Source organism: Anomaloglossus baeobatrachus, chromosome 2, assembly GCF_048569485.1.
Source record: "Anomaloglossus baeobatrachus isolate aAnoBae1 chromosome 2, aAnoBae1.hap1, whole genome shotgun sequence".
Lineage (NCBI taxonomy): Eukaryota > Metazoa > Chordata > Amphibia > Anura > Aromobatidae > Anomaloglossus > Anomaloglossus baeobatrachus.
The window spans coordinates 355421020-355481310 of record NC_134354.1 but is presented as its reverse complement, the minus strand read 5'-3'; the positions used below and the strand labels follow the sequence as shown (position 1 = coordinate 355481310).

General features: G+C 42.6%; 9 non-coding genes across 9 annotated transcripts; all 9 read left to right on the top strand.

Moving 5' to 3' along the window:
* Positions 1-29587: 29587 nt before the first annotated feature.
* On the top strand, positions 29588-29660 carry TRNAV-UAC (transfer RNA valine (anticodon UAC)). Its single transcript has one exon. It is a non-coding gene; the product is annotated as a tRNA-Val (tRNA).
* A 3441-nt stretch (positions 29661-33101) lies between these two features.
* On the top strand, positions 33102-33174 carry TRNAV-UAC (transfer RNA valine (anticodon UAC)). The gene has a single exon. It is a non-coding gene; the product is annotated as a tRNA-Val (tRNA).
* A 3381-nt stretch (positions 33175-36555) lies between these two features.
* Positions 36556-36628, top strand: TRNAV-UAC (transfer RNA valine (anticodon UAC)). Its single transcript has one exon. It is a non-coding gene; the product is annotated as a tRNA-Val (tRNA).
* Positions 36629-37793: 1165 nt separating this feature from the next.
* TRNAV-CAC (transfer RNA valine (anticodon CAC)) lies at positions 37794-37866 on the top strand. Its single transcript has one exon. It is a non-coding gene; the product is annotated as a tRNA-Val (tRNA).
* Positions 37867-40234: 2368 nt separating this feature from the next.
* On the top strand, positions 40235-40307 carry TRNAV-AAC (transfer RNA valine (anticodon AAC)). The gene has a single exon. It is a non-coding gene; the product is annotated as a tRNA-Val (tRNA).
* Positions 40308-41222: 915 nt separating this feature from the next.
* TRNAV-UAC (transfer RNA valine (anticodon UAC)) lies at positions 41223-41295 on the top strand. Its single transcript has one exon. It is a non-coding gene; the product is annotated as a tRNA-Val (tRNA).
* A 665-nt stretch (positions 41296-41960) lies between these two features.
* TRNAV-AAC (transfer RNA valine (anticodon AAC)) lies at positions 41961-42033 on the top strand. Its single transcript has one exon. It is a non-coding gene; the product is annotated as a tRNA-Val (tRNA).
* Positions 42034-42948: 915 nt separating this feature from the next.
* On the top strand, positions 42949-43021 carry TRNAV-UAC (transfer RNA valine (anticodon UAC)). The gene has a single exon. It is a non-coding gene; the product is annotated as a tRNA-Val (tRNA).
* Positions 43022-43686: 665 nt separating this feature from the next.
* Positions 43687-43759, top strand: TRNAV-AAC (transfer RNA valine (anticodon AAC)). Its single transcript has one exon. It is a non-coding gene; the product is annotated as a tRNA-Val (tRNA).
* Positions 43760-60291: the final 16532 nt, after the last annotated feature.

The window sequence follows — 60291 nt, the reverse complement described above, 5'->3', positions numbered from 1 at the left end:
TTTTTGGAAAAAAGGGAGACTCCGCTTGGAGTAACCCTTGCTTACATTGTTTTTAAAAGAAGCCAAGATGAACAAGTCATGGTTCAGCAAAGACTTTGCTACCTACCGTGGTGTCATCCTGGGGACGGTTAATTATGGCGTATTTTTGAATGTGCTTGATGCAAATCTAGCTGTGAAGTGTACAACTGGGGCACAACTGCTGCCACTGAAGGGGTGGGTGTGTGTGGGGCCCAATTTTTGGAAAAAAGGGAGACTCCGCTTGGAGTAACCCTTGCTTGATGTGTTTTTAAAAGAAGCCAAGATGAACAGAGCTGGGATCAGGAAAGACTTTGCTACCTACCCCGGTGTCATCCTGGGGATGGATAAGAATGGCGTATTTTTGAATGTGCTTGATGCAAATCTAGCTGTGAAGTGTACAACTAGGGCACAAGTGCTGCCACTGAATGGGTGGGTGTGTGTGGGGCACAATTTTTGGAAAAAAGGGAGACTCCGCTTGGAGTAACCCTTGCTTGATGTGTTTTTAAAAGAAGCCAAGATGAACAGAGCTGGGATCAGGAAAGACTTTGCTACCTATCCCGGTGTCATCCTGGGGACGGTTAAGAATAGCGTATTTTTGAATGTGCTTGATGCAAATCTAGCTGTGAAGTGTACAACTGGGGCACAACTGCTGCCACTGAAGGGGTGGGTGTGTGTGGGGCCCAATTTTTGGAAAAAAGGGAGACTCCGCTTGGAGTAACCCTTGCTTGATGTGTTTTTAAAAGAAGCCAAGATGAACAGAGCTGGGATCAGGAAAGACTTTGCTACCTATCCCGGTGTCATCCTGGGGACGGTTAAGAATAGCGTATTTTTGAATGTGCTTGATGCAAATCTAGCTGTGAAGTGTACAACTGGGGCACAACTGCTGCCACTGAAGGGGTGGGTGTGTGTGGGGCCCAATTTTTGGAAAAAAGGGAGACTCCGCTTGGAGTAACCCTTGCTTACATTGTTTTTAAAAGAAGCCAAGATGAACAAGTCATGGTTCAGCAAAGACTTTGCTACCTACCCTGGTGTCATCCTGGGGACGGTTAATTATGGCGTATTTTTGAATGTGCTTGATGCAAATCTAGCTGTGAAGTGTACAACTGGGGCACAACTGCTGCCACTGAAGGGGTGGGTGTGTGTGGGGCCCAATTTTTGGAAAAAAGGGAGACTCCGCTTGGAGTAACCCTTGCTTGATGTGTTTTTAAAAGAAGCCAAGATGAACAGAGCTGGGATCAGGAAAGACTTTGCTACCTATCCCGGTGTCATGCTGGGGACGGTTAAGAATAGCGTATTTTTGAATGTGCTTGATGCAAATCTAGCTGTGAAGTGTACAACTGGGGCACAACTGCTGCCACTGAAGGGGTGGGTGTGTGTGGGGCCCAATTTTTGGAAAAAAGGGAGACTCCGCTTGGAGTAACCCTTGCTTGATGTGTTTTTAAAAGAAGCCAAGATGAACAGAGCTGGGATCAGGAAAGACTTTGCTACCTATCCCGGTGTCATGCTGGGGACGGTTAAGAATAGCGTATTTTTGAATGTGCTTGATGCAAATCTAGCTGTGAAGTGTACAACTGGGGCACAACTGCTGCCACTGAAGGGGTGGGTGTGTGTGGGGCCCAATTTTTGGAAAAAAGGGAGACTCCGCTTTGAGTCACCTTGCGGTGTTTTACATGACTTTAGAAGGGCGTGCCATGCCTATATCTGTGTGTCCTCCTCTTTTTCCTTGTCCAGCTGTTTTGTTTTCGCATGAGTACATGTCCTTGTCACTTTCCCATGTGTTTGTGTTGTGTTGTGAGTTGTTTGTCACCTTTTGGACACCTTTGAGGGTGTTTTCTAGGTGTTTTTCTGTGTTTGTGATTGCCTGCCATTGTTTCCTATGCAGTTCGAGTACGGTTCGTCGAACGTTCGACGAACCGAACTCGAACGGGACCTCAGTTCGGCGAACCGAACTCGAGCCGAACCGGGACCGGTTCGCTCATCTCTAGTGGTGACCCGGCCGTACCGGACCGGTATACAAAGAGAAGACAGCACCATTGGCAGGGGCCTTTCGGATCCCGGCAAGGCTTGGTGTCGCCGTGAATTTGCCAAATCCGTTAGTGAAGGGGACCTCAGGGTTTCCAAACAGCCAAGTCATGATAGAAGGCAACCGTCCAACCGTGAAGGGGAGACACCGCCACCGCCAAGGGCAACCGTCTCCCAGGGCCAGCGCCTGTGGGCAAAAGGGACTCCTCCGGCCCATATCCAGGTCGGGGAACGGGTTACCGGTGGGAAACCATCACTACCAACACTGAACTTAGGGAGAGACAGTCATCACTAACCTGCAAGGAGGAACAACCGCAGCCGTCCGAGGGACCCGTCCATCCAGCCACTTGTTTTACCGTGAACTGTGTCATCATCATTGGGCTGAGTGAGTACCTCCGTGCCGTGCGGCACAGCGCTGCCCCTGCGACCCTGCACCTCATCAGGCCCCGCTACCCGCCTGTCATCCATCTCTACCCCATCACCGGGCCCCGGGACAACCAACACCCCTACCCACGGAGGGGAGAAATAACAACAAAGCTGCTCCCTGTCACAGGCTCCCGGGATCCCCGTCCAGAGCAGCGGTGGTGTCCACACAATCACCACAACCGTGGGTGGCGTCACGGACAATATCCCCAAAACCCAAACCACCCCTTTTCACTCACGGGCGAGGAGCGCCGCTCGAGCCTCCAGGATCCGGCCATCGCTCGAGCCACCGAGCAGCAGCAGCCGTAGAGCAGCGGCAGCCGGACCCGAGCAGTGGGAGAGCGCAGCGTCCCCTCCTCCGCCCGCGACAATTCCAGCTTGGGACTGGTGTGGAGGGTAAAGTGGATGAGGATGCGCAGGAGGAGGAGGAGGCTGAGGAGCATGACATTCCGGAGCTGTAGAGTGTGGGTGAAACCCTGACTGAGGTAGGGCCTGCAAAACTTGGTGTGAAGGAAGTGTTCCGTCCCTCGCTCAGACTGGGTCCCAGCTTCCACAATATTAACCCAGTGTGACGTCAACGAGATGTAGCGGCCTTGCCCACATGCACTTGTCCACGTGCCTGTGGTTAGGTGGACTTTGGGTGAAACAGCATTGTTCAGGGCACGTGTGATGTTTTGTGACACGTGGTTATGCAATGCGGGGACGGCACACCGGGAGAAATAGTGGCGGCTGGGGACCGAGTAACGTGGGACAGCTGCCACCATCAGGTCGCGGAATGCTTCTGTCTCAACCAGCCTAAAAGGCAACATTTCCAGCGCAAGCAGTCGCGAAATGTTAGCATTTAGAAGTGTGGCATGTGGGGCGTTGGCAGTGTATTTGCGCCTGCGTTCAAAGGTTTGCTGAATGGATAACTGAACGCTGCGCTGGGACAAGGACGTGCTTGATGATGGTGTTATTTCTGCGTGGGCAACTGCAGGTGCAGGGCCGGAGGAGGCTTGTTCGCAGGCAGCATGGACAGGGGATTGGCTCGCATGCACAACAAGCGAAGATGTAGCAGTGACATCAGCAAGCACTGCTCCTCAACTCTGTTGTACATCCCACAAAGTCGGGTGCTTGGCTGACATGTGCCTGATCATTCTGGTGGTGGTCAGGCTGCTAGTTTTGGTACCCCTGCTGATGCTGGCACAGCAGGTGTTGCAAATGGCCTTTTTAGAATCATCTGGAGCCAACTTAAAAAACTGCCAGACTCGGGAAGACCTAACATTTGTACAGGCACCTTGTGTCGTGTTGTTCCGGGGAACAGTTGCCTGACGTCTGCCTGGGGCCACCACCCTGCTTCTTACTGCCTGTTGGGATGCTACGCCTCCCTCCCCCTGTGCACTGCTGTCCTCGCTCTGCATATCCTCCTGCCAGGTTGGGTCAGTTACTGGATCATCCACCACGTCGTCTTCCTCTTCCGCACTTTGCTCCTCCTGATTTCCTGACAATTGTGTCTCATCATCGTCCACCCCTCGTTGAGACACGTTGCCAACTTCGTGAGAACGTGGCTGCTCAAATATTTGGGCATCTGTACATACAATCTCGTCATGGCCCACTTCAACAGGAGCTGGCGATAGGCCAGAATGTGTGAATGGAAACGTGAACGAACAGCTCTTCCGAGTGTCCAAGTGTGGGATCAGTAATGTCCGTGGACGTGTACTCGGCCTGGTGGTAGGAAGGAGGATCAGGTTCTAAAATGTGCGGTGCAGTATCACGGCTACTGACACTTGACCGTGTGGAAGACAGAGTGTTTGTGGTGGTGCCAATCTGACTGGAAGCATTATCCGCTATCCAACTAACAACCTGTTGACACTGGTCTTGGTTCAAGAGCGGTGTACTGCTGCGGTCCCCAAGAATTTGGGACAGGACGTGCGAGCGAGTAGATGTGGCCCTTTGTTGTGGCGAAATTAGAGCTTGCACACGACCTCGGTCTCTGCCTGCACCACCATCACGTCCACTTCCTTGTTCGTTGCCAACACCCTTGCGCATTTTGCAATGCTGTGCTGATGTGTATTCACTAGACTTGTGCGTTATTTCCAAGTTTTTGCAAAATGCACACAAGTGCAGCGGAAAGATGCCACCAACAGGCACACACGTGCGGTTTTTAAATGCAAGCACGGAGGCACTAAGAACCTAACAGGTCTCTATCCAGGGACAACGTAGAGCCTCCCAATTTTTGGCTGCCCTGCCAAAGGGCTATACTACAATAGACCCACTTCCTTACAATGGGCACTTTATGTTTACAGGCCCTCATGCACGTCTCTATCCAGGGACAACGTGGAGCCTCCCAATTTTTGGCTGCCCTGCCAAAGGGCTATACTACAATAGACCCACTTCCTTACAATGGGCACTTCAGGTTTACAGGCCCTCATGCACGTCTCTATGCAGGGGCATTGGTGAACCTCACAATTTTGGACTGCCCTGGCAAAGGAAAATACTACAAAGACTCACTTCCTCAAAATGGGCACATTAGACTCAAGAGGCCTTCATGTACGTCTCTTCTCAGGGACATCGGAGTGCCACACAATGTTTTACGTAAAATCTTTCATGTATTAATCTCAAAAAGTAACATACACCAGCTCTATCTCACTATTGGGTATGTGCCCCTAACATTTCTGCCATGAAAAATAATTTTGGGGTCATTTTGGAAGGTTTTCTGATGAGTCCGTAAAAATGGCGTAAAACGCGGACAAAATTGTTCACAGCTGTGACTTTTGAGTGATAAATGCTTCAAGGGGTCTTCCCCATGCTGTTGCCATGTCATTTGAGCACTCTTCTGAGACTTTTGTGACATTTTTAGGGTTTCTCCATGCTGCCGGGGGTCATTTCACAAAAATACTCGGGTCTCCCATAGGATAACATTGGGCTCGGTGCTCGGGCCGAGTACAAGAGTATCTTGGGATGCTCGGCCCGAGCCTCGAGCACCCGAGCTTTTTAGTACTCGCTCATCACTAGTAAACTTCCATTTAAGCAAAATCCCTTAGTAGGAATAAAACTGGTAAAATATGTAATAACAATTGTAAATGTTTCATTAACCAAAAATACTTTCCTTCAGCAATAAAATGGCCCCGTCAGTCACAATTCTGCTCTGCTAGCCAATACACTGTAACTTTCCATCAGGTTTCATAGAGTAGTGGTCATCACGTCTGCTTAACACGCAGAAGGTCCTGCATTCAATCCCCAGTAAAACCAATCTGTTCTTGGTGTTGAAATAATACCCAATTAAACTACAATATATGAAGTTCTTGGCTTTGTTGCCGAATGATGGGATGTTTTGGCTTCCATCACCAACAGAGCTATGAATTTCTTTTTTTTTTCCCTGGCGGTCAAAACTCGTCTCTAATTGCCATTACTTTGCAGGCTTTCAAAGGTTTCATAGTGTAGTGGAAATCACGTCTGCTTTACGCGCAGAAGGCCTAGGTTCAATCCCCAGTGAAACCCATGTGTTCTTGGTGTTGAAATAATGTCCTATCAACCTGCAGTCTATAAAGTTCTTGGCTTTGTTGCCGAATAACAGGATGTTTTAGCTTTAATCAACAACAGAGCTACAAATTTGTTTTGTTTCCCCTGGCGGTCAAAACTCGTCTCTAATTGCAATTACTTTGCAGGATTTCAAAGGTTTCATAGGTCATCGCGTCTGCTTCACACGCAGAAAGTCCTGGGTTCAATCCCCAGTGAAACCAATCTGCTTTTGGTGTTGAAGTAATTTCCTATCGACTTGTAATATGTGAAATTCTTGGTTTCGCTGCCAAATGACAATACATTTTGGCTTCCATCACAAAGAGAACTACGATTTTGGGTTTCTTTTTTATTGACCATTTTAGCAGAAAACATAATCCCATATTATAAAAATCCTATTTGTTTTAAAATATATAGTTCCCATAAATACAAAAGCAAACGACTAAACTATGTAGAAAAAAGTAACACATTCAATGTAAACTTCAATTTAAGCAAAATCCCTTTGTAGGAATAAAACTGGTAAAATATATAATAAAAATTATAAATGTTTCATTAACCAAAAATACTTTCCTTCAGCAATAAAAAGGGCCCATCAGTCACAATTCTGCTCTGCTAGCCAATACACAGTAACTTTTCATCAGGTTTCATAGTGTAGTGCTATCAACCTGCCATATATGAAGTTCTTGGCTTTGTTGCCGAATGACGGGATGTTTTGGCTTCCATCACCAACAGAGCTACGAATTTGTTTTTTTTCCCCTGGCGGTGAAAACTCGTCTCTAATTGACATTACTTTGCAGGAATTCAAAGGTTTCATAGTGTAGAGGTCATCACGTCTGCTTCATACGCAGAAGGTCCTGGGTTCAACCCCAGTGAAACCAATCTATTGTTGGTGTTGAAGTATTTTCCTATCGACTTGTTATATATGAAATTCTTGGTTTCGTTGCCAAATGACAATACATTTTGGCTTCCATCACCAAGAGAACTACGATTTTGGGTTTCTTTTTTATTGACCATTTTAGCAGAAAACATAATCCCATATTATAAAAATCCTATTAAACATACATTCCCCTTCTCAGATTTGCTATACCGGATCTTGCAGGGGGCTTTGGATGAAGGAATTATAACAAAGAAGGTTTTTGATGGCCTCTTCGTTGCATCTCCCAAAATCCCCACCTTTTATCTCCTGCCCAAGATCCACAAGAATCCCGGACACCCTCCGGGGCGCCCTATCGTATCCGGCATAGATGGCTTATGCGACCCTGTCTGTCGCTTTATCGACTATTATTTAAAACCTCTTGTGGAAACATTGCCATCTTATGTTAAGGATATGACGGACGTCCTGAATAGGGTCGACGGGATTTTTGTGGATTCTGATACCCTTCTTGTCACGTCGGACATAGAGTCACTTTATACCAATATTAACCATGATGATGGTCTGGAGGCAGTCCGCTTCTTTCTGAGCAATACCAACCGTGATGGCCATTTATGTGAGCTGATCCTGGAGCTGCTCCACTTTATCCTGACACACAATTTCTTCATTTTCAAAGACCGGTTGTAATTTACTGACCAGAGGCACTGCGATGGGCGCGGCCTGTGCGCCTTCGTACGCTAATATGTTCCTCGGCCATTGGGAGAGGGGCATTTTTGGCGACGAGGGCGTGCCGGCCGCTACCCATGCGCAGTGCTGGTTAAGATATATTGATGATGTTTTTGTTTTGTGGCAGGGTACCGTGGAGCAGCTCTCGGACTTTATGGGTGTTTTAAACCATAATTCATTGAACCTTAAGCTCACTTTTAGATATGATTTACAGTCTATTGATTTTTTGGATATTATGATTGGAGTTGACCGTGGTCGGCAACTACAGACGGATGTCTTTAGGAAGCCTACCTCGGTCAACTCCCATTTACATGCCTCATCTTCTCATCCTGTTAGTACCATCCAAGCCATCCCGGTTGGACAATTTCTCAGAATGAGACGGATATGCTCTACATCTGATAATTTTCAGTCCCAGGCCAATGATCTAACATCGAGATTGGTTAATAGGGGATATAGCCATCGTGTCATAAAGAAGGGGTACAATAGCGCAAAGAATACCAATCAACAGGAGCTCCTGCAGCCATCTAGTCAGGCGAATACGGGGGCAGGAGAGGCTAGATTCATATCTGCGTGCAACCATGAATGGCATAACATGCGTGCCATATTAAACAAACACTGGCCGATACTAAAATCTGATCCTACCCTAAGGGATTTGGTCCCTGATTATCCTCTAATGACGGCACGCCGTTCCAAAAATCTACGAGATTTTCTCGTACATAGTCATTACGTTCCTGTGATTTCCCATCCTTTTGGTTCTACTAATCCTATTCGCGGGTGTTTTCCCTGCGGTCGCTGTCTTGCGTGCACCAATGTCTCTCGCAAGTAAGACCTTTTCCACCGCAGATGGTAGTCGGACATTTGATATTAGGTGTTACATCTCATGCGCAACTTCCTATGTTATCTATTATGCTAAATGTAGTTGCCCTAAGATATACATAGGTTTAACTTCTAGGGAATTGCGGGTGAGAGTGCGTGAACATGTGAGAGATATTGGTGCTGCCAAGACGGTGACCGATATTTCTACTCTTAAGACCCTTCCTAGGCATTTTCGGAACCATCACGGATGTAATGCGAGATCATTGCGTGTCATAGGGATAGATGTCGTACATGGCGGCAATAGGGGCGGGAACCTTAAAAAGATCCTCGCCCAAAAAGAAACCAAATGGATCACCCTACTGGGTACTATGGCTCCGTCTGGTCTGAATGAGTCCCTTAGCTTTGCCCCCTTCCTTTAGACCCCTGTCCTCCTTCCCCCCCCACTTTTTTTGCTAGATGTGTTTTTTTACCACCTATGCAATTTTTTACCTCTGTTTTTATATTCTAATTATATTGCTGTAAGTGTTTTATGCCATTTTGTGCCCTTTTCTTTGCAGCTTCCATCTTCTGCTCCCTATGGATCACTGCCTCTGTTAATATGACTACCTGAATACATCGTGCATCTGGACTATGATTACAAGGTGGCTTCCCCCATGACAGCCGGGATTATATACTGCTTGGTCGAGGGCTAACTACTGTTATTCTTGTGATTCCTGCCATTTCATTATTTCTTTGCCCTCTTTCCTTGGCGTTCCTATACTGCTGTTTGTGTGGGAGCCCGTATATCTGTATCTTTGAATGTTCCAGTATGTGTGGTGTGCACATGCCTGGTCTTTCTTCTCTCCCTGGCATGCTTAGCGATGTCTCAAGGGCGGAGTTTTGCTCGTGGGGGGGCGTTGCCTTCGCCCTCTCCCCTGCACTCCTCGGCTTGACGTCACTCGCATCTGCTAGTGGGATTAGCAATGACCGCGCATGTGCCAGCTTAAACCTGCACTGACTGGCCGGTCCGATCCATGTGATGAACCATATGGTCTATAAAAGCTTCTGGGAACAGATGAGTCACCACCCCTCCTTGGTCTGATGAAGGGTTATACTAACAAGACCTGAAAAACGTGTTATCTTGCTTCTGAGGGGGATCTTTTGTTCTCTGGCTCCTGCACTTATCTGGCACTTTATATCATTGCTGGTGAGCGGTGTTTACATTCTTTTAGCCACTGGTATATATCATTGTTTGCATATACTGACAAACCCAGTGTGCTGTATAACTTTATCTTATCTTGCACACCAGCTATTGTTCTCTGGTATCACCTGGCATGCTGGTGAGCAGTGTTGCATATATTGAGCTACTGATATGTATCATTGCTTGCATATACTGACAAACCCAGTGTGCTGTATAACTTTATCTTATCTTGCACACCAGCTATTGTTCTCTGGTATCACCTGGCATGCTGGTGAGCAGTGTTTGCATATATTTAGCCACTGATATGTATCATTGCTTGCATATACTGACAAACCCAGTGTGCTGTATAATTTTATCTTATCTTGCACACCAGCTATTGTTCTCTGGTATCACCTGACATGTAACTTTGTATTTTTTGCCATCTGTGCTGTATACTTGTTGTCTTATGTATTCTACTTGCCTTGTTAATTCTGATTAACTCTTTATGTGCCAAGGTGCCCTCTGTTGTTGCACCTATATGTATTTTTCTGTGCTACATCTAAAAACTGTTTTTTATGATGTAATAAAATTTGTCATTCTCTTTTGTATTTCAACCACATCTGCTCTCCTGTTTCTTTTGCATTATAAAAATCCTGTTTGTTTCAAAATATATAGTTCCCATAAATACAAAAGCAAAAGAGGAGAAAAAAGTAACACATTCAATATAAACTTCCATTTAAGCAAAATCCCTTTGTAGGAATAAAACTGGTAAAATATGTAATACAAATTGTAAATGTTTCATTAACCAAAAATACTTTCCTTCAGCAATAAAAAGGCCCCGTCAGTCACAATTCTGCTCTGCTAGCCAATACACAGTAACTTTTCATTAGGTTTCACAGTGTAGTGGTCATCATGTCTGCTTAACACGCAGAAGGTCCTGGGTTCAATCCCCAGTGAAACCAATCTGTTCTTAGTGTTGAAATAATATGCTATCCAACTACAATATATGAAGTTCTCGGCTTTGTTGCCGAATGATGGGATGTTTTGGCTTCCATCACAAACATAACTACAAATTATTTTTTTTTTTCCCCTGGCGGTCAAAACTCGTCTCTAAATGCCATTACTTTGCAGGATTTCACAGCTTTCATAGTGGAGTGGTCATCACGTCTACTTCACACACAGAAGGTCCTGGGTTCAATCCCCAGTGAAACCAATCCGTTTTTGGTGTTGAAGTAATTTCTTATCGACTTGTAATATGTGACATTCTTGGTTTCGTTGCCAAATGACAATACATTTTGGCTTCCATCACAAAGAGAACTACGATTTTGGGCTTCTTTTTTATTGACCATTTTAGCAGAAAACATAATCCCATATTATAAAAATCCTGTTTGTTTCAAAATATATAGTTCCTTTAAATACAAAAGCAAACAGCTAAACTATGTGGGAAAAAAGTAACACATTCAATGTAAACTTCCTTTTAAGCAAAATCCCTTTGTAGGAATAAAACTGGTAAAATATGTAATAAAAATTGTAAATGTGTCATTAACCAAAAATACTTTCCTTCAGCAATAAAAAGGCCGCGTCAGTCACAATTCTGCTCTGCTAGCCAATACACAGTAACTTTCCATCAGGTTTCATAGAGTACTGGTCATCACGTCTGCTTAACACGCAGAAGGTCCTGCGTTCAATCCCCAGTAAAACCAATCTGTTTTTGGTGTTGAAATAATACTCAATTAAACTACAATATATGAAGTTTTTGGCTTTGTTGCCGAATGATGGGATGTTTTGGCTTCCATACCCAACAGAGCTACAAATTTGTTTTTTTTTCCCCTGGCGGTTAAAACTCGTCTCTAATTGCCATTACTTTGCAGGCTTTCAAAGGTTTCATAGTGTAGTGGAAATCACGTCTGCTTTACACGCAGAAGGTCCTGGGTTCAATCCCAAGTGAAACCCATGTGTTCTTGGTGTTGAAATAATCCCCTATCAACCTGCAGTATATAAAGTTCTTGGCTTTGTTGCAGAATAACGGGATGTTTTAGCTTCCATACCCAACAGAGCTATGAATTTGTTTTTTTTTCCCTGGCGGTCAAAACTCGTCTCTAATTGCCATTACTTTGCAGGATCTCAAAGGTTTCATAGTGTAGTGGTCATCACGTCTGCTTCACACGCAGAAAGTCCTGGGTTCAATCCCCAGTGAAACCAATCTGTTTTTGGTGTTGAAGTAATTTCCTATCGACTTGTAATATGTGAAATTCTTGGTTTCGTTGCCAAATGACAATACATTTTGGCTTCCATCACAAAGAGAACTACGATTTTGGGTTTCTTTTTTATTGACCATTTTAGCAGAAAACATAATCCCATATTATAAAAATCATATTTGTTTCAAAATATATAGTTTCCATAAATACAAAAGCAAAAGACCAAACTATGGAGAAAAAAGTAACACATTCAATATAAACTTCAATTTAAGCATAATCCCTTTCTAGGAATAAAACTGGTAAAATATGTAATAATAATTGTAAATGTTTCATTAACCAAAAATACTTTCCTTCAGCAATAAAAAGGCCCTGTCAGTCACAATTCTGCTCTGCTAGCCAATACACAGTAACTTTTCGTCAGGTTTCATAGTGTAGTGGTCATCATTTCTGCTTAACATGCAGAAGGTCCTGGGTAGAGTTGAGCGCGGTTTGAGGTTCGAGGTTCTCCAGTTATAGGCTCGAGTGATTTTGGGGGCTGTTCGAGATCGAACTAGAACTCGAGATTTTTGCAAAAGCTCAATAGTTCTAGATACGTTCGAGAACGGTTCTAGCAGCAAAAAGCAGGGCTTTTTACAGCTATAGTGTGCAGGAGCCATTGCTGGCAGCCTGCCACAAGCTGGTAACCAAGATAAACATCGGGTATCCAACCAAAGCGCTTTGGTTAGTAACCCGATGTTTATCCTAGTTACGTGCAGGAAGCCCACACTTCCCCGCTCAGCTCGCTCCGCCCCCTCCTGCCCGCGGCATGTACACACGTACACACGTATACACACACACACACACACAGACACACACACACGGTCCCTCTCGGCTTACCTGCGGTCGGCCCGGGGGCAGCAGTCCTTGGCACTGGAAACTGTGGCTGCCGGCCCTTTAAGGCCCGCAGACCACAGCGTTCACTGTGTTCTCCTGCATTGAGCATCATCTGTGGGCGGAGCTACCGCCCGGCGTCCTGCTCGGTCGCACAGATGAAGGAGTCACAGTGCCAGTCAGCGACCCCCAGCACATTGCTTCCCTCCGGCGCTGTGTGGGCCCCATCTGCACCGTGACCTGATCAGTATGTGGGACATCACTCCCTCCCCGCCCCTCCCTGTCCCCCTGTGCGTGTGTGGGCCCCGCAGAGCCGTGTGTGTGGCCCCCGGAGCCGCGTGTGTGGGCCCCACAGAGCAAGGTGTGTGTTTGTATGTATGCATGCAGCAGAGCAGTATGCGTGTCTATATGTATGTATATATTAAACACTAGCAGGAGCCTACTATATAGAAACACGGAATACCACCTTTCCAAGCTATCAATTAAACAACACAGTGGCTTTTGTTCCAAAACATGAAAAAAATTTTTATTTTTATTTTATTACCACAAACAACACACTTTTTAAAAATAAGCAAGGTCTGCACAACCAGAGGTGGATACTATAAGGACACAATGATGCAATCAATAATAATGATTATAGCTCAGCCATATTAACATAGTATGCTAGTTTAATTATTTATCATGCCCCTAGATTTAGGAAAGCACCCCTTAACAGTTGGTTATTAGCCTAAGCAACCCAGCGGCAATATCACTTCCAAGCCCTTCTTTGTGCAACTAGTGAAACACACGGCAATACACTTGCCGCAGCGTTACTTATCCAGCAGTCAGGTAGTAAATAGCCAATTCTAGCAGGGTCATTTAAACCACAAAGCAGTATTAGTGCCGCAATATTATTATCCGGTCCTCAGAGAGGCATTTAGTATATGATATAATTATAGTATGACATATAAGGCTGAACCGCCCCTTACCATATCTCTGAAAACCGGAAAGCAATGAATTGCCGGCCACCCAATTCAAGGTCTCCTAGTACCTGACCACAGTCAACATGTTTGCATTGGTCGACACTGCTATGCGGTTATATAGTCATATGGGCATATAGCATTACTAACCAGTATATAGTGTCCGTGGTAGCGCCACCCCTCCCGTTCCGACGCGCGTTTCACCTTCTTCCTCAGGGAACGTGTGATGCACAGGATCGATTACGGGGTTTAAATGCCGCGGGAGATGTGTGACGTAACCGGAAGTGGGGGCGGGATTTACACTAGATCCGGCATTGAATCGTGTGTCATTCCGGTCTGTGGAACGCACTTGCGGGTCAACTTAACCCGGAAGGTCCGGGATACAAAGTAGGTCCGACATTTTAATATAGCATTTTCTGTCCATGAAAAACAAGGATGGATCAGCTCCAGCCCAGACAGAAAAATAGTTCACATTTTGATGTAGTACCCAGACCGGAAATTCGGACGGAATTTAAGTAGACTCACAACTCAGTTAGTACATAGTTTCCCATCTTTGGCACGCATATTGCGGCTCAAAACGGATCAGACGTTACTAATATCTGCTCCGATCAATATAGTCAATTTAAGACATCTTTTTACTCTTGGCAGGCATAATAAGGCATAATAATTTATAGATCACTACCAACTAGTGCCCAGCACTGACCGGGCAGTTTTAGCCAATTCTAAATTGTCCCCACAGTTATAACTAGGGAGTATAAAGCCACCTAAAATATTCTCAGTATTACTGGGATGTCACACTTGCTCCCATTTTCCCCTTAGTCACTGATCAAAAAACCTCTCACTATTACCCAGTTAAGGTTTTAAATACTCAATCACTGGGCCCACATTTCGCCGTCTTAAAATAGCAAGAACCTACAGTCAGTCTATACAAAAACCTCAATACATCCCCCTTAATGCCACTAATTGGCGCATGCTCAACCAAGCCCCCCGGTCAATTGTCATCTTCCGATCACGGTACACCCCTCTCCCCCGGCAGCCCACCCCCTCGGCACGGCCGTGCCGGTGGGACGGGGGGCCGGCGGCGAGACGCCAAGACCACGGTCTGGAAGCAGACACCAAGAGCCACGGATGAGCATGCGCACCATGGCCTTCATTCCCACTATTACTACAACTTCAATCATGATAATAAAAAAAAAAAAAAAAAAAAGTATTAATAATCTTATTTCATCCATATCACATCTTCTTTCGATTTTTCGAGGCCGTTCAATGTTCCTTTATTCATTGCTTGTAGTATTCTGGATACATTTCCAACCAATAGACTTCAATGCATAGAGGATGCTACCATACGATGCCAACCGCCTTATTAATGTATTACACGTGCCATCTTATAATAAAAAACAGAAGAGTATTAATATTACATTTAAACATTCATAATATCATGCATTGCTGCAGGTGAAGAGCCAGAGTGAAGGGAAGGCCTAAGTAAATACATTTCAGAGGTCTACACTAGACTGCAAATGTATGGTTAAGCCCCATACGATCCGTGCAATTTGCTTATAAAGAGATTAAAACCTAAAACCAATAATAAAAATTAAAATGAAAATGGCCCGCCTAAACAACACCCTTAATCTCTATTTATAAGAAAGAACTGAACCCGAAATGTTCATTTAAACCCACTGGTGAGACAGTGTTAAGCATATAAATCCATTTACTTTCCAGTCTTCCTAGTAATGCCCCCACGTCTCCGCCCCTAGAGTCAATCTGAATTTGGTCGATTGCCTTAATTTGAAGTGATGTTGGATTAGAGTTATGAAACTGCTTGTAATGTCTTGGTAACGTTTTAAGATGTTCTCCTTCACGAGCCTCTTTAGATTTCTCAATATCTCGCACGTGCTCTCGTACCCTAATTTTTAGTTCCCTAGTGGTGAGTCCTATATACTATTTGTTACACCCACATTTGGCTTGATATATCACATTTTTGGACGTGCAAGATAGATGTTTTCGAATATCAAATTCCTTTGAATTCCGGTTGCCGCTAAAGGTCTTTGCTCGAATCATATTTAGGCAACCCTTGCACATCCCACAAGGAAAAAAGCCAGGAGTAAGCTTTGTCTTTGTTTCCTTGTTAGAGCCCGTGTAATGACTCCTCACTAGAAGATCTTTAAGATTTTTGGCACGTTTCGCTGTCACCAATGGTCGGTCTGGCAAACAGTTCCTTAATGATGGGTCAACCAATAATACGTTCCAATGCTTTTTCAGAATAGACACAAAGTCATTCCATTTGTTGTTATACGATGTTATTAACCTCACTGGTTGTTCTTTACTGACCCTATCATTGGTGGAATACAACAGTTGATTTCTGGAGGTGTTATTCGCCCTCCTAAAGCCCTTCCGTATACACCTCCGACTGTATCCTCTGGCTAGAAAACGATCGGAAAGCTCATTAGCCTGGGCCTTAAAGTTTTCTTGTGTTGAACAGATTCTTTTTGCTCGTAAAAATTGTGAAATCGGAATACTTTTAATAGTAGATGGAAGATGGCAAGAGGACGCGTGTAGTAGCGTATTAGTGGAAGTTTTCTTCCGAAACACGTTAGTACTTAAATCACCACTTAAAGATGCTTGTATGATGACATCTAGGAATTCAACTGTACGGCCAAACTTGTACGTCAAATAGATGTTTTTATTATTGTTGTTAAGACGATCCATGAAGCTCTCCAAATCATTAGTATCCCCCTCCCAGACAAACCAGATGTCGTCTATGTACCTGATCCAATTCTGGACCAGGCACACCGACTCATCCGGCTCCGTCTGAAAGATGGATCGCTCCCATGCCCCCAAAAACAAATTTGCGTAAGAGGGGGCACAGGAAGCCCCCATAGCCGTACCCTGTACTTGCAAAAAGATTTCATTCTTAAACATAAAACAGTTATGGGAAAGAATATAATCCAACAGGGTTAGAATAAGCTGAATTAATTGGACATCCAGATTACTGGATTCCAAAAAGAACTTAGTTGCCTCAATACCGTCTTGGTGTCTAATTGAGGAGTAAAGTGCCTCGACATCCGTTGTTACCATTAAGGCACTATCACCAATATTCAAATTATCCATCCTCTGCAGAGCAGAGGTGGTGTCCTTAATGTGAGATGGAAGAGTTAGGACCAGAGGTTGTAAATAAAACTCTATGAGGTCACATACCCTTTCACAGAGTCCCCCATTGCCCGATACAATGGGGCGGCCTGGGGGATCAATGTTGTTTTTGTGCAATTTGGGTATGAGATAGAATGTAGGCATTCTAGGATTGGATATTAATAATGCCTCCATAACCTTTTTGGGAATAATCCCCTTATACACGGCTTGATCCAATATCTCAAATAGCTCCGCTTGATGTTTCTGAAGGGGATTATAGAACAATTTTGTATAATTTTTGGAATTTTTTAGCAGCTTATAAGCTTGGGTCTCGTATTGTTGATTAGGCCAAATGACCAAGTTCCCGCCTTTGTCGGCGGGCTTTATGGTCACATCAGATAAAGTTTGTAGTTCCTTCAAGGCCTTCCTTTCAGAGTAAGAGAGATTAGAAGGTGGATGTTTATTGTAATCAAGTTCCTCAATTTCCTTTGAAACCAATTTAACAAAAATGTCCACTGCAGGACAAGATGAAAACGGTGGAAATCTTTTAGATTTCGGACAAAGGTACGGTGGAAAGATTATCTGTCCACCCCCTGCTCCCAAATCACTATCGTCATTCATTTCCACACAATCCAGTTGGCTTACCGTATCGGATGTGCCACCCTCTATAGCCAGGGAATTCAAGGTTAGTAGTGCTTCTTGTTCCTCTTTTGATACGCTGTATTCTCCTATTTTGGATTGATAAAAAAAAATTTTTTAAAGAATCTTACGCGCAAAGAGGTGCACATCCTTGACTAAGGTGAATTTGTCAATATTGGTAGATGGAGAAAAGGATAAACCTTTTTCCAACACCCTAATTTGGTGAGTAGTTAGAATATGAGAAGACAAATTAATCACCTTAAGTCGATCATCCCTGGTAAAGCCATCATGCTGGTATATCTTGGATTGGTTTTGATTTTTACCACTTTCTCCACCTCTACTTCTCAATATTCTCTTATCCCAAGCTTCAGCTTCGCTGGAAATAGATTCCCCTTCACTAGCCGAAGCTGCTGATGATATTGACATGTTTCTGGAGGAACTTTTGATATTGGGTTTTGGATTTTGCCATTTAAAGATCTTTCCACACTCAAAATCGGCCAAATCTCTGTGATATTTTTTACCTTTTAGTAAACTTATTTCCGTTTCCCATTTTTCTATGTCTTTATCCAATTCAGTGAGAAAAGTCTTAAAACTTCCTTCACCAATCTCTTGTACCATAGTCTTTTGTATTTCCTCTAATTCCCCATCCAGGGATTGTAAAGTAGTTGTATTTTTTTCCACAATAATTTGCATAAAGCTGTTGGAGCAGGCAAGAGCCGCTTCTGACCACCTCTTAGTTAGCTCCTCATCCTCTAATGGGAACGTGGGATACGTCTGGATCCTCAAGCCTCTAGGTACAATCTTGGAGGTAATATAATGCTCTAAAGAAATTTTAGTCCACCAAATTTTCATTTTCTTGTGGGTCAGGTTCTTATATTTCAGACATTGTTCTTTACTAGTAGGGCGGGGGTTATTAAAATCTGTTGTGCATCCTTGCTTAAAAATGTTAGACGCTTTATCACGCCAGGATAACTCTCTGGCTTTAAAGTCCATAATGGCCCCCAAAGACCAACCTCTGTAATGAAACAGATATTTAAACATGAATATTAAACACTAGCAGGAGCCTACTATATAGAAACACGGAATACCACCTTTCCAAGCTATCAATTAAACGACACAGTGGCTTTTGTTCCAAAACATGAAAAAAATTTTTATTTTTATTTTATTACCACAAACAACACACTTGTTAAAAATAAGCAAGGTCTGCACAACCAGAGGTGGATACTATAAGGACACAATGATGCAATCAATAATAATGATTATAGCTCAGCCATATTAACATAGTATGCTAGTTTAATTATTTATCATGCCCCTAGATTTAGGAAAGTACCCCTTAACAGTTGGTTATTAGCCTAAGCAAGCCAGCGGCAATATCACTTCCAAGCCCTTCTTTGTGCAACTAGTGAAACACACGGCAATACACTTGCCGCAGCGTTACTTATCCAGCAGTCAGGTAGTAAATAGCCAATTCTAGCAGGGTCATTTAAACCACAAAGCAGTATTAGTGCCGCAATATTATTATCCGGTCCTCAGAGAGGCATTTAGTATATGATATAATTATAGTATGACATATAAGGCTCAACCGCCCCTTACCATATCTCTGAAAACCGGAAAGCAATGAATTGCCGGCCACCCAATTCAAGGTCTCCTAGTACCTGACCACAGTCAACATGTTTGCATTGGTCGACACTGCTATGCGGTTATATAGTCATATGGGCATATAGCATTACTAACCAGTATATAGTGTCCGTGGTAGCGCCACCCCTCCCGTTCCGACGCGCGTTTCACCTTCTTCCTCAGGGAACGTGTGATGCACAAGATCGATTACGGGGTTTAAATGCCGCGGGAGATGTGTGACGTAACCGGAAGTGGGGGCGGGATTTACACTAGATCCGGCATTGAATCGTGTGTCATTTCCGGTCTGTGGAACGCACTTGCGGGTCAACTTAACCCGGAAGGTCCGGGATGCAAAGTAGGTCCGACATTTTAATATAGCATTTTCTGTCCATGAAAAACAAGGACGGATCAGCTCCAGCCCAGACAGAAAAATAGTTCACATTTTGATGTAGTACCCAGACCGGAAATTCGGACGGAATTTAAGTAGACTCACAACTCAGTTAGTACATAGTTTCCCATCTTTGGCACGCATATTGCGGCTCAAAACGGATCAGACGTTACTAATATCTGCTCCGATCAATATAGTCAATTTAAGACATCTTTTTACTCTTGGCAGGCATAATAAGGCATAATAATTTATAGATCACTACCAACTAGTGCCCAGCACTGACCGGGCAGTTTTAGCCAATTCTAAATTGTCCCCACAGTTATAACTAGGGAGTATAAAGCCACCTAAAATATTCTCAGTATTACTGGGATGTCACACTTGCTCCCATTTTCCCCTTAGTCACTGATCAAAAAACCCCTCACTATTACCCAGTTAAGGTTTTAAATACTCAATCACTGGGCCCACATTTCGCCGTCTTAAAATAGCAAGAACCTACAGTCAGTCTATACAAAAACCTGTATGTATATATGCAGCAGAGCAGTATGCATGTATGTATGTATATATGCAGCAAAGCAGTATGCGTGTCTGTATGTATGTATATATGCAGCAGAGCAGTATGCATGTCTGTATGTATGCATGTATATATGCAGCAGAGCAGTATACGTGTCTGTATGTATGTATATATATATGCAGCAGAGCAGTATACGTGTCTGTATGTATGTATATATGCAGCAGAGCAGTATGCGTGTCTGTATGTATGTATATATGCAGCAGAGCAGTATGCGTGTCTGTATGTATGTATGTATATATGTAGCAGAGTAGTATGCGTGTCTGTATGTATGTATATATATATGCAGCAGAGCAATATGCGTGTCTGTCTGTATGTATGCATGTATGTATGTATGCAGCAGAGCAGTATACGAGTCTGTATGTATGTATATATGTAGCAGAGTAGTATGCGTGTCTGTATGTATATATATATGCAGCAGAGCAATATGCGTGTCTGTCTGTATGTATGCATGTATATATGCAGCAGAGCAGTATGCGTGTCTGTATGTATGTATATATGCAGCAGAGCAGTATGCGTGTCTGTATGTATGTATGTATGTATATATGTAGCAGAGTAGTATGCGTGTCTGTATGTATGTATATATATATGCAGCAGAGCAATATGCGTGTCTGTCTGTATGTATGCATGTATGTATGCAGCAGAGCAGTATACGTGTCTGTATGTATGTATATATGTAGCAGAGTAGTATGCGTGTCTGTATGTATATATATATGCAGCAGAGCAATATGCGTGTCTGTATGTATGCATGTATGTATGCAGCAGAGCAGTATACGTGTCTGTATGTATGTATGTATGCAGCAGAGCAGTATGCGTGTATGTATGTATATATGCAGCAGAGCAGTATGCGTGTCTGTATGTATGTATATATGCAGCAGAGCAGTATGCGTGTATGTATGTATATATGCAGCAGAGCAGTATGCGTGTCTGTATGTATGTATGTATGTATGCAGCAGAGCAGTATATGTGTCTGTATGTATGTATGTATGCAGCAGAGCAGTATGCGTGTCTGTATGTATGTATATATTCAGCAGAGCAGTATGCGTGTATGTATGTATGTATGTATATATGCAGCAGAGCAGTATGCGTGTATGTATGTATATATGCAGCAGAGCAGTATGCGTGTCTGTATGTATGTATGTATATATGTAGCAGAGTAGTATGCGTGTCTGTCTGTATGTATGCATGTATGTATGCAGCAGAGCAGTATACGTGTCTGTATGTAAGTATACATGTAGCAGAGCAGTATGCATGTCTGTATGTATGTATGTATGTATATATGCAGCAGAGCAGTATGCGTGTATGTATGTATATATGCAGCAGAGCAGTATGCGTGTCTGTATGTATGTATGTATATATGTAGCAGAGTAGTATGCGTGTCTGTATGTATATATATATGCAGCAGAGCAATATGCGTGTCTGTCTGTATGTATGCATGTATGTATGCAGCAGAGCAGTATACGTGTCTGTATGTATGTATATATGTAGCAGAGCAGTATGCGTGTATGTATATATATATGCAGCAGAGCAGTATGCGTGTCTGTATGTATGTATGTATGTATATATGTAGCAGAGTAGTATGCGTGTCTGTATGTATGTATATATATATGCAGCAGAGCAATATGCGTGTCTGTCTGTATGTATGCATGTATGTATGCAGCAGAGCAGTATTCGTGTCTGTATGTATGCATGTATGTATGCAGCAGAGCAGTATGCGTGTCTGTATGTATGCATGTATGTATGCAGCAGAGCAGTATACGTGTCTGTATGTATGTATGTATATATGCAGCAGAGCAGTATGCGTGTCTATATGTATGTATGTATATATGCAGCAGAGCAGTATGCGTGTCTATGTATGTATGTATATATGTAGCAGAGTAGTATGCGTGTCTGTATGTATGTATGTATATATGCAGCAGAGCAGTATGCGTGTCTATGTATGTATGTATATATGTAGCAGAGTAGTATGCGTGTCTGTATATATGCAGCAGAGCAGTATGCGTGTCTATGTATGTATGTATATATGTAGCAGAGTAGTATGCGTGTCTGTATGTATATATGTATGCAGCAGGGCAATATGCGTGTCTGTCTGTATGTATGCATGTATGTATGCAGCAGAGCAGTATGCGTGTCTGTATGTATGCATGCAGAGCAGTATGCGTGTCTGTCTGTATGTATGTATGTATGTATGCAGAAGAGCAGTATGCGTGTCTGTTTGTATGTATGTATGCATGTATGTATGCAGCAGAGCAGTATGCGTGTCTGTTTGTATGTATGTATGCAGCAGAGCAGTGTGTGTGTGTGTGTCTGTATGTATGTATGCAGCAGAGCAGTATGTGTGTGTCTGTCTATATGTATGTATGTAGCAGAGCAGTGTGTGTGTGTCTGTCTATATGTATGTATGCATGCAGAGCAGTATGTGTGTGTCTGTATGTATGTATGTATGCAGCATAGCAGTGTGTGTCTCTGTATGTATGCATGTATGATGTGTATCTATGTATGTCAGTGTATATGACTGTATAGATTTGTCTGTTTATATGTATTTTTGTGAGCTTGCCTTTAAATATGTATATGTACGTGTATGTATCTGTGTATGTGTGTGTGTCTGCGTGTTTATGGGGCCCACTGGGACTCTTCCGCCCGGGGCCCACAAAAACCTGGAGCCGGCCCTGCCTGCGGTGATGAAGTCCCGCCATCCCGACCTCAGCGCTGTCACTGTCCTTCATGGCCGCCGCTTGTCACATCACCTTCTCTCGCTTCCGACCCGAGACTGACTAGCGGTGACGTCACGGGCCTCTCGCGATTCTTGGCTGTGAAGGCGGCGGTCATTGAACTCAGTGACAGGGGCTGTCAGTGTGCTGGAGATCAGCGCAGGTAATGTACCTCGCTGACAGCAGCACTTGTCATCCCCTGCAGTGACCTGGGCTGACCCATTGATGTTAGCTCAGGTCACTGCACTGCTCTCCCAGCCAATGGGGAACATCCTGCTCTTCATTGACTGGGACAGTGTGGATCGTCATGGCAACCCCTTGGATTACACCAGACCTGGATTTGTTTTTCATTCTAATAAATTGGTTAAAGAGTTAATGTTTTGGGGAGTGTTTTTTCAAATAAAAATGTGTTTGTCGTCTATTTTTTTTTATTACTGACTGGGTTGGTGATGTCGGGTATCTGATAGACGCCTGACCTCACCAACCCCAGGGCTTAATGCCAGGTGATATTACACATCTGGTATTAACCCCATATATTACCCCGTTTGCCACCACACCAGGGCGCGGGATGAGCTGGGGCGAAGCACCGGGATTGGCGCATCTAATGGATGCGCCACTTCTGGGGCGGCTGCGGCCTGCTATTTTTAGGCTGGGGAGAGTCCAATAACCATGGACCTCCCTAGTCTGAGAATATCAGGCCTCAGCTGTCTGCTTTACCTTGGCTGGTGATCCAATTTTGGGGACCCCTACGTGTTTTTTTTTTTAATTATTTATTTAATTTAAAATAACAGCGTGGGGTGCCCTCAGTTTTGGATTACCAGCCAAGGTGAGGTTGCCAGCTGTGGCCTGCAGGCTGCAGCCGTCTGCTTTACCCTAGCTGGCTACAAAACTAGGGGGAACCCTACGTCATTTTGTTTTCATTTTTTTGGCTAAATACAAAGCTAAGCACCCCTTAGTGCCACATGAAAGGCACCAAAGGGTGCTCCACTTTTTCTCCACTTTTTCTCCACTTCTTCTCCACTTCTCCACTTTTTCTCCACTTTTTCTCCACTTTTTATCCATTTTTTTCTCCACTTTTTATCCACTTTTTATCCATTTTTTTCTCCACTTTTTCTCCACTTTTTCTCCACTTTTTCTTCACTTTTTCTCCACTTTTTATCCATTTTTTCTCCACTTTTTCTCCACTTTTTCTCTGCTCTTTTTCTATGGTCGGTCTACCCATTAGCTCTGCCATGCATACTGTAGCTCTACACCTACTGCACATGTTACTTTATGATTGACATCTTTTTCGTACCAGAGCTGTCTAAGCCTACTCTGACCCCATATTTGTCATTACTATATTGTCCTTGTACTGTATTATGACATTTGTATCATGTGTTTCATTTCTTGCTGTGTTGCAATTTTTTTGCTGCATCCCAATTGTACCTCTACATTGTTCGAGTTTATGTTATTGTTCTCTCACTCTTATGTGATACTGATTATTGTCATTTTTCATGATTACATGCAGATAAGTCCAATCTGACGAAGGCTCAGGCCGAAACGTCATTTGTAACTTGTTTTGGACAAAAACATATATGCTTATGAAAAATTTTTTTTTCTTAATACGGACCAATAAAGAGTGATTTTGCATTACTATCCATTGTGACTTACTGACTTAGTCTGGGAGATTTAGAGTGCCGAGGCTACTCACTAATTTTATCTATTATTACCTCTGAGCACCTATATACCAGTGAGCAGAGCTTCCTCTACAGTAGTTCTCCTGATTAGGCATGCCCTTACCTCATGAGTAGGGCATTGCAGCTTTGGTAGCAACCATTACGACATGGACTCTGCTGCTGTGGACCCGGGGAGAGTGAGTGCAGATTCATTGCACCCACACTCCTCACATGAAGGGTCCGCACTCCTAGAAAATGGGGGATACGTTCCCTGAGTGTCTCCCCCCCATATTCTAGACAGTCCAGATTCGTCGTGGGACCCCTTTATTTTTTTTCTTACAATAAATTGGTGAAAGAGGAAATGTTTTGGGGACTGTTTTTTCAAATAAATTTCTTTTGTCGATTTTTTTTTTTTGTTAGTACTGACAGTTTATGATGTTGGGTATCTAATAGACGCCATAACATCACAAACTGCTGGGCTTGATCTCAGGTGACTTTACAGCTAGTATCAACCCGATTTATTACCCCGTTTGCCACTGCACCAGGGCACGGGATGAGCTGGGGTGAAGCGCCAGGATTGGCGCATCTAGTGGATGCGCCACATCTGGGGTGCCTGCGGCCTGCTATTTTTAGGCTGTGAAGGCCCAATAACTATGTACCTTCCCACCCTGAGAATACCAGACCACAGCTGTCCGCTTTACCTTGGCTGGTGATCCAATTTGGGGGGACCCTACTTTTATTGTGTAATTATTAATATTTATAAAATAATTATAAAAAAGAGCCTGAGGGGACCTCCACATTGGATCCCCAACCACGGTAAAGCTGCCAGCTGTGGTTTTCAGGCTACAACCGTCTGCTTTACCTTAGCTGGCTATCAAAAATGGGGGGACCCAACGTCATTTTTTTTTTAACTATTTTTTAAATAGAAAAAATTAATGGGCTTTCCTGTATTTTGATTGCCAACCAAGGTAACGGCAGGCAGATGGGGGTGGCAACCCATAGCTGTCTGCTTTATCTGCGCTGAGAATCAAAAATACCGCGGAGCGCTACGTCATTTTTTTAAAGATTTATTTTTACAGCACTGTGATGTCCAGCAATCAAAATACAGGGAAGCCCATTTTGTTTTTAGTTATTTAAATAAATAATTAAAAAAAATATATATGGGCTCCCGCTGCATTTTTTGTATTGCTAGCTAAGGGTAATCCAAGCAGCTACTGGCTGCTAACCCCCACTGCTTGGTGTTACCTTCACTGGCAATGGAAAATCCAGGGAAGCATTTTTTATTTTTTTTGCCAAAAAACTACAAAAAAAGGACGTGAGCTTCGCCATATTTTTGTATGCTAGCCAGGTAAAGCAGGCAGGTGCTGGAAGAGTTGGATACAGCGCCAGAAGATGGCGCTTCTTTGAAAATGCCATTTTCTGAGGCGGCTGCAGACTGCAATTCGCAGCAGTGGGGCCCAGAAAGCTCAGGCCAACCTGTGCTGCGGATTCCAATCCCCAGCTGCCTAGTTGTACCTGGCTGGACACAAAAATGGGGCGAAGCCTACGTCATTTGTTTTCTAATTATTTAATGAAATTCATGAAATAATAAAAAAAGGGCTTCCCTTTATTTTTGGTTCCCAGCCGGGTACAAATAGGCAACTGGGGGTGGGGGGCAGCCGTACCTGCCTGCTGTACCTGGCTAACATACAAAAATATGGCGAAGCCCACATAATTTTTTCAGGGGGCAAAAAACTTCTGCATACAGTCCTGGATGGAGTATGCTGAGCCTTGTAGTTCTGCAGCTGCTGTGTGTCTGTATGGAGAAGAGCAGACAGCAGCTGCAGAACTACAAGGCTCAGCATACTCCATCCAGGACTGTATGCAGAATTTTTTTGCCCACCAAAAAAATGACGTGGGCTTTGCCATATTTTTGTATGCTAGCCAGGTACAGCAGGCAGCCACGGGCTGCCTCCAACCCCCAGTTGCCTATTTGTACCCGGCTGGGAACCAAAAATATAGGGAAGCCCGTTTTTTTTAATTATTTCACTTATTTCATGAAATAATTAAAAAACTAATGACGTGGGCTTCGTCCCATTTTTTGTGTCCAGCCGGGTACAACTAGGCAGCTGGGGATTGGAATCCGCAGCACAGGTTAGCCCGAGGTTTCTGGGCGCCTCTGCTGCGAATTTCAGTCCGCAGCCGTCCCAGAAAATGGCGCTCTCATAGAAGCGCCATCATCTGGCGCTGTATCCAACTCTTCCAACAGCCCTGAAGCCGGGTGGCTTGTTGGGTAATCATGAGTTAATACTGGCTTTGATTTACTAGCCAGTATTAAGCCAGAGATTCTTAATGTCAGGCACGTTTGACCCGGCCATTAAGAATCTCCAATAAAGGGTTAAAAAAAAACCACACAGAGAAAAAAAAACTTTAATAGAAATAAATACACAGACACATTAGAGACTCCATCTTTATTACCCCCTGTCAGCCCTCCACGATCCTGCTCTTCTGTCTTCTTTCTTTCTAGTGTAGTAGTAGTGACGATTGTAGTGAGGATGAGGTTCACCAGCTCATCACTTGGGGCTGAGGAACCTCATCCTCACTACAATCCTCACTAGTGTAGTAGTAGTGATGATTGTAGTGAGGATGAGTTTACCCAGCTCATCACTTGGGGCTGAGGAACCTCATCCTCACTACAATCCTCACTAGTGTAGTAGTAGTGACGATTGTAGTGAGGATAAGTTTACCCAGCTCATCACTTGGGGCTGAGGAACCTCATCCTCACTACAATCATCACTAGTGTAGTAGTAGTGACGATTGTAGTGAGGAAGAGTTTACCCAGCTCATCACTTGGGGCTGAGGAACCTCATCCTCACTACAATCCTCACTAGTGTAGTAGTAGTGACGATTGTAGTGAGGATGAGATTACCCAGCTCATCACTTGGGGCTGAGGAACCTCATCCTCACTACAATCCTCACTACAATCGGGAAGCAGCGTGCAGCCTTCACTCCGTGAGTGATCAGTGCTGGCTGTCAGCGGTAACAGCGGTAATGCTGACAGACGCGTTACCATAGCAACGGTGCTCTCGGAGCCGCGGTTAGCGGTGACGTCACCGATAACTGCGTTGCTATGGCAACAGTGATCTCTATTAATGACCGGCTGTGTCAGCCGGTTCCTAACGGAACGGGGAGTCAACCGTGTGCTAGAGCATGTCGCCGGTACACGGCGATACACATATGTGCACCGTGTACCGGAGAGATGCACTCGCAGGTCCTACATGACGCGTCATAGTCATGTGACCAGTCTGTAGCCAATGAGATAATAGCCACGTGACTGGTCACATGGCTATTTTGACGTCATGATAGGTCCTGCATCTCAGCTGGCAGTGCTGGTCACGGGGAGGATTCAGCGATCATTGGATGGAATAGCGGCAGGACACAGAGTACAGGAGGGATCGCGGGGACCGGTAAGTGTTATGGCAATGTTTATTAACTGTTTGTGTACATTTATAATGCATTTTTATGTGTTTGTGATTGCCTCTTATTATAGCCTATTGGTTCGAGTTCGATTTGTCGAAAGTTCGACGAACCGAACTCGAACGGGACCCCCGTTCGGTGAACCGACTCGAGCCGAACCGCGACCGGTTCGCTCATCTCTAGTCCTGGGTTCAATCCCCAGTGAAACCAATCTGTTCTTAGTGTTGAAATAATACGCTATCCAACTCCAATATATGAAGTTCTCGGCTTTGTTGCCGAATGACGGGATGTCTTGGCTTCCATCACAAACAGAACTACAAATTATTTTTTTTTTTTCCCCTGGCGGTCAAAACTCGTCTCTAAATGCCATTACTTTGCAGTATTTCACAGGTTTCATAGTGGAGTCGTCATCACGTCTACTTCACACGCAGAAGGTCCTGGGTTCACTCCCCAGTAAAAACAAGCCGTTTTCGCTGTTGAAGTAATTTGCTATCAACCTGTAACATATGAAATTCTTTGTTTTGTTGCCAACTGATAATATATTTTGGCTTCCTTCACCAAGAGAACTACGATTTTGGGTTTCTTTTTTATTGACCATTTTAGCAGAAAACATAATCCCATATTAAAAAAATCCTATTTGTTTCAAAATGTATAGTTCCCATAAATACAAAAGCAAAAGACCAAACTATGGAGAAAAAAGTAACACATTCAATATAAACTTCAATTTAAGCAAAATCCCTTTGTAGGAATAAAACTGGTAAAATATGTTATAATAATTGTAAATGTTTCATTAACCAACAATACTTTCCTTCAGCAATAAAAAGGCCCCGTCAGTCACAATTCTGCTCTGCTAGCCAATACACAGTAACTTTTCATCAGGTTTCATAGTGTAGAGGTCATCACGTCTGCTTAACACGCAGAAGGTCCTGGGTTTAATATCCAGTGAAACCAATCTGTTCTTAGTGTTGAAATAATACGCTATCCAACTACAATATATGAAGTTCTCGGCTTTGTTGCCGATTGACGGGATGTTTTGGCTTCCATCACAAACAGAACTACAAATTATTTTTTTTTTCCCCTGGCGGTCAAAACTCGTCTCTAAATGCCATTACTTTGCAGGATTTCACAGGTTTCATAGTGGAGTCGTCATCACGTCTACTTCACACGCAGAAGGTCCTGGGTTCAATCCCCAGTAAAAACAAGCCGTTTTTGCTGTTGAAGTAATTTGCTATCAACCTGTAACATATGAAATTCTTTGTTTTGTTGCCAACTGATAATATATTTTGGCTTCCATCACCAAGAGAACTACGATTTTGGGTTTCTTTTTTATTGACCATTTTAGCAGAAAACATAATCCCATATTATAAAAATCCTGTTTGTTTCAAAATATATAGTTCCTTTAAATACAAAAGCAAACAACTAAACTATGTGGAAAAAAGTAACTCATTCAATTTAAACTTCCTTTTAAGCAAAATCCCTTTGTAGGAATAAAACTGGTAAAATATGTAATAAAAATTGTAAATGTTTCATTAACCAAAAATACTTTCCTTCAGCAATAAAAAGGCCCCGTCAGTCACAATTCTGCTCTGCTGGCCAATACACAGTAACTTTCCATCAGGTTTCATAGAGTAGTGGTCATCACGTCTGCTTAGCATGCAGAAGGTCCTGCGTTCAATCCCCAGTAAAACCAATCTGTTCTTGGTGTTGAAATAATACTCAATTAAACTACAACATATGAAGTTCTTGGCTTTGTTGCCGAATGATGGGATGTTTTGGCTTCCATCCCCAACAGAGCTACGAATTTGTTTTTTTTTTCCCTGGCGGTCAAAACTCGTCTCTAATTGCCATTACTTTGCAGGCATTCAAAGGTTTCATAGTGTAGTGGAAATCACGTCTGCTTTACACGCAGAAGGTCCTGGGTTCAATCCCCAGTGAAACCCATGTGTTCTTGGTGTTGAAATAATCCCCTATCAACCTGCAGTATATAAAGTTCTTGCCTTTGTTGTCGAATAACGGGATGTTTTAGCTTCCATCACCAACAGAGCTACGAATTTGTTTTTTTTCCCCTGGCGGTCAAAACTCGACTCTAATTGCCATTACTTTGCAGGATTTCAAAGGTTTCATAGAGTAGTGGTCATCACGTCTGCTTAACACGCAGAAGGTCCTGCGTTCAATCCCCAGTAAAACCAATCTGTTCTTGGTGTTGAAATAATACTCAATTAAACTACAATGTATGAAGTTCTTGGCTTTGTTGCCGAATTATGGGAAATAATTTGCTATCAACCTGTAACATATGAAATTCTTGGTTTTGTTGCCAGCTGATAATATATTTTGGCTTCCCTCACCAAGAGAACTATGATTTTGGGTTTCTTTTTTATTGACCATTTTAGCAGAAAACATAATCCCATATTATAAAAATCCTGTTTGTTTCAAAATATATAGTTCCTTTAAATACAAAAGCAAACAACTAAACTATGTGGAAAAAAGTAACACATTCAATGTAAACTTACCTTTAAGCAAAATCCCTTTGTAGGAATAAAACTGGTAAAATATGTAATAAAAGTTGTAAATGTTTCATTAACTAAAAATACTTTCCTTCAGCAATAAAAAGGCCCCGTCAGTCACAAGTCTGCTCTGCTAGCCAATACACAGTAACTTTCCATCAGGTTTCATAGAGTAGTGGTCATCACGTCTGCGTAACACGCAGAAGGTCCTGCGTTCAATCCCCAGTAAAACCAATCTGTTCTTGGTGTTGAAATAACACTCAATTAAACTACAATTTATGAAGTTCTTGGCTTTGTTGCCGAATGATGGGATGTTTTGGCTTCCATCCCCAACAGAGCTACGAATTTGTTTTTTTTTCCCCTGGCGGTCAAAACTCGTCTCTAATTGCCATTACTTTGCAGGCTTTAAAAGATTTCATAGTGTAGTGGAAATGACGTCTGCTTTACACGCAGAAGGTCCTGGGTTCAATCCCCAGTGAAACCCATGTGTTCTTGGTGTTGAAATAATCCCCTATCAACCTGCAGTATATAAGGTTCTTGGCTTTGTTGCCGAATAACGGGATGTTTTAGCTTCCATCACCAACAGAGCTACGAATTTGTTTTTTTTTCCCCTGGCGATCAAAACTCGTCTCTAATTGCCATTACTTTGCAAAATTTCAAAGGTTTCATAGTGTAGTGGTCATCACGTCTGCTTCACACGCAGAAGGTCCTGGGTTCAATCCCCGGTGAAACCAATGTGTTTTTGGTGTTGAAGTAATTTCCTATCGACTTGTAATATGTGAAATTCTTGGTTTCATTGCCAAATGACAATACATTTTGGCTTCCATCACAAAGAGAACTACGATTTTGGGTTTCTTTTTTATTGACCATTTTAGCAGAAAACATAATCCCATATTATAAAAATCCTATTTGTTTCAAAATATATAGTTCCCATAAATACAAAAGCAAAAGACCAAACTATGGAGAAAAAAGTAACACATTCAATATAAACTTCAATTTAAGCAAAATCCCTTTGTAGGAATAAAACTGGTAAAATATGTAATAATAATTGTAAATGTTTCATTAACCAAAAATACTTTCCTTCAGCAATAAAAAGGCCCCGTCAGTCACAATTCTGCTCTACTAGCCAATACACAGTAACTTATCGTCAGGTTTCATAGTGTAGTGGTCATCACGTCTGCTTAACACGCAGAAGGTCCTGTGTTCAATCCCCAGTGAAACCAATCTGTTCTTAGTGTTGAAATAATACGCTATCCAACTACAATATATGAAGTTCTCGGCTTTGTTGCCGTATGACGGGCTGTTTTGGCTTCCATCACAAACAGAAATAAAAATTATTTTTTTTTTCCCCTGGTGGTCAAAACTCGTCTCTAAATGCCATTACTTTGCAGGATTTCACAGGTTTCATAGTGTAGTCGTCATCACGTCTACTTCACACGCAGAAGGTCCTGGGTTCAATCCCCAGTAAAAACAAGCCGTTTTCGCTGTTGAAGTAATTTGCTATCAACCTGTAACATATGAAATTCTTTGTTTTGTTGCCAACTGATAATACATTTTGGCTTTTATCACCAAGAGAACTACGATTTTGGGTTTCTTTTTTATTGACCATTTTAGCAGAAAACATAATCCCATATTATAAAAATCCTGTTTGTTTCAAAATATATAGTTCCTTTAAATACAAAAGCAAACAACTAAACTATGTGGAAAAAAGTAACACATTCAATGTAAACTTCCTTTTAAGCAAAATCCCTTTGTAGGAATAAAACTGGTAAAATATGAAATAAAATTGTAAATGTTTCATTAACCAAAAATACTTTCCTTCAGCAATAAAAAGGCCCCGTCAGTCACAATTCTGCTCTGCTAGCCAATACACAATAACTTATCGTCAGGTTTCATAGTGTAGTGGTCATCACGTCTGCTTAACACGCAGAAGGTCCTGTGGTCAATCCCCAGTGAAACCAATCTGTTCTTAGTGTTGAAATAATACGCTATCCAACTACAATATATGAAGTTCTCGGCTTTGTTGCCGTATGACGGGTTGTTTTGGCTTCCATCACAAACAGAACTAAAAATTATTTTTTTTTTTCCCCTGGCGGTCAAAACTCGTCTCTAAATGCCATTACTTTGCAGGATTTCACAGGTTTCATAATGTAGTCGTCATCACGTCTACTTAACACGCAGAAGGTCCTGGGTTCAATCCCCAGTAAAAACAAGCCGTTTTCGCTGTTGAAGTAATTTGCTATCAACCTGTAACATATGAAATTCTTTGTTTTGTTGCCAACTGATAATACATTTTGGCTTTTATCACCAAGAGAACTACAATTTTGGGTTTCTTTTTTATTGACCATTTTAGCAGAAAACATAATCCCATATTATAAAAATCCTGTTTGTTTCAAAATATATAGTTCCTTTAAATACAAAAGCAAACAACTAAACTATGTGGAAAAAAGTAACACATTCAATGTAAACTTCCTTTTAAGCAAAATCCCTTTGTAGGAATAAAACTGGTAAAATATGCAATAAAATTGTAAATGTTTCATTAACCAAAAATACTTTCCTTCAGCAATAAAAAGGCCCCGTCAGTCACAATTCTGCTCTGCTAGCCAAAACACAGTAACTTTCCATCAGGTTTCATAGAGTAGTGGTCATCACGTCTGCTTAACACGCAGAAGGTCCTGCATTCAATCCCCAGTAAAACCAACTTGTTCTTGGTGTTGAAATAATACTCAATTAAACTACAATATATGAAGTTCTTGGCTTTGTTGCTGAATGATGAGATGTTTTGGCTTCCATCCCCAACAGAGCTACGAATTTGTTTTTTTTTTCCCTGGCGGTCAAAACTCGTCTCTAATTGCCAATACTTTGCAGGCTTTCAAAGGTTTCATAGTGTAGTGGAAATCACGTCTGCTTTACACGCAGAAGGTCCTGGGTTCAATCCCCAGTGAAACCCATGTGTTCTTAGTGTTGAAATAATCCCCTATCAACCTGCAGTATATAAAGTTCTTGGCTTTGTTGCCGAATAACGGGATGTTTTAGCTTCCATCACCAACAGAGCTACGAATTTGGTTTTTTTCCCCTGGCGGTCAAAACTCGTCTCTAAATGACATTACTTTGCAGGATTTCACAGGTTTCATAGTGGAGTCGTCAACACGTCTACTTCACACGCAGAAGGTCCTGGGTTCAATCCCCAGTAAAAACAAGCCGTTTTCGCTGTTGAAGTAATTTGCTATCAACCTGTAACATATGAAATTCTTGGTTTTGTTGCCAACTGATAATATATTTTGGCTTCCATCACCAAGAGAACTACGATTTTGGGTTTCTTTTTTATTGACCATTTTAGCAGAAAACATAATCCCATATTATAAAAATCCTGTTTGTTTCAAAATATATAGTTCCTTTAAATACAAATGCAAACAACTAAACTATGTGGAAAAAAGTAACACATTCAATGTAAACTTCCTTTTAAGCAAAATCCCTTTGTAGGAATAAAACTGGTAAAATATGTAATAAAAATTGTAAATGTTTCATTAACCAAAATTAATTTCCTTCAGCAATAAAAAAGGCCCCGTCAGTCACAATTCTACTCTGCTAGCCAATACACAGTAACTTTCCATCAGGTTTCATAGAGTAGTGGTCATCACGTCTGCGTAACACGCAGAAGGTCCTGCGTTCAATCCCCAGTAAAACCAATCTGTTCTTGGTGTTGAAATAACACTCAATTAAACTACAATTTATGAAGTTCTTGGCTTTGTTGCCGAATGATGGGATGTTTTGGCTTCCATCCCCAACAGAGCTACGAATTTGTTTTTTTTTCCCCTGGCGGTCAAAACTCGTCTCTAATTGCCATTACTTTGCAGGCTTTCAAAGATTTCATAGTGTAGTGGAAATGACGTCTGCTTTACACGCAGAAGGTCCTGGGTTCAATCCCCAGTGAAACCCATGTGTTCTTGGTGTTGAAATAATCCCCTATCAACCTGCAGTATATAAGGTTCTTGGCTTTGTTGCCGAATAACGGGATGTTTTAGCTTCCATCACCAACAGAGCTACGAATTTGTTTTTTTTTCCCCTGGCGATCAAAACTCGTCTCTAATTGCCATTACTTTGCAAAATTTCAAAGGTTTCATAGTGTAGTGGTCATCACGTCTGCTTCACACGCAGAAGGTCCTGGGTTCAATCCCCGGTGAAACCAATGTGTTTTTGGTGTTGAAGTAATTTCCTATCGACTTGTAATATGTGAAATTCTTGGTTTCATTGCCAAATGACAATACATTTTGGCTTCCATCACAAAGAGAACTACGATTTTGGGTTTCTTTTTTATTGACCATTTTAGCAGAAAACATAATCCCATATTATAAAAATCCTATTTGTTTCAAAATATATAGTTCCTTTAAATACAAAAGCAAACAACTAAACTATGTGGAAAAAAGTAACACATTCAATGTAAACTTCCTTTTAAGCAAAATCCCTTTGTAGGAATAAAACTGGTAAAATATGAAATAAAATTGTAAATGTTTCATTAACCAAAAATACTTTCCTTCAGCAATAAAAAGGCCCTGTCAGTCACAATTCTGCTCTGCTGGCCAATACACAGTAATTTTCCTTCAGGTTTCATAGAGTAGTGGTCATCACGTCTGCTTAACACGCAGAAGGTCCTGTGTTCAATCCCCAGTGAAACCAATCTGTTCTTAGTGTTGAAATAATACGCTATCCAACTACAATATATGAAGTTCTCGGCTTTGTTGCCGTATGACGGGCTGTTTTGGCTTCCATCACAAACAGAAATAAAAATTATTTTTTTTTTCCCCTGGTGGTCAAAACTCGTCTCTAAATGCCATTACTTTGCAGGATTTCACAGGTTTCATAGTGTAGTCGTCATCACGTCTACTTCACACGCAGAAGGTCCTGGGTTCAATCCCCAGTAAAAACAAGCCGTTTTCGCTGTTGAAGTAATTTGCTATCAACCTGTAACATATGAAATTCTTTGTTTTGTTGCCAACTGATAATACATTTTGGCTTTTATCACCAAGAGAACTACGATTTTGGGTTTCTTTTTTATTGACCATTTTAGCAGAAAACATAATCCCATATTATAAAAATCCTGTTTGTTTCAAAATATATAGTTCCTTTAAATACAAAAGCAAACAACTAAACTATGTGGAAAAAAGTAACACATTCAATGTAAACTTCCTTTTAAGCAAAATCCCTTTGTAGGAATAAAACTGGTAAAATATGAAATAAAATTGTAAATGTTTCATTAACCAAAAATACTTTCCTTCAGCAATAAAAAGGCCCCGTCAGTCACAATTCTGCTCTGCTAGCCAATACACAATAACTTATCGTCAGGTTTCATAGTGTAGTGGTCATCACGTCTGCTTAACACGCAGAAGGTCCTGTGGTCAATCCCCAGTGAAACCAATCTGTTCTTAGTGTTGAAATAATACGCTATCCAACTACAATATATGAAGTTCTCGGCTTTGTTGCCGTATGACGGGTTGTTTTGGCTTCCATCACAAACAGAACTAAAAATTATTTTTTTTTTTCCCCTGGCGGTCAAAACTCGTCTCTAAATGCCATTACTTTGCAGGATTTCACAGGTTTCATAATGTAGTCGTCATCACGTCTACTTCACACGCAGAAGGTCCTGGGTTCAATCCCCAGTAAAAACAAGCCGTTTTCGCTGTTGAAGTAATTTGCTATCAACCTGTAACATATGAAATTCTTTGTTTTGTTGCCAACTGATAATACATTTTGGCTTTTATCACCAAGAGAACTACAATTTTGGGTTTCTTTTTTATTGACCATTTTAGCAGAAAACATAATCCCATATTATAAAAATCCTGTTTGTTTCAAAATATATAGTTCCTTTAAATACAAAAGCAAACAACTAAACTATGTGGAAAAAAGTAACACATTCAATGTAAACTTCCTTTTAAGCAAAATCCCTTTGTAGGAATAAAACTGGTAAAATATGTAATAAAATTGTAAATGTTTCATTAACCAAAAATACTTTCCTTCAGCAATAAAAAGGCCCCGTCAGTCACAATTCTGCTCTGCTAGCCAAAACACAGTAACTTTCCATCAGGTTTCATAGAGTAGTGGTCATCACGTCTGCTTAACACGCAGAAGGTCCTGCATTCAATCCCCAGTAAAACCAACTTGTTCTTGGTGTTGAAATAATACTCAATTAAACTACAATATATGAAGTTCTTGGCTTTGTTGCTGAATGATGAGATGTTTTGGCTTCCATCCCCAACAGAGCTACGAATTTGTTTTTTTTTTCCCTGGCGGTCAAAACTCGTCTCTAATTGCCAATACTTTGCAGGCTTTCAAAGGTTTCATAGTGTAGTGGAAATCACGTCTGCTTTACACGCAGAAGGTCCTGGGTTCAATCCCCAGTGAAACCCATGTGTTCTTAGTGTTGAAATAATCCCCTATCAACCTGCAGTATATAAAGTTCTTGGCTTTGTTGCCGAATAACGGGATGTTTTAGCTTCCATCACCAACAGAGCTACGAATTTGGTTTTTTTCCTCTGGCGGTCAAAACTCGTCTCTAAATGACATTACTTTGCAGGATTTCACAGGTTTCATAGTGGAGTCGTCAACACGTCTACTTCACACGCAGAAGGTCCTGGGTTCAATCCCCAGTAAAAACAAGCGGTTTTCGCTGTTGAAGTAATTTGCTATCAACCTGTAACATATGAAATTCTTGGTTTTGTTGCCAACTGATAATATATTTTGGCTTCCATCACCAAGAGAACTACGATTTTGGGTTTCTTTTTTATTGACCATTTTAGCAGAAAACATAATCCCATATTATAAAAATCCTGTTTGTTTCAAAATATATAGTTCCTTTAAATACAAATGCAAACAACTAAACTATGTGGAAAAAAGTAACACATTCAATGTAAACTTCCTTTTAAGCAAAATCCCTTTGTAGGAATAAAACTGGTAAAATATGTAATAAAAATTGTAAATGTTTCATTAACCAAAATTAATTTCCTTCAGCAATAAAAAAGGCCCCGTCAGTCACAATTCTACTCTGCTAGCCAATACACAGTAACTTTTCATCAGGTTTCATAGAGTAGTGGTCATCACGTCTGCTTAACACACAGAAGGTCCGGCGTTCAATCCCCAGTAAAACCAATCTGTTCTTAGTGTTGAAATAATACTCAATTAAACTACAATATATGAAGTTCTTGGCTTTGTTGCCGAATGATGGGATGTTTTGGCTTCCATCCCCAACAGAGCTACGGATTTGTTTTTTTTTATCCTGGCGGTCAAAACTCGTCTCTAATTGCCATTACTTTGCAGGCTTTCAAAAGTTTCATAGTGTAGTGGAAATCACGTCTGCTTTACACGCAGAAGGTTCTGGGATCAATCCCCAGTGAAACCCATGTGTTCTTGGTGTTGAAATAATCCCCTATCAACCTGCAGTATATAAAGTTCCTTGGCTTTGTTGCCGAATAACGGGATGTTTTAGCTTCCATCACCAACAGAGCTACGAATTTGTTTTTTTCCCCTGGCGGTCAAAACTCGTCTCTAATTGCCATTACTTTGCAGGATTTCAAAGGTTTCATAGTGTAGTGGTCATCACGTCTGCTTCACACGCAGAAGGTCCTGGGTTCAATCCCCAGTGAAACCAATCTGTTTTTGGTGTACAAGTAATTTCCTATCGACTTGTAATATGTGAAATTCTTGGTTTCGTTGCCAAATGACAATACATTTTGGCTTCCATCACAAAGAGAACTACGATTTTGGGTTTCTTTTTTATTGACCATTTTAGCAGAAAACATAATCCCAGATTATAAAAATCCTATTTGTTTCAAAATATATAGTTCCCATAAATACAAATGCAAAGGACCAAACTATGGAGAAAAAAGTAACACATTCAATATAAACTTCAATTTAAGCAAAATCCCTTTGTAGGAATAAAACTGGTAAAATATGTAATAAAAATTGTAAATGTTTCATTAACCAAAAATACTTTCCTTCAGCAATAAAAAGGCCCTGTCAGTCACAATTCTGCTCTGCTGGCCAATACACAGTAATTTTCCTTCAGGTTTCATAGAGTAGTGGTCATCACGTCTGCTTAACACGCAGAAGGTCCTGCGTTCAATCCCCAGTAAAACCAATCTGTTCTTGGTGTTGAAATAATACTCAATTAAACTACAATATATGAAGTTCTTGGCTTTGTTGCCGAATGATTGGATGTTTTGGCTTCCATCCCCAACAGAGCTACGAATTTGTTTTTTTTTTCCCTGGCAGTCAAAACTCGTCTCTAATTGCATTACTTTGCAGGCAGAAATCACGTCTGCTTTACACACAGAATATCCTGGGTTCAATCCCCAGTGAAACCCATGTGTTCTTGGTGTTGAAATAATCCCCTATCAACCTGCAGTATATAAAGTTCTTGGCTTTGTTGCCGAATAACGAGATGTTTTAGCTTCCATCACCAACAGAGCTACGAATTTGTTTTTTTTCCCCTGGCGGTCAAAACTCGTCTCTAATTGCCATTACTTTGCAGGCTTTCAAAGGTTTCATAGTGTAGTGGTCATCACGTCTGCTTCACATGCAGAAGGTCCTGGGTTCAATCCCTAGTGAAACCAATCTGTTTTTGGTGTTGAAGTAATTTCCGATCGACTTGTAATATGTGAAATTCTTGGTTTCGTTGCCAAATGACAATACATTTTGGCTTCCATCACAAAGAGAACTACGATTTTGGGTTTCTTTTTTATTGATCATTTTAGCAGAAAACATAATCCCAGATTATAAAAATCCAATTTGTTTCAAAATATATAGTTCCCATAAATACAAAAGCAAAAGACCAAAGTTTGGAGAAAAAAGTAACACATTCAATATAAACTTCAATTTAAGCAAAATCCCTTTGTAGGAATAAAATTGGTAAAATATGTAATAATAATTGTAAATGTTTCATTAACCAAAAATACTTTCCTTCAGCAATAAAAAGGCCCCGTCAGTCACAATTCTGCTCTGCTAGCCAATACACAGTAACTTTCCATCAGGTTTCATAGAGTAGTGGTCATCACGTCTGCTTAACACGCAGAAGGTCCTGCGTTCAATCCCCAGTAAAACCAATCTGTTTTTGGTGTTGAAATAATACTTAATTAATCTACAATATATGAAGTTCTTGCCTTTGTTGCCGAATGATGGGATGTTTTGGCTTCCATCCCCAACAGAGCTACGAATTTGTTTTTTTTTTCCCTGGCGGTCAAAACTCGTCTCTAATTGTCATTACTTTGCAGGTTTTCAAAGGTTTCATAGTGTAGTGGAAATCACGTCTGGTTTACGCGCAGAAGGTTCTGGGTTCAATCCCCAGTGAAACCAATCTGTTCTTGGTGTTGAAATAATACTTAATTAAACTACAATATATGAAGTTCTTGGCTTTGTTGCCGAATAACGGGATGTTTTAGCTTCCATCACCAACAGAGCTACGAATTTGTTTTTTTTCCCCTGGCGGTCAAAACTCGTCTCTAATTGCCATTACTTTGCAGGATTTCAAAGGTTTCATAGTGTAGTGGTCATCACGTTTGCTTCACACGCAGAAGGTCCTGGCTTCAATGCCCAGTGAAACCAATCTGTTTTTGGTGTTGAAGTAATTTCCTATCGACTTGTAATATGTGAAATTCTTGGTTTCGTTGCCAAATGACAATACATTTTGGCTTCCATCACAAAGAGAACTACGATTTTTGGTTTCTTTTTTATTGACCATTTTAGCAGAAAACATAATCCCATATTATAAAAATCCTATTTGTTTCAAAATATATAGTTCCCATAAATACAAAAGCAAAAGACCAAACTATAGAGAAAAAAGTAACACATTCAATATAAACTTCAATTTAAGCAAAATCCCTTTGTAGGAATAAAACTGGTAAAATATGTAATAATAATTGTAAATGTTTCATTAACCAAAAATACTTTCCTTCAGCAATAAAAAGGCCCCGTCAGTCACAATTCTGCTCTGCTAGCCAATACACAGTAACTTTTCGTCAGGTTTCATAGTGTAGTGGTCATCACGTCTGCTTAACACGCAGAAGGTCCTGGGTTCAATCCCCAGTGAAACCAATCAGTTCTTAGTGTTGAAATAATACGCTATCCAACTACAATATATGAAGTTCTCGGCTTTGTTGACGAATGACGGGATGTTTTGGCTTCCATCACCAACAGAGCTACAAATCATTTATTTTTTCCCCTGACGGTCAAAACTCGTCTCTAAATGCCATTACTTTGCAGGATTTCACAGGTTTCATAGTGGATTCGTCATCACGTCTACTTCACACACAGAAGGTCCTGGGTTCAATATCCAGTAAAAACAAGCCGTTTTCGCTGTATAAGTAATTTGCTATCAACCTGTAACATAAGAAATTCTTTGTTTTGTTGCCAACTGATAATATATTTTGGCTTCCAACACCAAGAGAACTACGATTTTGGGTTTCTTTTTTATTGACCATTTCAGCAGAAAACATAATCCCATATTATAAAAATCCTGTTTGTTTCAAAATATATAGTTCCTTTAAATACAAAAGCAAACAACTAAACTATGTGGAAAAAAGTAACACATTCAATGTAAACTTCCTTTTAAGCAAAATCCCTTTGTAGGAATAAAACTGGTAAAATATGTAATAAAAATTGTAAGTGTTTCATTAACCAAAAATAATTTCCTTCAGCAATAAAAAGGCCCCGTCAGTCACAATTCTGCTCTGCTGGCCAATACACAGTAACTTTTCATCAGGTTTCATAGAGTAGTGGTCATCACGTCTGCTTAACACGCAGAAGGTCTTGCGTTCAATCCCCAGTAAAACCAATCTGTTCTTGGTGTTGAAATAATACTCAATTAAACTACAATATATGAAGTTCTTGGCTTTGTTGCCGAATGATGGGATGTTTTGGCTTCCATCCCCAACAGAGCTACGAATTTGGTTTTTTTTCCCTGGCGGTCAAAACTCGTCTCTAATTGCCATTACTTTGCAGGTTTTCAAAGGTTTCATAGTGTAGTGGAAATCACGTCTGCTTTACACGCAGAAGGTCCTGGGTTCAATCCCCAGTGAAACCCATGTGTTCTTGGTGTTGAAATAATCCCCTATCAACCTGCAGTATATAAAATTCTTGGCTTTGTTGCTGAATAACGGGATGTTTTAGCTTCCATCACCAACAGAGCTACGAATTTGTTTTTTTCCCCCTGGCAATCAAAACTCGTTTCAAATTGCCATTACTTTCCAGGATTTCAAAGGTTTCATAGTGTAGTGGTCATCACATCTGCTTCACACGCAGAAGGTCCTGGGTTCAATGCCCAGTGAAACCAATCTGTTTTTGGTGTTGAAGTAATTTCCTATCGACTTGTAATATGTGAAATTCTTGGTTTCGTTGCCAAATGACAATACATTTTGGCTTCCATCACAAAGAGAACTACGATTTTTGGTTTCTTTTTTATTGACCATTTTAGCAGAAAACATAATCCCATATTATAAAAATCCTATTTGTTTCAAAATATATAGTTCCCATAAATACAAAAGCAAAAGACCAAACTATAGAGAAAAAAGTAACACATTCAATATAAACTTCAATTTAAGCAAAATCCCTTTGTAGGAATAAAACTGGTAAAATATGTAATAATAATTGTAAATGTTTCATTAACCAAAAATACTTTCCTTCAGCAATAAAAAGGCCCCGTCAGTCACAATTCTGCTCTGCTAGCCAATACACAGTAACTTTTTGTCAGGTTTCATAGTGTAGTGGTCATCACGTCTGCTTAACACGCAGAAGGTCCTGGGTTCAATCCCCAGTGAAACCAATCAGTTCTTAGTGTTGAAATAATACGCTATCCAACTACAATATATGAAGTTCTCGGCTTTGTTGACGAATGACGGGATGTTTTGGCTTCCATCACCAAGAGAGCTACAAATCATTTATTTTTTCCCCTGACGGTCAAAACTCGTCTCTAAATGCCATTACTTTGCAGGATTTCACAGGTTTCATAGTGGATTCGTCATCACGTCTACTTCACACACAGAAGGTCCTGGGTTCAATATCCAGTAAAAACAAGCCGTTTTCGCTGTATAAGTAATTTGCTATCAACCTGTAACATAAGAAATTCTTTGTTTTGTTGCCAACTGATAATATATTTTGGCTTCCAACACCAAGAGAACTACGATTTTGGGTTTCTTTTTTATTGACCATTTCAGCAGAAAACATAATCCCATATTATAAAAATCCTGTTTGTTTCAAAATATATAGTTCCTTTAAATACAAAAGCAAACAACTAAACTATGTGGAAAAAAGTAACACATTCAATGTAAACTTCCTTTTAAGCAAAATCCCTTTGTAGGAATAAAACTGGTAAAATATGTAATAAAAATTGTAAGTGTTTCATTAACCAAAAATAATTTCCTTCAGCAATAAAAAGGCCCCGTCAGTCACAATTCTGCTCTGCTGGCCAATACACAGTAACTTTTCATCAGGTTTCATAGAGTAGTGGTCATCACGTCTGCTTAACACGCAGAAGGTCTTGCGTTCAATCCCCAGTAAAACCAATCTGTTCTTGGTGTTGAAATAATACTCAATTAAACTACAATATATGAAGTTCTTGGCTTTGTTGCCGAATGATGGGATGTTTTGGCTTCCATCCCCAACAGAGCTACGAATTTGGTTTTTTTTCCCTGGCGGTCAAAACTCGTCTCTAATTGCCATTACTTTGCAGGTTTTCAAAGGTTTCATAGTGTAGTGGAAATCACGTCTGCTTTACACGCAGAAGGTCCTGGGTTCAATCCCCAGTGAAACCCATGTGTTCTTGGTGTTGAAATAATCCCCTATCAACCTGCAGTATATAAAATTCTTGGCTTTGTTGCTGAATAACGGGATGTTTTAGCTTCCATCACCAACAGAGCTACGAATTTGTTTTTTTCCCCCTGGCAATCAAAACTCGTTTCAAATTGCCATTACTTTCCAGGATTTCAAAGGTTTCATAGTGTAGTGGTCATCACATCTGCTTCACACGCAGAAGGTCCTGGGTTCAATGACCAGTGAAACCAATCTGTTTTTGGTGTTGAAGTAATTTCCTATCGACTTGTAATATGTGAAATTCTTGGTTTCGTTGCCAAATGACAATACATTTTGGCTTCCATCACAAAGAGAACTACGATTTTTGGTTTCTTTTTTATTGACCATTTTAGCAGAAAACATAATCCCATATTATAAAAATCCTATTTGTTTCAAAATATATAGTTCCCATAAATACAAAAGCAAAAGACCAAACTATAGAGAAAAAAGTAACACATTCAATATAAACTTCAATTTAAGCAAAATCCCTTTGTAGGAATAAAACTGGTAAAATATGTAATAATAATTGTAAATGTTTCATTAACCAAAAATACTTTCCTTCAGCAATAAAAAGGCCCCGTCAGTCACAATTCTGCTCTGCTAGCCAATACACAGTAACTTTTTGTCAGGTTTCATAGTGTAGTGGTCATCACGTCTGCTTAACACGCAGAAGGTCCTGGGTTCAATCCCCAGTGAAACCAATCAGTTCTTAGTGTTGAAATAATACGCTATCCAACTACAATATATGAAGTTCTCGGCTTTGTTGACGAATGACGGGATGTTTTGGCTTCCATCACCAACAGAGCTACAAATTATTTATTTTTTCCCCTGACGGTCAAAACTCGTCTCTAAATGCCATTACTTTGCAGAATTTCACAGGTTTCATAGTGGAGTCGTCATCACGTCTACTTCACACACAGAAGGTCCTGGGTTCAATCTCCAGTAAGAACAAGCCGTTTTCGCTGTATAAGTAATTTGCTATCAACCTGTAACATAAGAAATTCTTTGTTTTGTTGCCAACTGTTAATATATTTTGGCTTCCAACACCAAGAGAACTACGATTTTGGGTTTCTTTTTTATTGACCATTTTAGCAGAAAACATAATCCCATACTATAAAAATCCTGTTTGTTTCAAAATATATAGTTCCTTTAAATACAAAAGCAAACAACTAAACTATGTGGAAAAAAGTAACACATTCAATGTAAACTTCCTTTTAAGCAAAATCCCTTTGTAGGAATAAAACTGGTAAAATATGTAATAAAAATTGTAAGTGTTTCATTAACCAAAAATACTTTCCTTCAGCAATAAAAAGGCCCCGTCAGTCACAATTCTGCTCTGCTGGCCAATACACAGTAACTTTCCATCAGGTTTCATAGAGTAGTGGTCATCACGTCTGCTTAACACGCAGAAGGTCTTGCGTTCAATCCCCAGTAAAACCAATCTGTTCTTGGTGTTGAAATAATACTCAATTAAACTACAATATATGGAGTTCTTGGCTTTGTTGCCGAATGATGGGATGTTTTGGCTTCCATCCCCAACAGAGCTACGAATTTGTTTTTTTTTTCCCTGGCGGTCAAAACTCGTCTCTAATTGCCATTACTTTGCAGATTTTCAAAGGTTTCATAGTGTAGTGGAAATCACGTGTGCTTTACACGCAGAAAGTCCTGGGTTCAATCCCCAGTGAAACCCATGTGTTCTTGGTGTTGAAATAATCACGTATCAACCTGCAGTATATAAAGTTCTTGGCTTTGTTGCCGAATAACGGGATGTTTTAGCTTCCATCACCAACAGAGCTACGAATTTGTTTTTTTTCCCCTGGCGGTCAAAAGTCGACTCTAATTGCCATTACTTTGCAGGATTTCAAATGTTTCATAGTGTAGTGGTCATCACGTCTGCTTCACACGCAGAAGGTCCTGGGTTCAATCCCCAGTGAAACCAATCTGTTTTTGGTGTTGAAGTAATTTCCTATCGACTTATAATATGTGAAATTCTTGGTTTCGTTGCCAAATGACAATACATTTTGGCTTCCATCACAAAGAGAACTACGATTTTGGGTTTCTTTTTTATTGACCATTTTAGCAGAAAACATAATCCCATATTATAAAAATCCTATTTGTTTCAAATTATATAGTTCCTTTAAATACAGAAGCAAACAACTAAACTATATGGAAAAAAGTAACACATTCAATGTAAACTTCCTTTTAAGTAAAATCCCTTTGTAGGAATAAAACTGGTAAAATATGTAATAAAAATTGTAAATGTTTCATTAACCAAAAATACTTTCCTTCAGCAATAAAAAGGCCCCGTCAGTCACAATTCTGCTCTACTAGCCAATACACAGTACCTTTCCATCAGGTTTCATAGAGTAGTGGTCATCACTAGAGTTGAGCGCGGTTCGTGGTTCGTGGTTCTCCAGTTCTAGGCTCGAGTGATTTTGGGGCATGTTCTAGATCGAACTAGAACTCGAGCTTTTTGCAAAAGCTCGATAGTTCTAGAAACGTTCGAAAACGGTTCTAGCAGCCAAAAAACAGCTAAATCATAGCTTGGTTTCTGCTGTAATAGTGTAAGTCACTCTGTGAATCAAACTATTATCACATTTCAGTGTATAGTGTGCGTGAACAGCGCCTTCAGATCACTGCTGTTTCTATAATGGCGATCGCCATTTTTTTTTTTTTTTTTCTTGTCTTCCTTCCCTAAGCGCGCGCGTCTTGTGGGGCGGGCCAGCATGTCAGCCAATCACAGACACACACACAGCTAAGTGGACTTTGAGCCAGAGAAGCAACGGCATGTGTGATAGGATCTGCATGTCACATGTCCCTGCATTATAAAACCGGACATTTTCTTCACGAACGCCATTATCTGCCTTCTGCGTCTTTGGTGTCAGACATCAGTGTCGCAGCTCCGTCCTCCTGAGTCCTATAGCCGATACAGCTGTATGCGCTGCATACACAGCGTTAGACAGCTTAGGGAGAGCACTTTCTAGCAGTCCTTTTAAGGGCTCAAAGCGGCAGGGTCAGAGAGCCATAGGTGACAGGTCCTGCAAACAGCAACAGCGTCTGTGTAGCCCAGGTCAGGGATTTCCTCCCTGCATTTCACCATTAGGAGGGAATAGAAAGGCAGGCTTCCATTCCTCTACCCAGAGCACCACAATCCTGCCACTGTACCCTCTTGTCCTCTGCACACTCCAACTCATTCTAACTAAGCCATTATACTAGCAAACACTCAGTGTACCTAGTGGCATCCTATCTGTGGCTATTGGACTTTGCTATAGTCCCACTAGTGCAAAGACATTTGCAGAGCACGTCTGCCTGCATTGCACACTACAACTTTTTTAAACTAAGCAATTTTACTAGCAAACACTCAGTGTACCTAGTGGCATCCTAAAGGTGGCTATTGGACTTTGCTATAGTCCCACTAGTGCAAAGACATTTGCAGAGCACATCTGCCTGCATTGCACACTCCAACTTTTTTAAACTAAGCAATTTTACTAGCAAACACTCAGTGTACCTAGTGGCATCCTAAAGGTGGCTATTGGACTTTGCTATAGTCCCACTAGTGCAAAGACATTTGCAGAGCACGTCTGCCTGCATTGCACACTACAACTCATTGTTACTAAGCCATTATACTAGCAAACACTCAGTGTACCTAGTGGCATCCTATACGTGGCTATTGGACTTTGCTATAGTCCCACTAGTGCAAAGACATTTGCAGAGCACATCTGCCTGCATTGCACACTCCAACTTTTTTAAACTAAGAAATTTTACTAGCAAACACTCAGTGTACCTAGTGGCATCCTAAACGTGGCTATTGGACTTTGCTATAGTCCCACTAGTGCAAAGACATTTGCAGAGCACGTCTGCCTGCATTGCACACTACAACTCATTGTTACTAAGCCATTATACTAGCAAACACTCAGTGTACCTAGTGGCATCCTATACGTGGCTATTGGACTTTGCTATAGTCCCACTAGTGCAAAGACATTTGCAGAGCACATCTGCCTGCATTGCACACTCCAACTTTTTTAAACTAAGCAATTTTACTAGCAAACACTCAGTGTACCTAGTGGCATCCTAAAAGTGGCTATTGGACTTTGCTATAGTCCCACTAGTGCAAAGACATTAGCAGAGCACATCTGCCTGCATTGCACACTCCAACTTTTTTAAACTAAGCAATTTTACTAGCAAACACTCAGTGTACCTAGTGGCATCCTATACGTGGCTATTGGACTTTGCTATAGTCCCACTAGTGCAAAGACATTTGCAGAGCACGTCTGCCTGCATTGCACACTACAACTCATTGTTACTAAGCCATTATACTAGCAAACACTCAGTGTACCTAGTGGCATCCTATACGTGGCTATTGGACTTTGCTATAGTCCCACTAGTGCAAAGACATTTGCAGAGCACATCTGCCTGCATTGCACACTCCAACTTTTTTAAACTAAGCAATTTTACTAGCAAACACTCAGTGTACCTAGTGGCATCCTATACGTGGCTATTGGACTTTGCTATAGTCCCACTAGTGCAAAGACATTTGCAGAGCACGTCTGCCTGCATTGCACACTACAACTCATTGTTACTAAGCCATTATACTAGCAAACACTCAGTGTACCTAGTGGCATCCTAAACGTGGCTATTGGACTTTGCTATAGTCCCACTAGTGCAAAGACATTTGCAGAGCACGTCTGCCTGCATTGCACACTACAACTCATTGTTACTAAGCCATTATACTAGCAAACACTCAGTGTACCTAGTGGCATCCTATACGTGGCTATTGTACTTTTGTCAATTCACAGTATTGGAACGTTATTTGCAGCACGTCTGCCTGCATTGCACACTCTAACTTTTTTAAACTCAGCCATTATACTAGCAAACACACAGTGTACCTAGTTGTATCGTAAACGTGGCTTTTGTACTTTTGTCTATTCACAGTATTGGAACGTTATTTGCAGCACGTCTGCCTGCATTGCACACTCTAACTTTTTTAAACTCAGCCATTATACTAGCAAACACACAGTGTACCTAGTTGTATCCTAAACGTGGCTTTTGTACTTTTGTCTATTTACAGTATTGGAACGTTATTTGCAGCACGTCTGCCTGCATTGCACACTCTAACTTTTTTAAACTCAGCCATTATACTAGCAAACACTCACTGTACCAAGTTGTATCCTAAACGTGGCTATTGTACTTTTGTCAATTCACAGTATTGGAACGTTATTTGCAGCACGTCTGCCTGCATTGCACACTCTAACTTTTTTAAACTCAGCCATTATACTAGCAAACACACAGTGTACCTAGTTGTATCGTAAACGTGGCTTTTGTACTTTTGTCTATTCACAGTATTGGAACGTTATTTGCAGCACGTCTGCCTGCATTGCACACTCTAACTTTTTTAAACTCAGCCATTATACTAGCAAACACACAGTGTACCTAGTTGTATCGTAAACGTGGCTTTTGTACTTTTGTCTATTCACAGTATTGGAACGTTATTTGCAGCACGTCTGCCTGCATTGCACACTCTAACTTTTTTAAACTCAGCCATTATACTAGCAAACACACAGTGTACCTAGTTGTATCCTAAACGTGGCTTTTGTACTTTTGTCTATTCACAGTATTGGAACGTTATTTGCAGCACGTCTGCCTGCATTGCACACTCTAACTTTTTTAAACTCAGCCATTATACTAGCAAACACTCACTGTACCTAGTTGTATCCTAAACGTGGCTATTGTACTTTTGTCAATTCACAGTATTGGAACGTTATTTGCAGCACGTCTGCCTGCATTGCACACTTTAACTTTTTTAAACTCAGCCATTATACTAGCAAACACACAGTGTACCTAGTTGTATCCTAAACGTGGCTTTTGTACTTTTGTCTATTCACAGTATTGGAACGTTATTTGCAGCACGTCTGCCTGCATTGCACACTCTAACTTTTTTAAACTCAGCCATTATACTAGCAAACACACAGTGTACCTAGTTGTATCCTAAACGTGGCTTTTGTACTTTTGTCTATTCACAGTATTGGAACGTTATTTGCAGCACGTCTGCCTGCATTGCACACTCTAACTTTTTTAAACTCAGCCATTATACTAGCAAACACTCACTGTACCTAGTTGTATCCTAAACGTGGCTATTGTACTTTTGTCAATTCACAGTATTGGAACGTTATTTGCAGCACGTCTGCCTGCATTGCACACTTTAACTTTTTTAAACTCAGCCATTATACTAGCAAACACACAGTGTACCTAGTTGTATCCTAAACGTGGCTTTTGTACTTTTGTCTATTCACAGTATTGGAACGTTATTTGCAGCACGTCTGCCTGCATTGCACACTCTAACTTTTTTAAACTCAGCCATTATACTAGCAAACACTCACTGTACGTAGTTGTATCCTAAACGTGGCTATTGTACTTTTGTCTATTCACAGTATTGGAACGTTATTTGCAGCACGTCTGCCTGCATTGCACACTCTAACTTTTTTAAACTCAGCCATTATACTAGCAAACACTCACTGTACCTAGTTGTATCCTAAACGTGGCTATTGTACTTTTGTCAATTCACAGTATTGGAACGATATTTGCAGCACGTCTGCCTGCATTGCACACTCTAACTTTTTTAAACTCAGCCATTATACTAGCAAACACTCACTGTACCTAGTTGTATCCTAAACGTGGCTATTGTACTTTTGTCAATTCACAGTATTGGAACGTTATTTGCAGCACGTCTGCCTGCATTGCACACTCTAACTTTTTTAAACTCAGCCATTATACTAGCAAACACACAGTGTACCTAGTTGTATCGTAAACGTGGCTTTTGTACTTTTGTCTATTCACAGTATTGGAACGTTATTTGCAGCACGTCTGCCTGCATTGCACACTCTAACTTTTTTAAACTCAGCCATTATACTAGCAAACACACAGTGTACCTAATTGTATCCTAAACGTGGCTTTTGTACTTTTGTCTATTCACAGTATTGGAACGTTATTTGCAGCACGTCTGCCTGCATTGCACACTCTAACTTTTTTAAACTCAGCCATTATACTAGCAAACACTCACTGTACCTAGTTGTATCCTAAACGTGGCTATTGTACTTTTGTCTATTCACACTACTGCAAATCTATGTGCAGCACCTCTGCATGACAACCTCGTGCTCTGTTTTTAATAAGCTATAATGATAGCACAAAATACTGCCATTTTGTGGCATCATAGAACTGGCTGTTGTATTCCATTAGTGCCCCACTGGTGACAAGCTATTTCTAGCACCTCTACATCACACCCTCATGCACATTTTGCTACGCTAATGTTATAGCAAACTCATGGAATTCATTGCTGCATTTCATAATTCGGAGGGATAGAAAGTCAGGCTTCCTTTAGCTTTTCCTTCTGTTCATAGACAGCATCTCCAAGACAAATTTCCCCTCCACGTCTAAGTGTGGAGAGGCAGCAAGTGCGCATGCGTGTGCCGATGTACCCCAGCTGCAGCATAATTACAGTGTTTCGCCTAGTGAGTATGCTCAGCCTGACTGTGCCATTCCTGACGCTAAGTCTTCATTTCGGGATACAGCGCATGCTCCCACACTAAGTGTGAAAAGCCTCTTTGCACAGGTGCTTGCATTCCGTGCCGGGTCTAAGTCCTGTTTTGTGCCTAGACACCATGCTAAAGCTGATAGTCTTTTTTCAGAGACTGTATTTCATGCTACTGAGCATGCTCAGGCACTTCCTGCATCAGAGACTAGGTCCGGTAATGAACTCTTTGGCCCTGGCCCTGATGTGGGGGTCCCATATAGACCACAGGGCATCAGGTGTCCTCCCAAATGGCTTGCAGAGGCCCACACCTATGACTTGTCATCGCATTATTGATGGTCAGACGATGACTGGTGAGGTGTTTGGGTCATGGCAGCCATGAGGTCATCATTGAAGTTGCGTTTCCAAATAGGACGCTAGTTATGCCACTCATGACGTGTCACTCTACTTTTGTCTATAGGAGGTGCATTGTGGTTCACCATGGTTTGGGGCGGACCCAGGTTATCAAAGGGGCTGGAGCCAACAAGGAGGTGCACAGTCTTCTATTATGCTCCGAAAGAGCACACCTCCATGTGTTGAACCCATTGCGGCTTTAGGCCAGAGGTAGGCAGGGATAGGGTGGTGGATGCAGGCCACCACCACAGTTGGTAACGCAGAACGGTTAAGACCAGCTCCTGTCCTAACAGTCCTGCTTGTGCAGCCCAGTGGCATTAACAGGCCTGCTGCTGCTGATGCGCCTGCTGTCCACAGGTGTGGCCCCTACGCACACGGTCAGCGTACTCAATGGCCCCTGTGTTGTTAACAGGGAGTTCCTGGGCTGGGTGGGCATGTGGACCCTGTGACGCTAACAGGGCTCACAGTCTCCAGATCCGAATGGCGTCTAACTCGGTTCAGGCTACTATTAGTTTCATAGCCACACAGCTCTGTATCCTCCACCAAACCTTCCAGTTGCCAACCTCTCCTTTTCCAACTGGGAGCACGGTGGACACTGACTGCTGATGGGGATATATACCTTTCTCTTTCTTTTCTTATTAATTTTCGTTATATAGCGGTCACAGATTATATACCACTTTATCCAAATCTGCCAGTCCCACTGTAACAGATGTTGTTTCTTCAGCAAATGTTACAGTTGCTTAACCACCAAATCCACGGACCAAAATTTTTTTCCCCTTTTCAACACACCTGTTCCCCTTTCCAACAGCATCTGTCCTTTTCCAACTCATTTTGGGATATGACCAAAAGTGCAACTGTGCAGGGACACCGTACTCAACGCCATCTCAGCACAGCAGCCATCCCTCGGTCCCTCCGATGTGGACAAGTAAAAGACCATTTCCTCCTATCCATGACAAAGCGTTGAGATTCACTCTGTGCAGCACTGGTGTTTAGTGGAAAAGTAGATCTAAGATTGCGTACCACATTCTGCAGATACTCCTGTATACGTGCGTCTATTTCTATGGCAGGAATTAGTTCGGCAAATTTTGTCTTGTACCGGGGATCTAACAGTGTGGCAACCCAGTATTCTGGATTACTTTGAATTCGTACAATCCGAGGGTCATGTTGTAGGTAGTGCAGCAAGAATCCGCTCATGTGTCTTGTGCATCCAGGAGGACCAAGTCCTTGGTGTGTTGGTGGCAGAGAGGTGAGAATCGTGCATCCTTCCTCTGCCCTCTCCCCCCAACCTCGCACAACCGAAATGTGAGCAAGCTCTCACTCATCTGCTGAGTCTTCCATGCCGATCGCCAGTTCGTCCTCCATTTCTTCATGGGCTCCTGCACTTTCATCAACACTTTTTGCTGATACTATGCGCCCTTGTTAATCCCTCTCCCTCACCATGACTGCCGCATAGGTGCCGCTGACCATCTGGACCTCGTAGATCTTGTTATCCCTTCCGCATATGACTCCTCCTGTACTTCCTCCCCTTCCTCTTGTCCCAACACCTGACTCTGAATAATAATTACAGTGTGCTCCATCATGTAGATGACCAGAATTGTCACCCTGAGAATGACATTGCCAGTGCTAAACATCTTCGTCGACATTTCAAAACTGTGTAGCAGGGTGCATAGGTCCTTGATCTGACACCACTCCAGCAGCGTGATCTGCACCACCTCTGGATCAAGTTATCCCAGGCTATATGTCTTACCGTATTTCAGCAGAGCTCTGCGGTGCTGCCACACACGCTGCAACATGTGCAGATTCCAATTCCTGCGTGTCGGAACATCGCATTTCCGGCGTTTAACTGCCAGACCCTAAGACTTCTGGAGTGATGAAAGTTGTTGAGCTGCTGTGTGCGCACGATGGAAGTGAGCACATAGTGAGCGTGCCCGCTGCACAAGTCCATGTAGGCCGTGATGGTGTTTTAAAAATTGCTGGAGAATTCGGTTCAACACGTGAGCCATACAAGGCACGTGTGTCACATTGCCCTGACGATGGCCCACAGCCAGGTTTGCATCATTGCCGCACACGGCTGTTAAGTCACCAACGTAGTCCGCTCCGTCAATTTGTACTCCGGTTGCCAGGTGACAACGTGTTCCTTTCATGAATAGTGCTGATGATGGGAGAGTAGTCGATGCCAGCGGCGCAGGTGGACGCAGGTTATGCTCACCCACTGGGCTGCATTACCTTGACAGATGCAGAATCTCTGGCTGAATGTAGCTGGTGGGTATCTCACAGATGAAATACCATCATTCAGCTACAACCAATGGGAAGACACCACACCCTTTTTATGCCCATCCTGTCTGCAGACCACTGCCAGACATAGCTATGAACCTCTGGTTAATTTTACCCCCAGTTCAGTTTTATGATTTTGTGTGCTTGTTACCTGACTACTTTTCCTGCTTGCTGTTTATGTACCTTGTTGGCCGATACGCATTTCACCTCTGCTTGTTTTCTGATTAAGTCCTGGCCGTCCCATTCTGTTCCTGTTCCTCAATTAATGTTTTGACCCTGCCTGACTACTATTCTCTGGAATAGCGGTGTGACTCACATTTCCCATACATTTCAAAGTAAAACTTTGACTGCCTGATGGCATTGAGCTCTGCTGCCAGCATAGTAAGGAGGTGTGTGGTAGTCCTTGTGCGCAGTTGCAAGGAAGGGTGGCCTGACCACACAGGGTTTGCGCCCAGGTAGAGGACCCACACGAGGTTGAAGAGGCAGAAGCAGTGTATTAACTTCTACATACAGAACAAGGATTGAAACAACTCGTGGGGACGGCAAGACTTATACAGCAGACCCTTCTCCATCTCTCACCATAGTTTGCCAGTGCCCAGTCAGTGACATGTAATGACCCTGTCTATGCTTACTGGTCCAAGTATCTGTGTTGAAATGCACCCTGTCGCACACAGATTTTCTCAAGGAAGTGGTGATGATGTTGTGTGCGACATGCTGGTGTAGCGCGGGCATGCTTTTCTTGGAGAAGCAGTGGTGATTGGGCATCTGGTACTGGGGCACAGCGACAGACATAAGGTCTGTAAAATCCTGTGTGTCCACTACGCGTAAAGGCAGCATTTCGGTAGCCAACAGTTTACAGAGGGATAGAGTCAACCACTTAGCTTTGTCATGGGTCGCAGTAAGTGGCCTTTTATTTGACCACATCTGAGGGACAGAGATCTGGCTGCTGTCTGTAGACGGTGTTGAGTAGGGTGTCCCTGGAAAAATGCAGGTTTGTGAGAAAAGTGCAGGCGGAGACATGATGTTGCCTTCATCTTGCCTTCAGATCTGTTCATCTTGTATCATTTTTAAAAAACACAGCAAGCAAGGGTTACTCCAAGCGGAGTCTACCTTTTTTCCCAAAATTGGGCACACAGACACCCCATCAGTGGCAGCACTTGTGCCCTAGTTGCAAACAGGATGTTTTGATTTGCATCAAGCACATTCCAAATCCACAAGCATTTACTCTCCCCAGGATGACACAGGGGTAGTAAATTCCTTCTGGATCCATGACTTGTTCATTTTGATGAACGTCAGTCTGTCCACATTGTCACTGGACAGACGCGTGCGCTTATCTGTCAGCACACACCCAGCAGCACTGAAGACACGTTCAGAGACAACGCTGGCAGCTGGACACGACAAAATCTCCAAGGCGTAACTGGAGAGCTCTGTCAATTTTTCTAGATTTGAAGCCCAAAAGGAGCAAGGCTCCATTTGCAAAGTCATTGCATCGATGTTCATTTGGAGATACTCCTGTATCATCCTCTCCATCCGTTGACTATGTGTCAGACTTGTTGTCTCTGGTGGCCTTGCAAAGGAGGGTCTAAAAAAATTATGAAAAGATTCCATAAAATTGCTGTTACCAGCACCAGATACGGTCCTACTGGTACGGGTAGACTGTTGAAGATGACGAGGCCGTCCCATGTTTGTCAAGTTACAACTGGGAGAATCACTCCCTTCACCTGCACGGTTGTTTGGTGGAAAAGCCGAGCTAAGATCGAGTAACAGCTTATGCTGATACTCCTGCATACGTGCGTCCCTTTCTATGGGTGGAATTATGTCACAAAATTTGGACTTGTCCCGGGGATCTAATAGTGTGGCAAGCCAGTAGTCATCATCACTTCTAATTTTGACAATACGAGGGTCATGTTGGTGGTAGTGCAACAAGAAGGCACTCATGTGTCTTGCGCAGCCATGCGGACCAAGTCCACGCTGTGTTTGTGGCATAGAGGTGCTAACCGTTCTTTCTTCCTCTGTCATCTCCCCCCAACCTCTTTCAACTGAAATTTGACCAAGGTCCCCCTCATCTGCTGAGTCTTCCATGTCCATGGACAGTTCGTCCTCCATATCTTCATGTCCTCCTGCACCTTCCTCAACATGTCGCCTGCTACCATGCGCCCTTGTTGATCCCTGTCCCCCATGGTCCCATGCCTGCCGCGTTGGTGATGATGAACGTCTGGACCTTGGTGATGTTGTTGTGTCTTGCGCATATGAATCCTCCTGTAGTTCCTCCCCTTCCTGTTGTCCCACCCCCTGACTACGAATAGTGTTTAGCGTGTGCTCCAGCATGTAAATGACTGTAATCGTCATGCTGATAAGGGCATTGTCAGCGCTAAACATATTCGTCGCCATGTCGAAACTGTGCAGAAGGGTGCATAGGTCCTTGATCTGAGATCACTCCATCAGGGTGATCTGCCCCACTTCTGCATCTCGTTGGCCCAGGCTATACATCATGACCTATTGCACCAGGGCTCGCCGGTGCTACCACAGTCGCTGTAACATGTGGAGAGTTGAATTCCAGCGTGTCGCCACATCGCATTTCAGGCGATGAACCGGCAGGCCGAAAGACTTCTGGAGCGATGCAAGTCGCTCTGCTGCGGCGCTTGAACGGCGGAAGTGAGCTGACAGTTTTCGTGCCCTGTTCAGAAGGCCATCTAGGCCGGGATAGTGTGTTAAAAATTGCTGGACGACAAGGTTCAACACGTGAGCCATACAAGGTACGTGTGTCACCTTGCCCAGGCGAAGGGCCGCACCGAGGTTTGCAGCATTGTCGCACACGGCCTTACCAGGCTGCAGGTTGAGTGGAGACAACCATTTATTAAACTCGGACCGCAGAGCTGACCACAACTCCTCAGCTGTGTGACTCTTATTCCCAAGACATGTCAAGCTAAAGACCGCCTGATGCCGTTGCGCTCTGCTGCCAGCATAGTAATGAGGGGTGCGTGATTCCTTCTGCGCAGTGAGAACGCTGGTGGCCTGACCAGGCAGGCTTGGGGCGGAGGTGGAGGACACAGATGAGGTGGAGGATGCAGAAGCTGTGGCGGAACTTGGACAGACATAGAATTGACACACAAGTCGTGGGGACGGCAAGACTTGTGCAGCAGACCCTTCACCATCTATCACCATAGTTACCCAGTGCCCAGTCAGCGACATGTAACGTCCCTGTCCATGCTTACTGGTCCAAGTATCGGTGGTGAAATGCACCCGTTCACACACAGAGTTTCTCAAGGAAGCGGTGATGTTGTGTGCGACATGCTGGTGTAGCGCGGGCACACCTTTCTTAGAGAAGTAGTGGCGACTAGGCATCTGGTACTGGGGCACAGCGACAGATATAAGGTCTCTAAAATCCTGTGTGTCCACTAGGCGGAAAGGCAGCATTTCTGTAGCCAACAGCTTACAGAGGGATAGAGTCAACCTCTTCGCTTTGTCATGGGTCGCAGGAAGTGGCCTTTTATTTGACCACATCTGAGGGACAGAGATCTGGCTGCTGTGTGTAGACGGTGTTGAGTAGGGTGTCCCTGGAAAAATGCAGCTTTGTGAGAAAAGTGCAGGCGGAGACATGATGTTGCCTTCATCCAAAGTTGGTGCTATCGATGTCTGAGAGAGCTGTACACACTCACTTGTTTCCCCTTCCAAACCAACTGACGACCTACCAAGCAAACTGCCTGTTGCGGTTACAGTGGTGGAAGTTGTGGGTGGAAAAACAGGTGTGACAGCTGTCCCCACAGTCCTAGAAGATGACGAGCGCGCGGATGCCCTGGAAGGGGCAGGCGGTGGATGGTTGGCTCCACTAGGCCGCATTGCAGCACGGTGAGCTTCTCACCAGGCCATATGATATTTATTCATGTGACGATTCATGGAAGAAGTTGTCAAACTGCTGAGGTTTTGACCTCTACTAAGATAACCATGCCAAATGTTACAGATCACATAATTTGGCCGATCTTTTTTTATGTCAAAAAAGGACCAGGCTAGGCAAGGCTTAGAGGCCATGCGACCTGTTGATCCACCCCGAATAATGCTCAGAGGCAGAGTGGTGGCTGAGGATGCAGTTGTAGACGTGCTACCAGTGCTCCGACTGTGTCCAGGAAGGCGCCAGGATACTTCGACGTCGGTTGCATCCTCCTCCACCGCCTCTATTGACCTCCTCGAGTGTCTGACTGTGGGTTGACAGTAGGTGGGATCTAGAACTTCATCATCAATTGTTGTGTTTGCACTCCCCTCCCCCTCAGACCGAGTTTCTTCTTGCCCTGACCGAATATTTAAGTTGTCATCCCAATCGGGTATCTGCGTCTCATCTTCATCAGTATGTTCCTCATTGCCTATAACCACAGTTGTTGGAAAGGCAGCATTTTGGTAGCCAACAGTTTGCATATGATGAAAGTCAACCTCCAAGCCATGTCATGCCCTTCTAAAAGCATGTAAAACACAGCGAGGGGACTCCAACCACAGTCTCCCTCGTTGCCACTAACTGGGCCACACACACCCCACTTGACTGGCATCGGTTGAGCCCCCTTTTGAAAAAGAAAAAGATGCTTTGCATGAAGCACTCTCAAAAATACGCGTGCCTTTCCCGTCCCCTGGCTGACCCAGGGGAAGAAAAGTCCTCTGAGAGCCATGACTTGTTCATCTTGGTTCTTTTAGAAACACAGCGAGGGGACTCCAACCACAGTCTCCCTCGTTGCCACTAACTGGGCCACACACACCCCACTTGACTGGCATCGGTTGAGCCCCCTTTTGAAAAAGAAAAAGATGCTTTGCATGAAGCACTCTCAAAAATACGCGTGCCTTTCCCGTCCCCTGGCTGACCCAGGGGAAGAAAAGTCCTCTGAGAGCCATGACTTGTTCATCTTGGTTCTTTTAGAAACACAGCGAGGGGACTCCAACCACAGTCTCCCTCGTTGCCACTAACTGGGCCACACACACCCCACTTGACTGGCATCGGTTGAGCCCCCTTTTGAAAAAGAAAAAGATGCTTTGCATGAAGCACTCTCAAAAATACGCGTGCCTTTCCCGTCCCCTGGCTGACCCAGGGGAAGAAAAGTCCTCTGAGAGCCATGACTTGTTCATCTTGGTTCTTTTAGAAACACAGCGAGGGGACTCCAACCACAGTCTCCCTCGTTGCCACTAACTGGGCCACACACACCCCACTTGACTGGCATCGGTTGAGCCCCCTTTTGAAAAAGAAAAAGATGCTTTGCATGAAGCACTCTCAAAAATACGCGTGCCTTTCCCGTCCCCTGGCTGACCCAGGGGAAGAAAAGTCCTCTGAGAGCCATGACTTGTTCATCTTGGTTCTTTTAGAAACACAGCGAGGGGACTCCAACCACAGTCTCCCTCGTTGCCACTAACTGGGCCACACACACCCCACTTGACTGGCATCGGTTGAGCCCCCTTTTGAAAAAGAAAAAGATGCTTTGCATGAAGCACTCTCAAAAATACGCGTGCCTTTCCCGTCCCCTGGCTGACCCAGGGGAAGAAAAGTCCTCTGAGAGCCATGACTTGTTCATCTTGGTTCTTTTAGAAACACAGCGAGGGGACTCCAACCACAGTCTCCCTCGTTGCCACTAACTGGGCCACACACACCCCACTTGACTGGCATCGGTTGAGCCCCCTTTTGAAAAAGAAAAAGATGCTTTGCATGAAGCACTCTCAAAAATACGCGTGCCTTTCCCGTCCCCTGGCTGACCCAGGGGAAGAAAAGTCCTCTGAGAGCCATGACTTGTTCATCTTGGTTCTTTTAGAAACACAGCGAGGGGACTCCAACCACAGTCTCCCTCGTTGCCACTAACTGGGCCACACACACCCCACTTGACTGGCATCGGTTGAGCCCCCTTTTGAAAAAGAAAAAGATGCTTTGCATGAAGCACTCTCAAAAATACGCGTGCCTTTCCCGTCCCCTGGCTGACCCAGGGGAAGAAAAGTCCTCTGAGAGCCATGACTTGTTCATCTTGGTTCTTTTAGAAACACAGCGAGGGGACTCCAACCACAGTCTCCCTCGTTGCCACTAACTGGGCCACACACACCCCACTTGACTGGCATCGGTTGAGCCCCCTTTTGAAAAAGAAAAAGATGCTTTGCATGAAGCACTCTCAAAAATACGCGTGCCTTTCCCGTCCCCTGGCTGACCCAGGGGAAGAAAAGTCCTCTGAGAGCCATGACTTGTTCATCTTGGTTCTTTTAGAAACACAGCGAGGGGACTCCAACCACAGTCTCCCTCGTTGCCACTAACTGGGCCACACACACCCCACTTGACTGGCATCGGTTGAGCCCCCTTTTGAAAAAGAAAAAGATGCTTTGCATGAAGCACTCTCAAAAATACGCGTGCCTTTCCCGTCCCCTGGCTGACCCAGGGGAAGAAAAGTCCTCTGAGAGCCATGACTTGTTCATCTTGGTTCTTTTAGAAACACAGCGAGGGGACTCCAACCACAGTCTCCCTCGTTGCCACTAACTGGGCCACACACACCCCACTTGACTGGCATCGGTTGAGCCCCCTTTTGAAAAAGAAAAAGATGCTTTGCATGAAGCACTCTCAAAAATACGCGTGCCTTTCCCGTCCCCTGGCTGACCCAGGGGAAGAAAAGTCCTCTGAGAGCCATGTCCACATTGTCAGTGGACAGACACGTGTGCTTATCTGCCAGCAGACCCACAGCAGCACTGAAGACAGGTTCCGAGAGAACGCTGGCTGCAGGACACGACAAGATCCCCAAGACGTACGTGGCGAGCTCAGGCAATTTATCAACATTGGAAGCCTAAAATGAGCAGGGCTCAAGTTGCACAATAATGGAATCGATGTTTCCTTGCATATACTCATATATCTGTGTGTCCTACTCTTTTTCCTTGTCCAGCTCTTTTGTTTTCGCATGAGTTTATGTCCTTGTCACTTTCCCATGAGTTGTGAGTTGTTTGTGACCTTTTGGACACCTTTGAGGGTGTTTTCTAGGTGTTTTTCTGTGTTTGTGATTGCCTGCCATTGTTTCCTATGCAGTTCGAGTTCGGTTCGTC